At 47.4% G+C, this 70,663-nt stretch overlaps 3 protein-coding genes across 5 annotated transcripts; all 3 read right to left on the bottom strand.

Moving 5' to 3' along the window:
- Positions 1-2,708: 2,708 nt before the first annotated feature.
- On the bottom strand, positions 2,709-4,268 carry plekhf1 (pleckstrin homology domain containing, family F (with FYVE domain) member 1). The gene is made up of 2 exons (XM_085271865.1): positions 3,842-4,268; positions 2,709-3,613 (listed from the first exon to the last, which is right to left on the bottom strand). The coding sequence occupies exons 1-2, from the start codon at positions 4,080-4,082 to the stop codon at positions 3,042-3,044; spliced, it is 813 nt and encodes a 270-aa protein (XP_085127991.1). The 5' UTR covers positions 4,083-4,268; the 3' UTR covers positions 2,709-3,041.
- An 8,022-nt stretch (positions 4,269-12,290) lies between these two features.
- Positions 12,291-35,426, bottom strand: LOC146582658 (plakophilin-3-like). Of its 3 annotated transcripts, XM_085271742.1 has the most exons (14): positions 35,128-35,426; positions 26,854-26,936; positions 24,822-24,900; positions 24,284-24,665; positions 23,220-23,343; positions 22,239-22,443; positions 21,997-22,156; positions 20,840-20,948; positions 19,656-19,820; positions 18,523-18,696; positions 18,288-18,441; positions 17,952-18,147; positions 17,615-17,702; positions 12,291-13,372 (listed from the first exon to the last, which is right to left on the bottom strand). In XM_085271742.1, the coding sequence occupies exons 1-14, from the start codon at positions 35,318-35,320 to the stop codon at positions 13,331-13,333; spliced, it is 2,154 nt and encodes a 717-aa protein (XP_085127868.1). In that variant the 5' UTR covers positions 35,321-35,426; the 3' UTR covers positions 12,291-13,330. The 3 variants fall into 3 exon arrangements, with proteins under 3 accessions (XP_085127868.1, XP_085127695.1, XP_085127782.1); XM_085271569.1 differs by having other exon boundaries at positions 24,284-24,900; XM_085271656.1 differs by having other exon boundaries at positions 18,523-18,693; positions 24,284-24,900.
- A 4,874-nt stretch (positions 35,427-40,300) lies between these two features.
- On the bottom strand, positions 40,301-70,401 carry LOC146582657 (CD81 antigen-like). The gene is made up of 8 exons (XM_085271444.1): positions 70,218-70,401; positions 60,012-60,126; positions 48,567-48,664; positions 46,613-46,687; positions 46,260-46,373; positions 44,833-44,928; positions 42,793-42,876; positions 40,301-42,122 (listed from the first exon to the last, which is right to left on the bottom strand). Exons 1-8 carry the CDS (start codon positions 70,281-70,283, stop codon positions 42,060-42,062), a joined length of 711 nt encoding a protein of 236 aa, XP_085127570.1. The 5' UTR covers positions 70,284-70,401; the 3' UTR covers positions 40,301-42,059.
- Positions 70,402-70,663: the final 262 nt, after the last annotated feature.

Genomic DNA, 70,663 nt, shown 5'->3' with positions numbered 1-70,663 from the left:
ACGCAATGGGATTATTCATTAGAATATTATTTTGTATCTCCAGGTTGATCATTTGACCCTAAACCATGAAAACATCCTTTGGCTTCAATTCAGTTTTATTCATTCAGCGCCGAATCACAACAACAGTCGCCTCAGCGTGCTTCATGTGCTAAGGTAACACCCCGACAATCATACAGGGAAACTCCAACAAGCTTCCGGTTAAAAGATGAGCTTCCCAACATTAGGTATTAGTTATGTGTCCCCCGAGTCAGGGTTTAATGGGGCTTTATAATTACAGTGTACTTATATTTACCTACAAGTATTTACAGTACTTTAAAGATCTGAATCATTTCATGGTAACTTTGTGGAAAAACAACAATATTTCCGCATCTTACATCATAAGCACGCTGTACTTTTTCACGACAATGGCCGTATTATAAGTTCAACCTTGTCGAGCTTCCAGGTAGTTTAGCTGAATGGAGACGCTCTTCCTGAAAGTTTGAACAATGATTATGAAAGAAACAAATGAGACGGTATTTATAGTTTCCTTGTAAGCTGATAAGGGAGAACAGTCCTTATCACATTATGTTGTTCTTTCACATCAACATCAAAAATTAAAGATGCAATAATGAATCAATAAATAAAGATATAAAAATGCAGGATTAATATGGCCCACACCCTGACAGGCACATAGTTACAAAGTAACTTAAGGAGAAATTGTTTCTCTGCAACATCACTTAGAATTACTCAAGCAGTATCTAAAGTTACTTACAACATAATTGTAACTGCAACCGAGCTCCTAATGCTCGTCATGAAAAACCGGTTGAACAACAGTTTTACACAGTGCTGCCCATGCACGCCGCTGGCGTTTGCTTTGTAGAAAACATGTTTGCAGGCACGACCATAATCGAAGGTTTTGTTTATTTCAGTAGATCTCAAAGTCGATGAGATTTCAGGGAAATACCAGGATGTTAAGAGGAACTGCTGGCTCGGTGAAACCACCAAACCAATCGACTGTGAATAACGACAACAACCTTTCACCTACAATACAAACAGCTGACTGCCAAGGGCTCACATTACCTGCAGGACCTTCACTCTTCACTGGTTTTAGAGCTTGTGTTGCTTTTATTTTACCTGCATGGTTTCAAGCAAAGTTAGCATTAAATCTAACAGCTGGCCCCGCCCCTCCCTGAGCCTGGTTCTTCCTGTTAAAAGAGAGTTTTTCCTTCCCACTGTCGCTCATATGATTGTCGGGGTGTTACTCACCGAGCCAGCAGTTCCTCTTAACATCCTGGTATTTCCCTGAAATCTCATCGACTTTGAGATCTACTGAAATAAACAAAACCTTCGATTATGGTCGTGCCTGCAAACATGTTTTCTACAAAGCAAACGCCAGCGGCGTGCATGGGCAGCACTGTGTAAAACTGTTGTTCAACCGGTTTTTCATGACGAGCATTAGGAGCTCGGTTGCAGTTACAATTATGTTGTAAGTAACTTTAGATACTGCTTGAGTAATTCTAAGTGATGTTGCAGAGAAACAATTTCTCCTTAAGTTACTTTGTAACTATGTGCCTGTCAGGGTGTGGGCCATATTAATCCTGCATTTTTATATCTTTATTTATTGATTCATTATTGCATCTTTAATTTTTGATGTTGATGTGAAAGAACAACATAATGTGATAAGGACTGTTCTCCCTTATCAGCTTACAAGGAAACTATAAATACCGTCTCATTTGTTTCTTTCATAATCATTGTTCAAACTTTCAGGAAGAGCGTCTCCGTTCAGCTAAACTACCTGGAAGCTCGACAAGGTTGAACTTATAATACGGCCATTGTCGTGAAAAAGTACAGCGTGCTTATGATGTAAGACGCGGAAATATTGTTGTTTTTCCACAAAGTTACCATGAAATGATTCAGATCTTTAAAGTACTGTAAATACTTGTAGGTAAATATAAGTACACTGTAATTATAAAGCCCCATTAAACCCTGACTCGGGGGACACATAACTAATACCTAATGTTGGGAAGCTCATCTTTTAACCGGAAGCTTGTTGGAGTTTCCCTGTATGATTGTCGGGGTGTTACCTTAGCACATGAAGCACGCTGAGGCGACTGTTGTTGTGATTCGGCGCTGAATGAATAAAACTGAATTGAAGCCAAAGGATGTTTTCATGGTTTAGGGTCAAATGATCAACCTGGAGATACAAAATAATATTCTAATGAATAATCCCATTGCGTGGGTTCCCTCCGGGTACTCCGGCTTCCTCCCACCGTCCAAAGACATGCAGCTTGTGGGGACAGGTTAATTGGATAATCCAAATTGTCACTAGGTGTGAATGTGAGTGTGAATGGTTGTCTGTCCCTGTGTGTTGGCCCTGCGACAGACTGGCGACCTGTCCAGGGTGTACCCCGCCTCTCGCCCTATGACAGCTGGGATAGGCTCCAGCGCCCCCCGCGACCCTGAAAAGGACAAGCGGAAGCGAATGGATGGATGGATAATCAATCCCATCTTCACTGGGCCATCTGTCTGCAGATGTTTGTGTAGGATCAATCTGTGGCACAGTGAGAGTTTGACTAACAGGAAGTCTTGTGTAAATGTGCTGATTGGGACGAGAATAAGTGTAAAGTTCAAACGTCTTCAAGTATTTCAGAGTCGTTTAACCATCCTGAGAGAAAAGCACAGACAAAGATTCTCTTATTGAATTCTTTATTGTTCGTTGTTATTTCAGTGGTTCACATGTTCTCACACGCACGCACGCACGCACGCACGCACGCACACACACGCACACACACACACACGCACACACACACACACACACACACACACACACACACACACACACTGGACGGCTGAGGGAAACGCAGCAGGTCAGAGCGACGTCTGAGAGACGAGAACAGCTTCACAGTAGTGTTTGTGCACAAAGAGAAGAGCAGCAGGTGTTTCATGAAACATAAATAACATGGTGTCATAAATAGAGTGCGTGCAGAGCGTGTCACGCGCAGCTGCGCAGCACTGAGTCCACGTGTGACACAAAGGCCCAGAGTCCAGCGCCGAGCGTGGCTCTATGTTTGGGGCCTGATGTGCTCTGGATTGATGTAGGTGTAAGGGGACCAGGAGTCCATCCACCTGCTGGGGTCCTCCTCCTCCAGGCTGTGCTCCGCCTCCTCTTCCTCGCTGTAGCATTCCAGCTCGTCTTCGTCCGACTTCCCGCCGCTGTCCCACCTCTGACGGGTCAGCTCGGGGAGCTCCACCCCCAGACTCAAGTAACACGGTTTACAGACTCTCAGCTGCTTAGTGGAGTCGATGTGTGCGATGACCGCTCGCTTCCTGGAGCACGGGCCGCACACCAGGAAGCCGCATTTTCTGCAGTGGTGTCGGCGGCGGGTCCCGGTGAACTTGCTGGAGCAGCGCATGCAGACGGCGGAGGCCTGGTCTGGGATCCAGGTGTTGGCAAAGTCCAGCCTCCGGTCACCGCCCTGCGTCACTCTGCCCTTGCACTCCTCGATGTGCTCGATCCAGGCTCGCTTCTCCTCGTAGGAGGCGGCGGAAACGTAGAAAGACTTCCTGGGCGTGCGGATCAGCCACTGGTTCTTCATCCTGACGCCGTCCTCCAGGTCCTCCAGCAGGATGTCCTCTGAAGAAGAAGAAGAAGAAGGGCACGTTAGTGCGGGAAACAAAGGTGTGCACGCTTTGAACGAAAAGAAAAGTGTTTACTGCAGCCTGCTGCAGCGGTCAGAGACAGACTGCAGGCGGTGCAGCACCTCCTGCTCCACCTGCAGCATCTACCTGTCTCTGCCCGCCACGCTGTCTGCTTTTCACACAGCTGGATTCAGCGATGTGCAGAGGAGGATCGGTTGCTCACCTAGAGGGGTAACCTTGAGCTTTTTGTGCCAGCGGCCGTTCAGCACGATGCTGCCGTACACCAGCACGTCGTTGAAGAGGAAGAAGGCTTTGGCCTGCCGCTTTTTGCGGCTCTGCTTTACCAGCTTGCCCTCTCCGACCAGAACCCGACCTGACTGAAGCAACAACTTCCCCGCTGGCCCAAAGGAGTTGGCCACAGCCTGGACCCGGTCCCAGTTCTCCTGATCAGACAGTTGATCCATGTCAGCAGTCGCCGTTAAATCCAGCAGTCAGAGCGCTCGTACCGGCAGCTCCACGCCTCTGTAGGTGTGAGCTCGAAGGGCTTCTCGTTTTTCTGATGAGGTCAGGAGCCCAGAGGCTGCTTTTGAATGCTCTGGTGACGTCATGGGGCTTTCCAAAACAAGACTTGTGTAAGAAGCAAAGGGGGCAGAGCTTCACTTGAATTTGGAGAAAGACAAGAATTTGTACAAGAGGAAGTGAGTGTGGCTGATTGCAGATGTGTTTGTAAAAGTGCTGCGATCACTGCAGTAACGTGTAAACACAGTTTAAAGGTTGCAGCTCTGAGGTTTGTCTGTACAAAGTGAGGCCGTGCTGCTGTTGGCACAGTTCACAGCTCAGACCCACAGAGCACATGGAGAGCGCTCTAACACGGTGAACAGACTGAAGCTTCTGTGGGCCGTTTCTCCTCAGCAACGACTCTTTCAATTTTACTACAACCCTCATTCAACCATTCACACACACACACACACACACACACACACACACACACACACACACACAGTTTCTAATATGCTCGTTAAATATTTGGGGGAAATGTGAGGTGGGTGAAACCTGCGTGCTATCGCTCCGTCAGGTTATTCCCGGAGATTTCTGTGTTTGCTTTTTCACCCACATGATCCAAACAGCTCTCGCGCAGCAATCAAAGCCTGAACTTGTAAGAAGGGTTAAACAAAGCGATAACGATGCGGAACAGTGGCGTTTACCAAAACAGCTCCAGGCGGTGTCTGTGGGCTGAAAGGTGCGTAACATCCACTCTGGGGACTTTTCTGAGCCTGGGCACCAGTTTGTGCCAATAACCTACTTTAATGGTTCCAGTCTAACCTCCCTGCCTTCCTCAGACGGCTGCCCGGTCCTCTCTGTACGAGTGTAGAACTCGACCTTATAAATGCCCTTGAGGTGTCATTTGGCACAATATTAAACTGAATATAACTGAGCTGAGCAGCTGTTGTCCACAGTTCCCAGCTTCATGGCACAGCTGACATTTATCAGCCGTTTTCAGGAAAATGAAACGTCTCTTAGTTCAGTGGGAAACTCGACCGTCTGAAGAGTGTGGAGCAGGCGAGCCTCAGCACAGCCTGAGTGTGAATGTTTTAATAGCACTGAATTTGATCTATAAGCAGTGAAAATATGCGTTTCTGCAACATTTGTGCAATAAAGTTGTAAAACTTTATAACACAGCCTCTGCAGTGAAACTGAATTATAGTGTTTTTTTTATTTCAATGCAAATTATTTAACTACAAATACATAAATGTAGAATTTTTTTTCTTTATCGCATTTAGATCGGTGAAATAAAACATTTGAATTAAGGAACATCCATCATAAAACATAACGAACGATGTAAAATAATAATGAAAAATATCTAAAAAGTTATAATCCCCATAATACGCCCCAAAAATACAACGTAAGACGGGGAAATATTGATTCTCCATGAAATTAAAAAATAACATTATTTAAACTGACTTACAGACTGCTTCAGTATACTTAATATAAAGATCAGTTTCTATAGTAATCTGATACAGTTCTGTTTAATAAGGAGGCTTTACTGAAACCAAGAGGATCCAGCCTCTGACATGTGGTTAATACTACAGTTTGTAAAAATCCAGAAACACTAAAACAGCCGTACACGTAACATGAACTCTGACCTCCTGCAGAGCCACACTTCCACTGATCCTCCCCATGTGAATAGATCAGAATAGATCTCTGTTACAAACTGGTATTCCCCTGAGACTTTGTAGTGAGAAATAAAAATAGTTTGTGGGCTGAGGCTGCGATCGAACCGTCAAACCAGTTTGTCTGTTTCTGGAACAGCTGGATGACTAAACGGTGCAAAGCTGGAAGGAACCAGGAGGAAGAATTAGCTGCAGATTTACTCCGACAGTCTAACTGTGCTTTATTGAAACCAATTAAACCTTTCACACCGTTAAACTGGGCCAAACTGGGAGCCAGGGGTGTCAAACATAAGGGGCCTTATGTTTGACACCCCTGCACGTGCTGCACGGCCCTCCCTGCTCTGCACAGCTGTACAGATGCAGATGATGATGTTACAAAAAAATAAAAATAATTCCTGCATGTGGGAAACGGACGACATGGCAACACGCCATCAAAGGTAACGGGAGTGGGTTTACTGCCGTGGACTACTTTCAAACAGGAAATGACGGATATTCAACCTCAGCTTTAAAGTTTACATGAATATAGATTTTACAGCAGTTACGCGCGTGCGTGCGTGTGTGTGTGTGTGTGTGTGTGTGATGGATGCACGTTCACCAGCGAGGCTCCTGCGCAGCACGCTGCTGAGATTTCTGATAAACAAGAAGGAAACGATGACAGCGACAGTTTTACAAACACGTGGTCAGCAGCTCTCACACTCCTTCACTTCTTCTTTCCCAAAGAAGATTTCAACAGAAAGGAAATCAAACGTGTAACTTTGTTCCAGAGAAAATCGAGCTTCTCCTTCAGAGACGCGTGGAAGGGCGTAAAGCGTCGAGGGTCACATGCAGCCCACTGTGATCTGAAGTGAAAGCGGCCTGCTGTCAGTGTGACAGTTTCACCACACGTTTGATTCCTGAGGTGTCAGAATAAGAAAAACAAGTTTCCAACATTTCTACACAGTAAAGAAATCTGTCAGCACGACTGCAGGAAACGTTTACAATGACAGGAAGCTGGCAGCTGATTGGCCGGGCTGTCCTCTAAACATAAAGTTTATTGTTTCATTTACATATGGATGTTTTTCTTTATGTGGATAATTGTGAAAAACAGACATTTCTCATGTGACCTATGTGTGACCTGACGTGCATCTCCTGATAAATCTGTAACTACATGATGGCTCGACGGAGCCGCAACGCTTGACGGGGCGGTTCCTCCTCTGGGTGTAAATAAAACTATATGATCCACAGTCCTGTAATAATAACGGGGCGACCGTGGCTCAAGAGTTGGGCGTTCGTCGTGTAATCGGAAGGTTGACGGTTCGAGTCTCGGTCGTTGTGTCTTTGGGCGAGACACTTCACCCGTTCCCTGCTGGTGGTGGTCAGGGGGCCCGGTGGCGCCAGTGTCCGGCAGCCTCGCCTCTGTCAGGTGGCTGTAGCTACAACGTAGCTGCCATCACCAGTGGATGATTGTGTAAAGCGCTACGCCATTTACCAATCCTGCCCTCAAAGTTCTCGTACTAATGAGGGGGTCATGTATACAGTTGACTCACTGCCGTGTTACTTCAAATTGGATGTGAGCCACTGTTTATTCACCCCCGAATGTCAGTCTGTGTTTTTATTTCTGGGAGAACTTTCTGATTGAAACCGAGGACGTCCTGATGTCTGAGGCCGAGAAGCTGCAGAGAGGCTGACAGTAGGAACAGAGGCTCGGTGAAGTTTTGCAGCTGCACCGAGCGACGTGCAGATCACTCCTGGATGCAGTCGCGCCTTTGAAGCAATCCTGCAGGGATGTTGCGCCAACAGGCTGATGAAGTTTCTGCCTGATTCTTTGGAAAGTGGAGCAATGCCGTGTACGATTTCAACAGGTGGCATTTACAATAACGGCTCTCCAGCTGGTGATTTATTTCAGTGACGTCCTGGTCTCTGACTGAGGCCACAACGTCTCAGAACAAACACTCGGGCTCCGTGAGTCTCTACCGCAGTAAAGTGAGCCGTCATTTGTGAGCCGCGGTCAAGCCAGCCGCGTCTTATCCGCCGCATAAATTTCCTTGCGCTTTTACACCAGTCTTTACGGTAGCGCCTTATGTGCCGATTGAAAGCCTATACCCGCGCGCGCACACAAATTACAATGAAACAGCCCAATACAGTCAATACAATTATGGAAATTTCAGAAATTCATTAAAAATCATCCTGAGTAGTTGAGGTCCAACTTTCAACACATCCCTCCTCCGGGACACCTACCGTACCTGTGTGCCAAGTTTCATCTCAATCTGCTGCATCAATAATTGTTTAATATTGATGGATCAAAAGTGCTGCTGAGAGAGTCATGACAGGGACTATAAAGAGGCAGCATATTTGCTTGTCTTCACTGACTCGCTTTGAAATCCAGATTTTAATTTTGGAATATTAGGTGTACTTGTGGTTCCTATAGAATTTTAATGTTGAACAGGAATCAGAGTCTTCATCTCTCAGACCTCTCTTCTGTGGATGCAGCTCACATCATTCTGTACAATACGATAATTTTTAATTCTACAACTGTTTATAACCTGCATAGTTCACATTTCTGTATAGCTGTATATCTCATATTCTGTATAGTTTTTCATATTTATATCCTGTACATAGCTTGTACTCACTACAGCCTGTACATACTTATAGTTATAGAATATTCACAACTTACTTCATACCGTGTACATTATAACATACCATAATAGACCCATTTCTGTAATATACTTACATACCTATATTATTGCTAATATATATTGTAATACATCTATTACAATATATACTTCTGGATGGATGCAAACTGCATTTCGTTGCCTTGTACCTGTGACATGTGCAATGACAATAAAGTCGAATTCTATTCTATATTAATTCAGAAGACAAACACCCGTCTCTGCTTTTGAGCTTAGCATTAAAACCCTCAGTTTTGACAAATAATACAGTTATAGTGGATCAGGTGACCCTGAATCTTCCCTTATTTGTGCTGCAATAAGCCTAGGCTCTTGCTGGCTTCCCATCATGTATGAATTTTTTCCTTCTTTGCTCGTTCTGTGTTTATACACCTCTCTGCATTTCATCATTAGTTAGTATGTATCTCTTGCACAGTGTATATGTTGTCCTATGGCTGTCTCTCCTTGAGCCTGTTTCTGCCAGATGTTTCTACCTCTTCAAATGGAGTTTTTCCTTCCCACTCACACTAAATGTTAGCTCATATGGGTACTTAAATTGTTGGGGTTTTCTTTGTATTATTGTTGTGTTTTTACCCAGCAACATAAAGTGTCTTTATGTGACTGTTGTTGCGATTTGGTGCTGTATAAATAGAATAGAATAGAATAATGTACTTCAGACCGGGAGATTGGCAAAATGTATAAATAGGATGGCGATTAGGGGAATTGGAGACAGCTGTGTAACACAGCAGGGATACATTGGGAATAAGAAGACAGTGGAAGTAAGACTCAACACAAGAGACAAGAGGCCACCAAACTAAAACACAGACTAAGACACACGAGCTTGACACAGACAAAAGCATCAACAGACATGAAGACAAGACTGGCTTTAACACTAGAGTGTTTTCACAAGTCTTCCATCCACTTGTGGAACGCTGAAGAAGAACTACACTTAAAAGCAACATGGAACTGAAAACAAAAGAATACATAATGTAAACATATCATCAAATAATCCAGGACTCACAAGCAATGATATGATGAACAGAACTATAAAGAACAAAGCTGAGAAATGCTTGGTAAACTGACCTAGGACTATGTCATCATGTCATTTTTTAATATCATAGTTAATGTGTCCTGATTTGTAGATAGTGCCATCTTACAAATACCAGGAAATCCAACTGGGTGACAAGCCAGAGTTGTCTGCCCACACACCCACTGACTAGAAAAAGGGTCCAGGACTCTTCAAGCTGGGATACAGGCATCAGAGAAAAAGATGTAAACAGATAGAAAGTCATCAGGAAGGCATAGTCTGTTGTTGCTGCTGCTGTCAGACTTTTTCATTCATCCACTTGTGTCAGACACATACTGAACAGGAATAAACATGACTCACTGCACTCTCACTTTGTATGCCACAATGTTTGCTTAGACACCTGTATGCTTATATTACATTAATGTTAAAACTTGTGTTCCTATGTCTATATATAAGTTTATTTTCATATCTCTATATTAATCTATTTATAGCTCCATTCCCTCACTTCATTTTATACAATTGCTTTGTTCCTGCATGAGAGCTATTTAAAGTGGTTTCACACACAGTGCCTCCAGATGAATACAGAGTTTTGGACAGCAGAGGCTGGAGAGTGGTATTGCTCTCTGTGTGAAAAATAACTACTTATTTGAAATGAAGATGAATGTATGTTGTCAAGGCAAAAAAAAAGGTTTTTCTTTTAAACAGTACATTGCATAATGAGAGTTGGCAGTTCGTCTTGTAATTGGAAGGTTGCCGGTTTGAGCCCCGGCTCCCACAGTCTCGGTCGTTGTGTCCTTGGGCAAGACACTTCATCTAAAACCTACTGGTGATGGCCAGAGGGGCTTTTTTTGTTCTTTTCAGTACATTTTACTCCATGTTCATTTTCATTTTTATGATGTTTCTACTTTTACATAATTCCTCCCACATAGCATAATTGGTATGGCCTGGATCTGTCCCACACAATGTGCTGACACATGGCCTGCGTACCGCAAAGAATGACGGCCCTCTGGTGGCCCAGATCTGGTTTACCAGAGGTGGCCCACACATGCGCCAGCACAAGGCCAGTTGCAGACACACTGCTGGCCCTGTGCTGGCCCAGAACAGTTTCAGCTCTGGCCCCAGATGTCAGCCTAATGTGTACCTTAGCCATGTAAGCCATGTAATAACAACATGTGCTGGAACATAATAGTGCAAAAGTAACATGACGAAACTCTGTTCAGACAGTGAATGGACTGATTCTTATACAGCACTTTTTTACTCACCCATATTACTCAAAGTGCTCTATACAACATGTCACATTCACCCAATCAGGCCAAATGTGGCATGCCATCACATAAACAGTGCCATCTTACCATGCCAGAAGTCAGCCAGCAGTGCCGGCTTGACACCAGATCCAGGCAAGACCCGTCTGCTATGTGGGATGACTTGTTCTTTTGGCGTTTTAGTTGTGGATTATGTTTGGGCTGTGTCTCTTGCCCTTTCAGTATTGTTTTCTTGTGCTTCTAAGTGTCCCTTTGTTTCTTTTTAGGTTATGTAGTATGGGTTAGAGATATTTTGTATGTTGTTTTTGTTTAATAAATCCGCCTTTTGGATTATTCCCTGATGTGCCTGAGTTCTGTTATTTAGTGTCACTTTGAAAGGACACACATCCAGCATTGACATATAATTGTTCTTTCAATTTTTGATAAAGATTACAGTGAATTGAGATGAAACTTGGCCCAGAGGTACGGTAGGTGTCCCGGAGGAGGGATGTGTTGAAAGTTGGACCTCAACTACTCAGGATGATTTTTAATGAATTTCTGAAATTTCCATAATTGTATTGACTGTATTGGGCTGTTTCATTTAAATTTGTGTGCGCGCGTGCGACTGTTCGCGCGCGGGTATAGGCTTTCAATCGGCATATAAAGCGAAAAGGCGCTACCGTACAGACTGGTGTAAAAGCGCAAGGAAATTTATGCGGCGGATAAGAGGCGGCTGGCTTGACCGCGGCTCACAAATGACGGCTCACTTTACCGCTGTGAGTCTCTGCAGGTGGACGGACGTCTAAACGCTCCTACTGGTGGAACCGTTCTGCTCTGTCAGTGTCTGATATCCTCCCGTTAACTGTAACAGGCTGTGACTCATTCACGGGTGAAGGACGTCCTGCCCTAAACGGAACTATGACAACAAGCCCTTCTATCAAAAACACGTTGAACGTTTTCAGGAGAAAAGTGTTCACATCCTGAAATTTACAGTTTTGTTCTTTGATCATTCGTTGCGGGTGAGCTCGAGGGCGCCCCCTATGGTGCAACACTCGCCCTGTGTTCCTCCTGTGCGCGGTTTTAACAGCAGGGGTAAAACCCACGTCGCGTCATGTGTGAAAATGCTTCTGTAGGTGAGACTGGTTATGTTTGCTAATGCTAATAATCACTGGGATTTATATCAGCTGCACGCAGAGTGAAGCAGCAGGGCTGAGATGCAGTAAACAGCACCACCTGTGGGTGGTGTCAGGAAACGACACACTCCATAAACATGCCCTCTATAGTGTGACTGTGATGTGGAGCACACTGACATGAATCACTGTGACTTTAGCAGCATAATGTTTCCATCTCAGGGAACTCTTGTTCCACTGTGGGTGGTCTCAGAGTGGACAGCTCCCACGCCGGCTGCTGTGCTGGATGTTCATACATGACCTGCTGGGGAAACACGATCGCAGATGTTTCTCACGGGGGAATGAGCCAGGCGAGGCTGCGTTCTCTGGCCACGCCTCCTCAAAAACAATGTTTGCACTGTGCTCGTTTCAGCAGCAGCTTCTAACACGGCCGGCCGAATAAGAACCATCCAGAGAACTTCTGTTAATGCACAGTATTTATTGACACAGTTTAGAAACATCCACGCATTTGTTCGTTCATGGTTTACAAACCAACCAACCAGCAATCGTTGTTAATCTTCATTTCAGATACAGGAGTTAAAGTATTCACTTCAGTTTTATTACCTTTTATTAACAGTTAGAAAATGTTCCTACACACGAAATCATCACGTCTACATTTCGACCCTCTGTGCTTCCCTTTAACTCAACTCACACCTCTGCTGTGAGAAGCAGAAGTTGCAGAAATCGGTGAGCAAACCTCGCGTGATCTGCTCGCGGCTTTCCGACAAAATCATCCCAACAGCCGTCGCCCACGGAAACAAGTCAGGCTAAACTAAACCGAATCATCCTTTAACCTTTAAGCACGCCCCAGGACGCCGCTCACCTGCCAGAACGCACCTGTGAGACGTCGTTAGAGTCTGAAGATCTGACCTCTGACCTTTGGATTAAAAAAAGTAATGAGTGAGTGGTGACCTGCAGGTCTTCAACGGTGTGTTCACAACAAACGTGGAGCGTGATTACATACAAAGTTCATGCAATGAGGCAAGTTCATGCTGGGCGATACAAACGGGGGCGAATCTGCCTTCACACGGGAGAGCCGGGATTCTCCTCCAGCGCCACGTGGACGCCGACTGAACCATCGGCATCACAGGGGTGAATGCTCCGGTTTCCACGGTGACTGCAGTCACATGAGGTGAAACCTTCATGTTTGATGTGAACACACCCTAAAAGACACACATGTGCATCAATATTTACAACGGTAAGTGAACGCATCGGCAACCAAAGCTAAACTCTACGAGCACCGCACGTAACGCGAACACGTCCAAGGCGTGGAGTCGGACTCTGACGTGTGTCCGTGTCGAGCTTCCCGTCAGACTCTCTGCGGCTGAGCGAACGCACAGCTGCCAAAGGCCACGTGCGTTTGCGTGGCTCCGGGTCACTATCGCCTTCCTGGAAGTCGGTCGCAGTCACATAACGGGTTCGGTCAACTTCGTCTTGGTCCCGAGGTCAAACGCTGAGCCTAGAAGGATCCGTCTGCGAAGTCTCGTTTGCCGAATCCTTTCTGGAAAAAGACACAAACAGAAACTCACCCAGTGTCCCCACAGAGCGACTCGACCGTCATCATCATCGTTCGTAATACAAAAAACGTCCCAGTTTTACTTTGGATGTTTGCATGATTTCACCCGCTGCCCCCTGCTGGACACCAGCCTGCAGATGTTTGTCTCACACTCAGCTCACTTTTATTTACACAGCAACAGTCGCCTCAAGGCGCTGTAAGGTCGACCCTACAATAATACATACAGAGAAAAACCCAACAATCACATGACCCCCTATGAGCAGCACTTTGGCGACCAGCCTCAGGGAGGGGCGGGGCCATCTGCTGCGACCGGCTGGAGTGAGCGGGCTGGCACCGCTCGTCTTCACATCCACAGATTATCAGCGGGATTCAACTCTCTGCAGGCCGCTCGGTGAAGCTCACTTTGGTGTTTGGGGCGCAGCCTCGCCCTCCTTTCTTTGAACCCAAGCAGCGTCTCTGACCAAAGGGCGCTCCCGGTCTGCAGGATGTTCCTCAGGCTGTCCTCAGCATACTTCAGTCTGTGTTTTAGTCTTGTGCTTCCTGGTGTGCAGGTGATGTCACTACATCGGCTCAGTGAAGTTAGTGTTTAGACTCTCACTGGTTTTCTCTCCAAGCCTCTGAAATCTTTGCTTCCTGTCTCTGCAGGCTTCTTCTGTGAGCACCGACTGTTTCTCTCAAGTCTGGACTTTTGTTTTTAGCCTGATGTTTTCTCAGTGACAGCTCGAACCCCGCTGAAGTCTTTTATTCTGAAGAGAACCCTCAGCTTCCACTGGAGCATTACAGAGTGAAAGCACATCACTGCACAGCAGTGGTTTGAGCCGTGCTCCAATAAAAGCTCAGTGTCTCAGAGGGTAACAGTAATAATAACACGGACTCTGGTCATGTTTAGAAATCATTCTGTAATTTGTGCTAAAACAAAATGATTTATGTTTGATGAAGAAAACGCTGTGATTAAAAGAATCTTTGGAGGAGGGTACAACTCAGTCCTGCTCTGCCCTCTAGTGGGCGACTACGTGCCCACACCTACCCACCCAACACAGCTGATGTCGCAACAGAGACACACCCACAGTTTACAGCATGAATTCCTCTTTTTTTACCGCGTACGAGTACAAATACTTAAAGTACTTCAGTGTAGGGTGAGCAGAACACGCGAGTACTACAGGAGCTTTTAGAGGAAATGAAGAATAAGCAGCAGGTCCAGAGTAGAGTACGACTAACACTGAGCCCATCAGGCGGTAAGATCCTGCAGTGCAGCTTAAAAATCATCAAAGGAGTGATGAAAGATGCTGCAACCGTGAATCGTTAAAAGATGAAGTGTCTGAAGACGCAGCTCAGTGGAATTACAGCCTGTAGCTCACTCCACAGGCCGTCACTCCACTGCTGCAGCGCCGTGCAGGGCGGGTTCCTGCGTCGCCCACAGACAGACGCCCACACGAAGCCTCGCTGTGTGATGGTGAAATGTCCCTCGGACCTCAGAACTCACAGACCTACAAACGTCAGCCCACAGCAGCTTCGGCCCACAGCAGCTTCCCCACAGCAGCTTCAGCCCACAGCAGCTTCAGCCCACAGCAGCTTCAGTCCACAGCAGCTTCCCCACAGCAGCTTCAGCCCACAGCAGCTTCAGCCCACAGCAGCTTCAGTCCACAGCAGCTTCCCCACAGCAGCTTCAGCCCACAGCAGCTTCCCCACAGCAGCTTCAGCCCACAGCAGCTTCAGCCCACAGCAGCTTCAGTCCACAGCAGCTTCAGCCCACAGCAGCTTCAGCCCACAGCAGCTTCAGCCCACAGCAGCTTCAGTCCACAGCAGCTTCCCCACAGCAGCTTCAGCCCACAGCAGCTTCAGCCCACAGCAGCTTCAGTCCACAGCAGCTTCCCCACAGCAGCTTCAGCCCACAGCAGCTTCAGTCCACAGCAGCTTCCCCACAGCAGCTTCCCCACAGCAGCTTCAGCCCACAGCAGCTTCAGTCCACAGCAGCTTCCCCACAGCAGCTTCCCCACAGCAGCTTCAGCCCACAGCAGCTTCAGCCCACAGCAGCTTCCCCACAGCAGCTTCAGTCCACAGCAGCTTCCCCACAGCAGCTTCAGCCCACAGCAGCTTCAGTCCACAGCAGCACTATTATAAGCGATGTGGAGAGGAGCAGCTTCTGAGGGCTCTGTGATCTATCAGGAATTTTGAGCGTTATCCTGACGTGGACATCGGCACAATGCCATGCAGCCGTGCACGGTGTACTTTTGAAGGACTGGAAGTTTAGATTTTCTGTCATAAACTAAAGTGTCTGTGTGTGTCCCTGTGTGTGTCCCTGTGTGTGTCCCTGTGTGTGTCCCTGTGTGTGTCACTGAACTTTAGCTGTGCTCCAGGTTCCTCTGCAGCCGTCTCCTGGTCGCCTGCTGCAGGCTCAGAAGAATGAAGGAGCCCATGTATCTGTCAGCCTTCATCAGGCGCTCGGAGCCGTTTCCACAGCGCAGCACCATAAACTCAGAGAAGTTGCACAATAAACGGAGCCTGGGCTATAAAAGCTGGGCCGCCACACTCAGCGTTACCTAACAAAGCTGTTTGTCGACAGTTTGACTGCAGAGAAAAAGTTTCACCATCTGTAAACCAGAAATATTCATCCTGTCATTTTGTTTCTGCACAGTTGTGTTCCAGATGTGTTATCTGCACAACTGGGTTTGTGTGAAAGTGCAGGGAGATAAAGGCCTGGGTTTGTTTGTGCTGCGCGGATTTACGGGAGGAGGACCGCCAAGTTCACCTCAGCAGAGACACAGAGGCGAACCCAAAATGTCTGAGCCAGATTCTCCACATTCCTGCTGCAGCTCAGCAGACACGAGGAAAGGATTCTCACAGCAGGAGCGGGTGGGGGGGTCTGCTAATGCCTCCACAGAAGGAGGGGAGGCTACAGACAGACTCGCATTTAGCTTTTCATCATCATCATCATCATGTGGTGTTCTGGGGCAGAGTGAGCCCCTGCCAGCCCAATCATTAACAAGTTTAATTTCATTTTTAGTTCAGAGACGGAGTTTAGCAAGTCTCCAGTCTGACTGCTGCTTACTTCAGAGAAAATATTTGCTTTTGCAGAACTTCCAGATAAGCACGTCCACAGACTAATGAGGGCCAGGCTCGGGTGCAGAGCAGAGGAGGGAGGCAGCGAGGAAGAGGAGTTACGAGAAGTGGAGGTCAAGTGAGATAAAAAACAGATGCAGCCAGATGCAGACGAGAAAACCATCTGGTGGAAACAAACGGAGCACAATGACAGCCCACGCCCACAGCTTCTCCCCAGCTCAGGCTGCAGGAAATAAAACAGCAGGACGGGTTCAGGCTCTTTGACTTAAACATAGCTGCAACCAGAAATGTGACAAAGGCTCCCAAAGTCACCACAAGCACGCCGCCTCCGTCTTCACCTCGACGACACGTTTGAGACCCGTCCTGTTCGCCCTCACTCTGCTGCTTCAGCCTTTGAGGATGAAGAAACCTGGTGAATGTGGTGCTGGTTTGTTTTTGGCACAGCGGCTCGCTGCTTGTGCCAAAGCGAGTCCCGCTGCCGCGTCCTCACACACACGTGATCCTGATGCGTTATTGTCACACTCGTAAGCGGTGCGCGCTTGATGTCTCTGCATTATCGCTCAATCATCCAGGTAAGGAAATCCAAACAGGCTGATTCTGTTCATCTGGATGTTTGCAGCTGACTGCAGGTTTCCAACCTTATAAACAGGACATTTACACAATGACTGAAACAATGGCCTACGAGGTCATGACCATTAACATGTAAATTGACCAATTGGCCATGAGTCCCGTTCACAGAGAGTTGGGGTTGTTCTTATTTTCTTCAATCAGTGATGAATAGTAAGATGTTCTGGCTTTGCGGAGGGCTTTCTTATAAAGCAGCAAACTATTTCTCCAGGCTAAATGATGATCCTCTAAATCTGTGACACGCCATTTCCTCTCCAGCTTACGAGTCATCTGCTTTAGGGTACGTGTTTGAGAATTATACCACGGAGTCAGGTACTTCTGATTTGTCACAGGAGCTACAGTCGTACGCAGTGAGGAGGTCAAATGATTGACAAGATAAGATAACAGCAGGTGACTTATATCCTCAAACTCAGTTGCAGCACTTTCAGAAAAACATCTACTGTGACGAAATCTACTCCCCGCTGCTGGAAATAATTAGCGGGTGAATCAACAGAGAGTGTGTTCTGGATGAAGCATGTGAAGATTACACATGAAACTCACCAGTCTGTAGTCTCTGTGCAGCTTCTTGTACTGGAACATGTTGCAGAGGACGGTGGAGGCTGCTCGGGCAGCTTTTTGACTCCCGGAGCTAAAAGTGAAGGACAGCAGAGAGTGAGAGAGGACAGGAGGACTAATGAGGCGGAAATACCAGAGCAGCAGGGACGAGCTTCATCACAAACATGTCCCGCAGTGTGAAGGAAAGGTTATAACAGACATGTGAAGTCCTAAACAGGAAACAAAGGTCGCAGAGGGGTCACAGCTTTGTTTCAGCGGAAACATGAAGAGTCTGAAGAGAAACGGCGGCAGAGCCGGCGACCATCAGCGCGACTACACGTACCTGCTGTCGTGGGACGTCTTGATGCCCACCAGTTTGGGGATGCCGTTGAAGTGACAGACGTCGCGGGCTGCCGAGGAGCTGCAGGTGACCAGGTGGTTGAGGGCTCCGCAGAGGTTGACCACCACGTCGCTGGATGGCATTTTCTGCAGGCCGTCTGCGGGAAGCTTGGACACCAGAAGCCCCACCATGTTCTTAGCTGCCACGACACAGAAGAAGGACTTGAATAAGAAAGACTCTGGAGCGGACCTGGACCTTGGGGTCCAGAGAACGGGAAAAAGGCGGATGCACTTCAGCCCCTTAAAAGCAGAGCTGCACCTGTCCCAGCAAGGCTCTTACCCATGTGCTGTTTGTCGGTGGCGTGCCGGGCCAGATTTCTCAGCAGGCCGCTCAGAGGCCTGAGCTCCGTGTCGCTGATGGTGTCCAGCCGGTCCAGGAGGATGGGAAGCATCCGCTCCTTCTCTATAATCACCATGCTCAGCACGGACGCCCACTAACAGAGAGGAGCAAAGGTCACGTGAGCCTGCAGAGACCGCACCTCGCATTAAAGCTGACGATCGGGATGAGGCGTTACCCTGGCATCTCCCGCGGTGATGTTCTGCAGGGCTCCGATGGCGGCCTCGCGGCTGCAGGAACTGTAGTCGCTGTTCTGCAGGATGAGCTTGTAGAGCCCCACCACCTTCGGGTGCCACAGCCACTCGGACCCTTTAGGCTGAGACAGGGTGGGCAGGTTCTGGTGATTCTGCTGCTGGCGAAGAGAGAAATCAAGTACAAATACAGAATTTGGGGTCAAAAGTAGCAAAAATATATAAAACAAAAAGTTGATTTATTCAAATAATTCATAATTGAAGAAAATCTGCTGAGTGTAAACTCAACGTAAAACTAAACCAAACCAAACTAAACCAAACCATGCTAAACCAAACCATGCTAAAGTAAACCAAGCCAAGCTAAGCTAAGCTAAACTAAACTAAACCATGCTAAACCAAACCAAACTAAACCAAGCTAAGCTAAGCTAAGCTAAACAAAACTAAACTAAACCAAAAGAAACTAAACCAAACTAAGCTAAACCAAGCTAAGCTAAACCAAGCTAAGCTAAACCAAACTAAGCTAAGCTAAGCTAAACTAAACCAAAAGAAACTAAACCAAGCTAAGCTAAACTAAACTAAGCTAAACCAAGCTAAGCTAAACCAGGCTAAGCTAAACCAAGCTAAGCTAAACTAAACTAAACCAAAAGAAACTAAACCAGACTAAGCTAAACCAAGCTAATTAAACCAAGCTAAACTAAACTAAACCAGACTAAGCTAAACCAAGCTAATTAAACCAAGCTAAACTAAACTAAACCAGACTAAGCTAAACCAGACTAAACAAACCTAACATTAAACGAAACTACTTTCATGAGTTACAGTAGCACTTGTTTGCAGACTTTGTACTAAATTGATAAACTGTGAGAATCAAGTTGAGTCGTTCAATAAAAACAAAGATTGTTATGAATTTATCTTTCAGGCGCTCGTGTGATTAAACTGCTTACGTCTGTCTGCTGCTGTTTTCCAGTTTCACATTTAAGTTAGATTTTAAACGAACACATTACTATGAAATCTAGCAGACCGTAGCTACTCTAATGTGCAGAAGGTTTTGGAGGTGATGGGGATCCAGACACAGAGCACCACACGGGTGGATAACACCAGCACCCTCTCCTCCTGCTCGTACCTCCACGTTCTTCTTGCTGTACAGAGTGAAGCAGCCGATGGTCTCGATCTCTCTGTTGGCAGAAGCTCTCGACGGGCCCTCGAGGCGGAGCTGGACTGAGGGGGGAAGCTCCGAGTACAGCTGATAGGACAGATTTCTCATCACGCACAGGGAGTTCTCCAAACCCTGAACACGCAGACAGGAAATAAAAAATGGATATCAGTTAAAAGAGCGACCGAAACAAACGGGCTCAAAGCAGCGAGTCTTAGTCACCGTGCCGACTCTGATGAGCTTCAGACACTAAAAGCACAGAAAGAAGTCTGAACCCTTTTCACACCGCACCATTAATAACGTGGAGAGTCGCCACCATCGAAAACTGGGAATGACTGAGGATTCTGTCGCCCTCGTCCTTGAAGCTCGCACATCGCGATATCCCGTTTCAGTCGCTCCCACCCCCGCTCTGACCCGAGGACAGACAAAATCTATTTTTATTAACCAGCTGTTTTCTTTCTCCCAGCCTTCTTTATGATGCACTGCTGCAGTTTTACATCTTTGCACTTTTTAACAACAGCACAGAGACGATTTCAGAGGAATAACTGGAATACTGGCCACACTAAAAATAGAACAAAGACATACAGGAAATGTCTTCAGTTTTATTCATTTAGCGACACATTCCAGCACAACCAGCCCGAGGACACTTTGGGAAATCCGTTGAGTGGGACGGCGGTGAGTCAGCGACTTCCTGACAAACACCAGTCCAGACTGCACCAGGCCCACTCGTCACTTTAGTAGGTGAAACTAAGAGCTGAGAGTAAAATCAGCCTGATACTAACGCAGCAGCGAACACGATGAAGACGAGCAGATGATCTCGAAGGTCGGCCAAAGTGAACTCTGGTTTTGGTTTCTATCGACCGGCTCTCAGATCTGTGGGATCACTCCTCGTTTATACAAGTTTAGAAGTAAAGCCTCTACAGTCATGCACAGTTCAGAGTCCTGATGCTGAAACTGTGACGCGAGGCAGCGATGAATCAGAGCAAACGTGCACTCTTTACACTCCAGGTTAACCTCAGTGAGACTTGAGCTGGTTACTGTTCTGCTGTAAATGACAAACCACGTCTCCGGCGTCTGTGGTTTGTGCTCACGGCTCCAGACGTTTTAAAGCGCCTGCACTCAGACATCATTATCCACGCGCCTCTGTGGCTCACCTTCTCGTCGCCCTGTTCTTCCTGCTGGATGTAGGTCACCAGAGAGTCCACGAGGCCGGGCATTTCTCTCATCTTCTGCCTCGTTCTCTCGTTCACGGAGCTCAGGTTCCTGTCGGAGCAACACAGACGGAGACATTCAACCGGACCAAATCCTTCACTTACATCAAACATTACTACAATGAAACAAAGGCAGCTGCTGCTCTGTGCGACTGCATTATGTGACGTTACTTTAAATAAACATCCATTCAGTTCATCTTTTATTTCCTTGAAATGACGCATCAGAGCCTAATTGAGGTTAAAATCCTTCTAGGAACCAGTCTCACTGTCATTAAGCAGCTCTGGGCAGTTATTTTGAAGCATTATCTAAATTTACTTTAATTTCCATGTGCACAAAACCGTCCAGTCTGAGTGAAACCTCTGAAAGGTTTGCAGACTTTGTACTAAAAGGATGAAAGAAGCAGCTTTCTCCCTCCAGTGAAACGTCTTCCACCTTCTTTGCTGTTGCTCATCTCTTCACTCTGAGTGAAAGAGCGTCTCTTGGTCCACGCCTGGACGACATTATATTGACTGAGGCTGTGTTCACTCTGCATGCTGAGACGGCCCAAATCCTGGCACGCCTGAGCTCTGCAGCAGGGTTTGTGGTTATTAAGGTAACACCAGGTCCAAGCCTGTGTGTCAGAGTTATGAAGGTGGTCACATCTTATATCAGAGCAGATTATGTTCCAGATGAGAGATCACCACACACTAAACCTTTTATTATTGACCAATCAGTTCCTGGAAAAGCCTCAGAGTGCACATCGCACGAAGGTCTGAAAATGTGAAAATGTATGCTATGTCTTCTGATGATGCTGCCTAAGGGAAGCATGTATGATGTAAACAGAATTGGTCCTAGCACTGAACCCTGTGGAACTCCATAACTAACCTCAGTGTGTGAAGAGGACTCTCCATTTACATGCACAAACTGGAGTCTATTAGATAGATATGATACAGACCACTGCAGCTCAGTACCTGTAACACCTGTGTACTGATTTATCAAGCTGATAATCAGCTGATGATGGTAAATGAAGAGAAGCCAGATAAATAAAAGGTATCCTGGACATGTTGAGCTTCTTTTCTAGTCTCCATCAGATGATTTAGTTATAAAAACCTGATGGTACCTGAGGCAGCCGGTGGTGCTGTTAAAGATGTCTCTCTCCGATGGACTTAGCGGGATGCTCCTGCACAGAGGAATCAGAACTTTCTGTGTCAGCACAGGTAACGCCTCCCGGGACAGCTTCTCCTTCAGGTTATCTCTGGAGGACAGATTCCACAGGACGCCTGCGGACGGCCACAGCGAGTTTGTAAGACGGGTTCACGTCGCTAACGTCTCACACTAGTTCAGAGAGCAGAGGGTTCCCACCTGTGATGGTCTTTCGCAGCTCCTCGTCAGGTTCGTTCAGGAGGCTAATGAGAGGCGTCAGCCCGCCGGCATCGATGAGAGCCACCTTGTTCTCGGCGCTCTCGTAGATGAGGTTCCTAGTGGCGGCAGTAGCGTAACGCTTCACTTCCTGGTTGTCGCTGGAGAAAAGTTGCACCAGAGCTGGAACACCTTGCAGAACTCGGACCTGAGAAAGAGAGCGAGTCACCAACCACCTTCACCTCATGACCTTTTCTTCCTCTTACCCCTGCAAACATGGGGAGAACACGCAAACGCCACAGGGAGAGGCCCCGCCTGCATGGTGGGGTCAAACTCAACACCTTGTTGCTGTGAAGCTAACAGTGCTAACCGCCGTCAGCGTTCTGCCCTTTATGTGTCTTCATGTTTCTGCTTTCATTGGACAAAGAAACAGCAGACACGCTGACGTCCCACTGTCACAGCTGCTGTGTCCCTCTGAGACTCGTTGTTTGTCTGTGTGTCTGTCTGTGTCTGTGTGTATATGTGTGTGTGTCTGTGTCTGTGTGTATATGTCTGTCTGTATGTGTGTGTGTGTCTGTGTGTCTGTGTGTGTGTGTCTGTGTGTGTGTGTCTGTCTATGTGTGTGTGTGTCTGTCTATGTGTGTCTGTGTGTGTGTGTCTGTGTGTGTGTGTGTGTGTCTGTATGTGTCTGTATGTGTGTGTGTGTCTGTATGTGTGTGTGTGTGTGTCTGTGTGTGTGTCTGTGTGTGTGTGTGTGTGTGTGTGTGTGTCTGTCTATATGTGTGTGTGTCTGTCTATATGTGTGTGTGTCTGTGTGTGTCTGTCTATATGTGTGTGTGTCTGTGTGTGTGTGTCTGTCTATATATGTGTGTGTGATGCCATTTTCTGTAGTCACTTCCTGTTTTATTTCGGTAAGTCATTTGTTCCCCCCGTGACCGCCGGCTCCACGCTAACTGTTTCCACGTGTCCCTCCTGAGGTCGTACCTGGTGTTTGGCGTCCCTGCTGTGGAAGCACTGATGCTGAACGAACGCAGCTCCAACAACCTGCAAGTGAGCGTCTGACTCGGACAGATACTTGACAGCCGTGGGCATGTCCAGATTTTGCATCCTGCACACACACACACACACACACACACACACACACACACACAGTTGCATTAAAAGGGTTCCTACCAGCAGTGCAGCTCAGCCTGCAACGATCTAATGCTGCTCCCTTCATTCTTTTTTCTGCTTTATCAGAATTTTTACAGATTTGTTTTTTATAAGATCAAATAAAGATACTTTACTGTCGCGGTCTTTGGGCTCTGGACAGAAAGCTCGCTGAAAGATCTTCAGATATTAAACTCCTCCCACGCCCCGGGTCACCTGTAATGAAGCTCAATGATCCCGCCCACTTTAACACTTTGCTGCAGCGAGTCAGAAAGCAGTATGCTCCTCATGTTACACCCCTCGGTGTAGCGGCAGCTAGCTAAGCCCAGCCAATCAAAATTCACCTTGCACATGATTGGTTGTTCCTATGACGACGGTGTATTGCCCTGATCACATATGAAGTGATCGTCACGTGTCCTCTGAGGCTTACGGTTGGTCACGAGTAGTAGTAGGGCTGGGCCTCTGGTTGCCTAGGTAACCCTTTAATTACTGCCCCGCACATGTGAGTCACATAGTCACCTCTATTAACCTTAATTCTGGCCCCGCCCACTTCACATCTCTAAAGCTGCGTACATACTGGCAGCGATTCGCTCACACCGACAGCTGGTGGCTCTGGTTGCCTAGGTAACCCTCTAACATATGTACTACCAGGTCATCTGTCAGTCGTGTTATTCTTTACTCGATCGTTTCAAACTTAAAACTTGAGAGAGGTTCATCTCGCGTTTGCGCACTTCCTGTCGCTCACAGTGTCACAGAATGCTGTTCACCTACCGCGGTCATGGGTCGCCACTTCCTGTGTGTAGTTTAATGGTTATTTGCCCGTCTGTTTCGTTTAAGTGAGCTAAAGATGAATCTGATGAAGGCTAAGCTAACTAGCTAAATAAAGGAAGGTGTCTCACTCTCCCAGCGGGTCGTTGCTGTGGATCGACGCTCCATCGAAGACGTCCACTCCTTTCCCGACACTCCTCAGGCTGCGGAGCGAGGCGGCGCGGTGAATGGTCCCGGAGGTCCTGGACACGTGCTGCTGCTGTTGTTGCTGCTGGTGGTGCCACTGTGTTCCCCAGGTGTCCCCCCCAGTGGGGACGCCCCTGCCGTTCCCCACCCAGCCCTCCTGGCCTAGGCTGGAGCTCTGCTGCTGCTGGTAGTGCTGCTGTCTGTTGGTGATGCGGCTGATGGTGCGGTGGGAGGGGCCTTTATAGGTGTACTGCTGTGGAAGCTCCTCCTCCTGCCAGCAACCTTTCTCCTGGGCCAGAATCCCACTGAGGCTGCGCCTCAGGGTACCTGGTGGAGGCGCAGGGAGAGAAAGCAAAGGGTTCTCTAGACGGCCGGAGGAAGTGACAGGAAGTGCCTCGTGCTCGCCCTGGGTCAGCGACTTAGAGCGTCTGCTTCTGCTGTACACCTGGGAGGTCTGAGAGCTGCTGTGGAGCACAGCCGCACCTTTGTGGGTCAGCCGGGAAGTGGTGTCCACAGCAGAGCGAGACGAGAAGCCCGAGGCAGGAAGAGGCACAGTGGGCACCTGGAGACAGGAGGCATGGGGAGAAAGAAGGTTAGAGGTCGAACGGCTTTCTTAGAGTCTCAGCCAGATCAATAATTTGTTAACAGCTCATTAAATCCCAAAATGAAAAGTGTTCAGTGAGATTTGTTCCCGGTTGGTTTTGGACTCCGCCCGGTCCTTCCACTTCACAGTCTGGAGGAGGAGCAACGATCACGGCTGCTTGTTGTGGACGATGTCCTCCTGTTGGCAATGGAGCTGCTTGCAGCTCGCTGTGAGGTCTGAGGCTTCACAGGGCAGAGTTCCTTCTCTGGAGTTCAGAGGAGCCTCAAGTTTAAGTATCTCAGGGTCTTATTCCCGGGTGAGGCGTGAGAGGAAGGCGTGATTGATTGGCGTGACACCGAAGCTGCTGATTTACTGGTCGATCTACATTCCTACCCTCACCTATGACCGCAAGCTGTGAGTGGGACTGAAAGAATGTGACTGAGGATGCGAGCAGCTTCCTCTGAAGGATGTCGGTGCTCTTCCTTAGAGATAAGGTGAAGATCTCGGTCGTTCAGGAGGAACTCAGATGTTCTTCAGGATGGGACCTGGACAGAGGAGGTGGCCTGGAGACGGAGCGAGTTTGGCTGTGGAGATGTGTGGCAGCTAAAAGGAATGTGTAATAATACAAATGTCTCGTTCCAGAAATCCAAACTCTGCTGCGAGCAGCTTAAAGGCGCAACTATTTTCGTTCCCCAGAGTCGTATCAAAACTGCTCACAGCAACCAAGGTTTGTGCAGATATCACTGCACGCCAGAGCGAGGGAGTGACACGGAGCTGTACGGGCGCAGGGAGGAGCATTTTACGGCTCTTCCTCTCCTTCGTTATAATCTGCAGGAAACGCCGTGCAGCCTCTGTATTGTTAAGCTGCAGAGGCACAGCAGCGGGTCGATGTCCTGTTTGTGTTTTGCTTTTCTTTGCATTGTTCTGAACTCTGACAGACACACAGAGGAAACAGCCCAACACAATGGCTGCTCGGTGTGAGCGCCGTGCTCCCAGCACACGTAGGTCGAGTAACAAACACTGCCGCACATTTCCAGACGGCGCAGGCAGATGTAACCTGCTGCTTTTTTATGGAGCTGAGTGGATGAAAAATCATTTCTTCAGAACGTTTCTCTTCACGGTTTCATGAGTCCCGCCCCCGTGAACTTTGAAAGGTTGTCTGAGCAGCTGGTGGCGTCCTGCAGAACAATGCTCTTTGCTTCTGTTGGAGTTCAGAGGGAGAGACGCCGCGGGGCACTGCTGTGGGTGGGGCTGATGAAGATGCTTGGACCTCTTCCTCACCCGAGTTGAATTTGAACAGAAATCATCGTCAGTCTCATCTTCGCGCTGTTTGGTGCCTGACGTGGTCAGCTGCCGACCTCCTTTTACAGTCTTTTGTTTTCACCCTCTGCTCCTGTTTCGCCACTAAAAGCTACTCGGCGATGGAAAAGATGGCGGCTTTGGCTAAAATACACACTGCACACCTGTGGTCCTGTTTTTAAATAATAATGTGCGAGGACAGCAGCGTCTCATTAACACGGAGCGTCACGCTCCAAACAACAGCTTGTGTGTAACTGGGAATTATTTCAAATCCCAGAAGTGAGGAGAAGCAGCTCAGCCGAAGCTTTGTGCTGCTTCAGGATTCCTAAAAGATCACATTTAGTAATAATAAGAAAAACATTTTATTATTATTATTTTCCTCTGAGCACGAGGCTCATCTCCTCATAGACTTCTATCCAATCGGGCGTCTTTAAAAGGCGCCCCCTGCTGGATGTTACAGAAATGTCAGCCCCCCCCTCCACCATGTCACAAAGAGGAAAACGACTTTTATATTTATTTACATTCAAATTCTAATTATTGACGTCCCTTCTGTGTTGCAGTGGAGCTGCTCCCACCACAGTGACTCACGCGGTGTGTTTAAAGCTCTTCATCGTGTGTGTGGCGTGTACTCACGGCCATGACGCGGCTCGGCGTGTTTATCATGGATCTGGAGCTGAAACCCTGAGCGTGGCCGTAGCTCTTCATCTCAGGAGGGTCTGCAGAGAGAAGGAAGACAGTCACTCTCATTACAACTGATGCACCATCAGTCTAACCTTCACACACAAACTCCAGCCACTTTATTAGGAACACATGTACATCTGCTCATCCAATCAGCCAATCATGTGGCAGTGCATAATATCAGCTGCAGGTTACCGAGCACCAATCACAGTCAGAGGAACCGCCTCTGGGACCAGTTCAGTCCAGAGCTCATGAAACGCTGGAGAGGCTGAGAAGAACCAGAGGGGCACTCAGAGAATAAGAGACGTGTTAGAAAGAGGAGGCCAGGAGGCGCACAAATACACTCAGTGTGTCATCATTTAACAAGAGGAAGAAGCACCGGGAACGTCCCCAACTCGGGCCGAAGGTGGACCAGCGTCGCCACTGACAGACCGTCTGTGTGCAGGAATACGCCGTCCAACAAACACCACACGCCTCAAACACAAGCTTCAGCTGCCGCCACGCGAAACCCGAGCAAAGCCCATTTATCCTAACACGTGATGCAAGCTGCTGGACGCAGTGAAACAGCGAACAGAAAACATCACACACAATCGAGCCGAGCAGGAAGGAGGGAGGAAATGCTGCTGGGCAGGCCGCGGGGCATGCAAGCATCAACACGTCAGAGACGAGGGAGCGGCGGTCACGCACGGCGTACAAACGGGACTCAAACCAGACCAGATCAAAGCAGAAAGCATCGACCTGCAGGTCAGCGAAGGTCGTCTGTACCCGACACACACGGCGCCTGCAAAGACCCAAAGGTTTTATGGGTTTGTGTAGATGTCATAAATTATGACACAGCAACAGACACATGAAACTGAGGTGGGCTCATACCTGCATCCACCTGCAGAAGATCATCTTCAAAGCAAAAAGATGGAAATAAACTCGACCAGCTGAGACTTCAGGATGGAAACTTATTAATCCCAAAATGAATCTTATTCTCGTTTTGGCAGCAGCAGCACAGCCTGAACTGGGGCTCACTTTAATTCTGTTATTTTTGATTGAAAGGACAAATTCCTGCAAAATAAACCTTTCTTCAGATTAAATGCAGTTTAGTTATTTCATAAAGCTGACAAACAGAAAGATGACATCGTGTGTGCAGCGACTGCGGCTCAGGAGGTGGTGGATCGATCCAGACTCCAGTCTGCTGAACCCGAGCTGTGCGCGATGCATCCATGTGTCAATGCGTGTGATTGGCTGAAAAAGGCTTGCAATAAAAACAGTGCTTTGAATGCTCAGAGTGGAAAAAGCTCCATCGGTACCAGAAACACCACGAAAACGAGGAGCTGGGGTGGAGGTGGGTTACAAAGCAGCTTGCAGAATGCAGCAACTGTATGGAGGCAAAAGCAGCTTCAATAATTCATACTGTGAGAGGTTTGAGCCTCAGCTGATTGGCTGCAATCTGCAGGCTTCCTGAGCTGATGACAGAAATAAAAACGTGGTGCCGTGAACAGAATTTATGCTAAAACTCAAATTACAAACTCAAACTGAAGATGAATGAAAACAGGTAAAACAGAGAAAATCAGGCCTTGCTGTTGTGTTGGTTTGAAGGTGTGTGGAAAGTTCACACAGTGAGAAATACCAGCCACACTGTGGAAGAGCAGCAGCCGACCAACAGTCTAAAATAGGCTGTGATAACATGCTGTGAAGATTGGAGAGGAATGTTCCCCACAGGAGGTGGTCCATGAGCTTACACAGAGACCTTTACTTTCATTTCTTTGGCCTGCACTGCGTGAAGGTCGTCGAACTTAATGAACGTTTTACCTCAAACCGTCCGGATCGCTGCTTTCCACTTCGCTCAGGCTGAATCTGGCAGCATGTCCACCTGTTAGAGACGCAGCTGTGCCTCCAGTTTCCAGCAGAACATTGCTGACTAAGCAGCACAGTGATAATAGGAAACATGACATCAGTGCTCAGAGCTTTCTCACAGCCTGAGTAAAGCTGCTCTGCATCTTTCTTTCTTTCTGTGAACCATCTGAATCAGGATTCAGAGCCGGATGATCGATACATCAGAAAAGGCCGGAGGTCAGGAGAATCGAGGACCGACCCTCAACACCTTTATACCTGTTGCATGTTGAAACTATGGAAGGCAAACTCGTGAAAGGATTCAAGCTTCAAGCTTCAGAACAGAGTTTGGATAAAGAGGACGAGACTCTGTTGGGACTCACTGATCTGTAAATATCCGCTGAAGGCTCTATTTGATATGTCGCACTGAGCTTCCAGTGAATCAGATGCTTTAAATCTCAAATTCTCAAACAGGTCAGAGACTCTAACAACACCGGCTCTTTGCCAAAGCGTAAGGTTAGTCCTGCTCCCTGCAGTAAGAGCTCTGGGTCAGTGTTGTTATAGGACAGAGAGGGCGAGTATTACTGAATATTGAATATAACAGTTTTCTCCAAGCCCGCAAACATGAAGTCGTGTGGCTGCTCGCTGTCCACGGGCTCAGACCCCCGTGCTGCTGCAGCTGATCCAAAATGCTGCAGCAAGAGTCCTGACAGGGACTAGAAAGAGAGCAGATTTCTCCTGTTTTGGCTTCCTGTTAAATCCAGAATCCAAAATCCTGCTCCTCACATACAAGGTCTTAAATAATCAGGTCCATCTTATCTTAATGACCTTGTAGTACCATATCACCCTATTAGAGCACTTCGCTCTCGCTCTGCAGGCCTACTTGTTGTTCCTAGAGTATTTAAAAGTAGAATGGGAGGCAGAGCTTTCAGTTTTCAGGCCCCTCTTCTGTGGAACCAGCTTCCAGTTTGGATTCAGGAGACAGACACTATCTCTACTTTCAAGATTCAAACTTTCCTTTTTAATAAAGCATATAGTTAGGGCTGGACCAGGTGACCCTGAATCCTCCCTTAGTTACGCTGCAATATACGTAGGCTGCCGGGGGATTGACCCTGAGCCTGGTTCTGCTGTAGCTGCTAGCTGTGTGCTAGGCTTCACCTCAGCTAACTGGAGTCCCTGAACTGGACCGTGTTTGTGCTGTTGGAGCCTTTCTCCACAGCATGTCTTTATCCTGTCGTCCTTCTCTCACCCCAACCAATCACAGCAGATGGCCCCGCCCCTCCCTGAGCCTGGTTCTGCTGGAGGTTTCTTCCTGTTAAAAGGGAGTTTTTCCTTCCCACTGTCACCAAAGTGCTGCTCATAGGGGGTCATATGATTGTTGGGTTTCTCTGTGTGTATTATTGTAGGCTCTACTGTACAATATAAAGCTCCTTGAGGCGACTGTTGTTGTGTTTAGGCGCAAGTTAAACAAAGAAGGACCAAAGGAGGCTTCAGCTGCAGAATCGGCAGAGACTCCTCCCACTCGTTTTTGAGGGGCTAAAAATATTGACTTTGGTCATTTTAGTTTATCCTGAAATGATTTTGTTATCATGTACAAACTGAGATAACTGATCCTTTACAGTGATGAAAATTCCTCTGTCTTAAAAAAGCACTTGGGAGAATTTAGACTAAACTTTGAATTTCATTGGTGGGCTAATAATTGTTTCCTCATCTGTGGCCTTTGCAGCATTAGCTTTAGCTTCCTTTTTCTTGTTTCCTCTTCCTGATCAACCAGGGTGTGCAACAAATGCGCTGAGTGACGTTAATTACACCGAAGGGTTTTTCCCAGAGTTCGAAGCTTGTTGATGAATCTTGGTTCAAGTGTGGCTGCAGGGAGAAGCGGGAGAACCATCAGTCCAGCCTCCAGTTTGATCTTTACGCAGAAGGAAACTGAAGCAAAGCAAACACACCTCAATATCTGAAGAACAAAGAGGACTTTCCAGCACAGACCCCTGACCTGAACCCCACGGAGCTTTACTCCAAAACAAAAACAGAGGCTCTGTGAACGCCGCCAGATCACGTCGGGGTCAGGTGAGAAAGAGGCGATGAATCGCACATTAGTGCGCTCACGCTGGTCGTGAACGAGGCCCGCTGTGTTTACGTGCTCCTTGAAGCAGTGCTCAAAATACCAACGGAGCAGGGAGGGGCTCCGTCATCAGTCACATCCCATTGGCTGCTCCTGAAAAACAGGCTTACTGAATATTGAGGACTTGAGCCCCGTAAGCTCGGACCAGGCGAAGTTATTTCATTGTTGATATTAAATATGAGGAGATTCGCCTCTTTTTACTAATAAGAGAATATTTAACATGTGCTTCCATGCAGACACATCCTGACTCTGTGGGTCAGACCGAGGGCCTCTTTTATCAGCCAAGAGGTCAGGAGGGGGGTCTCCTTCCTCTCCCAGACCTTCTTTGTGAAAACAGATGTGGATCATCACAGTTCCCCTCCTCACCGACTGCTGATGTCCAAACAGACACCCCGCCTTTCTTCTTCTTTCTGTGTTATTAACGTTCTGGGGTCAAACATCCATGTTTAACATTTTATCCGGTCGGGAATCTGTGATGTCACACTGCACTTTTCCGTAAAGAGGGGAAAAAACAGGAAACGGTGGAAATAACACCCACACGGCTTCACACAAATTCACATCTGTGAACAATAAACAGACTGATGTCGCCTGTGTTGGGCTCACAGTTCAAATTACAGCCGCTCAGCATTTAGCTTTGCTTTCATCGTGCAGGGTTGCTGCTGTATTTGACCACAGCACACCATCGAGCTTCTTCTCGTTTTTACCCGAACCAGAGAGTCAAAAACGAAAAGCATCCAACGTGACAGAGGCGAGCTTCGCCCGCCTCCACCCCTGTGAACACCCAGCACAGACTGGTCGTCTCTAAAGCAACAGTGTTATCTGCTGCACCCAGGCAGCATCAGTTTCCCATCACGGCTGCTGCTTCTTTCTAAAAAGACGCCAACACTTCTGACGTCATGTTAAACTTTCCTTTGTTCACTGCAAACTGTCAGATTAGCCTCAATCTGTCTGCACAGGCTTGAATAAATCCTGAAAGTTCCTGAGAAAAACTTTCAAAGAAGTAGAAGAAATGTTCAATTTCCCAAAAGCCAGCTGGATCCCGTCGTTCATTAGTCCCTCTGTGCACCCTAAACATCACTTCCGTCCCACTTTTAAACTCCAGTTGTGACCTTTTCTGCGGATGACCCTGATAAGAAGGTCGAGTCTGTTAAAGCTCTGCGGTCTCTTCTAACACGCAGCTCATCATTTCTGGATACAAAGCGAAAGCTGAGCTCGTGCTGCGACTCAGATCTCAGACTAACTCAGTAAAACTGGCTCATGTGAACATCTGGACCTGCCCGGGTCCAGTGATGGAATAAAGATCCAGCAGACACACGGTGGAGGCGATTAGAGGCTGAAGGAGCCGTTTGGCACAAAGATTCAAACGTGTCGGGAAGAGCTCGGAGACGCAGGATTTCTAAAGAAGCGCCACTGCCTCCGCTGGGTTCGCATCCAGAACGACACCGTTAGAAGCAAAAGTCACAGAGTTTTGGGAAATGAGCTCACAGTCCAGATGTTTCACACTGGATTAAACAAACCTGCCAAACCTTCAGCTTGAAAGAAGAACATGAACATTCACCATGTTTATTTGCATCATACAGAGGGGCGGGGCGGGGTCTGTGGTTTCTTATATTAATATTATCGTGCTGCTGTAGCTCATAAGCTGCGGTGTAACTGAAAGTGGGCGAGTACTGACTCAGAGTACTGCTGGTATCGGGGTTCAGCACCTCACCCAGAGACAGCGTACGGACCGGGTATCAAACCACGACCTTCTGACAACCAGATCACCCGCTCGACTTCCTGAGCCACAGCCGCCCCAAAAGCAGATTTCTGCGTCTGTTTCTTTGAACACGTGCAGATACTGAGGTGGGAAAACGATCCGTCCACACTGAACGAGCTTCTGGTGTCTCAGCTCTGCAGAACGATGATCTGCAGCCCAAAGTATTTACACAGTCACACCTTCTTTAGGGCTGCCATGTTTTATATGCTTGATACTCACTTCTTGGTAACGCTGACAGTGAGCAGTGTGTTTGCCGTATGCTCTGTACAGATGTAACAAAGGGAAGGAGCTGGAGGAGTTTCAGGCTCTGTCTAAGCTGCCAAACATTTCACAGCCTCGCTCAGCAGGTCCAAACACACCATCAGCTGACCTTTCATTTCACCGCACACTCCTCAGAGAAACTACACATGACAGTTGTTTCACCAGGGCTCGAGTACCAGGGTGGCATCAGCACACCTTCAGACATGATTTACCCCCAAAGCTACTGGATTACAGCTCTGGAGGATTTGAGCACAGGGCCAGTGGTAATTTATTCCCACAGATCAGATAGTGGAGGAAATTCCCACAATTAGGGCTGGGCCATATCATACCGTTCACGGTGATACCGGTGTAATGTTGGGCAACGATAGGAATGAAACCAATGAACCTGAACTGGTTTGTAAAAATGCTGCAGCTTCACTGGTGTGGAACTGGTTTAGCTTTCGTCCGTCAGACACACAACAAAGCACTATTTTTGGTAGCGCATGCTAGCGGGCCGTCGTTATTACCGTGTTGTTTGGAAAATACGGCGCACTTAAAATTAATCCTTTGATTTTCTGAAAGTCGACAGAGCCCCTTATAATCCCGTGTGCCTGATGTATGAACTCTGGTTGTGTTTCTGGAAACGATTTTATGTGCACGGCGCTCGAAAATCTGTCAAATGCTTCAGTACGACTTTGCTAAGCTACGAAGCCGCACCACTTGATGGATTGTCGGAGCGTTACGGCTGTCGTAGGCGGAGCCTCGCGGAGTGATACGTACTGTGGTTCAACATGTTACCGTATTGTGTGTGTATAAGCTCTTTTTAAGTGTTGTGGACATTATACATGGTGATGCTGAGGATACGTCGGCCAGTTTCCACTGGAAATGCTTTTTGGTTAAACTGTCAGCAATGAATTTGCATTTGCACTGTTACATTTTATAGAACTTTAATGCAGATAAAAAACAGCTGCTTGTTTAAGTGAAAACACAGTGATTTTTTTTACTAATAAAGTTGTGGAGTCTCGTCTCAATCATATCGTCGGTTATATCATTATCGCAAATTTTCAAATATATATCGTGATAAATATTTTTGGTCATATCGCCCTGCTCTAGCCACAATCACAGGCGTGGAGCGACCAGCTGGACGCCGTGACGCGCACTGACCTCTGACCTGGACAACAACTGGAGCTCTCCCTGATGTTTCAGGATGTCTCCTTGCAAACACGGAGGGCAACAAAGATGTGAGACGTGGACTGGCAGCTGATGGGAAACACGCTCGAGGTGATTTTTAGGTGAAGCAGCGGTACGAGGATGAGTGTGAGGCTGACGAGATTTAGCCCCCACGGAGGATAAAGCACCCCTGTGGGGGGAATTCACCTCAAACTCAAAGTATGGAAGTCAAGCCCGGTACTAATACGTGGTAATGTGTTATTGTACGTACAGCATCGGCACATGCGTCACTAAAACCAGCTGTAACATTAAAGCGACTGACCATGAATAATGAAGGATAAACTCACAGAGATAAATGTGTTTAACATGAAACGAGCTCTTTGGTATCAGTCTGATCATCACTGTCAGGGGGAGTTATTATCTTTGAACTCAAACCACATTTTCCTTCCTTAAGTTTGGAAAAGTTCAGAATAAAAGTAAGAACAAAAGTGAGCAGAGACTCACGTGATAGTTAAAGCAGGTTAAAGCCTGACAATCATCATGACTCTGACGTGGGAGGTTACTGTGAAGCTCACACTGGCTACAACAACTATTTTCCAGTGAGTGCACATTTTTAACCCTTTAGCACCAAGCGAGTCATAGCTTATACATCAGACTCCCCCAGAACCACCTGATCCGATCACTACATTACTCCTCGTTTTTACTTCCACGCACTAACCGACGGGACCGTGGACAGAAGGATGTGAAGCATTAAATCCGTGGCTTATTGTGCTGCGATCGCTGCTTCAGTTCTCCCCCCCCCCATCAATAACTGACAGACTTTAAATGGCTCTCTGTGTGAACACATGCTGGAATATTGTGTTTATCACCGTCACCTCTGCTCTTATGCTCGCTGCTCTTTTTAAAACTGAAGCCAACTCATTACATGTTTCTGTGGGGACCCCTGTGGCCCCACTGAAAAGAGATCCTGGAAACGCCCCTGACCGCTACTTTCGGGTGGGGGCAATGAGCTCAGGGAGGTGTTGGTTGAATTCCAGGAGGAGGTAACAGATACTCCACGGTGTACTTTACTGAGACTTACTCAGCCCGTTACTCTGCACTTTCAAGCTCTCACCTGTTGATCCTTCCAGCCTGCTCAGGGAGGACGACTTCCTCTCAGCCAGCCGCATCCGGACCTGCTCCCGGACCCTCCGAGCTTTCGCCACTGGGTCCGGAGACGGGCCGTCCGAGGGGACCACGTAAGCGGTGCAGGAGGAGTTGGGCTGCAGGGCGGACAGAAAGCAGCCCTCCGGGATCCCCACATTCATCCTGACGCTTCACCGAGCGAACAAAGAAAAAAGGCTCCAAGCGAACTCCGGCGAACAGCGGACCGTCCGGTGCGCAGCGCAGCTCCGAGTGTCTGCAAAGAAACGGCGCTCCGTCAGCCCAGCGTCTGTGGGCGGGGCCCGAGAGTGGGGGGCGGGGGGTCTAAAATCCACCTGCTGTCAAGACAACCAGTACACAGGAGGTCTGACCTCACACGCTTACGTCACCGCAGCCCCCGTGACCTCTCCGTTCCCGCAAATATTAATAAACATGAACCCAAATAAAAACAGATTAGTGTTCAGCAGTGTAGAGACCACATACCTGCTTCACGTCAAACTCAGGTGAAGCCATCCACCTACCAGTCAAAGAGGCCACGCCCCTTTCCTACTCTGAGGCTCAAAGCTTTTACAGCTTGGACATTTCATTGACACAAGTACATTTGTCTGTGCTGTTTCTAACATTCACACACATTCATGCTCCGATGGACGCGTCCGACAGCAGCTTGGGGTTGATACCTTGTGGCTGTGGCTACAATGTAGCTGCCATCACCAGTGTGTGAATGTGTGGATGACTGGATGTGTAAAGCGCTTTGGGGTCCTTAGGGACTAGTAAAGCGCTAGATAAATACAGGCCATTTACCTTGCCCAAGGACTCTTGGCAGGCAGACTGGGATCGAACCACCAACCTTCCAGTTAGTCGGTGACCTGCTCTACCACCTGAGCTCATAACCCCCCCTAACAGGTGTTATGAAGGACTAAATTACCTATAGAGACCAAACATTTTGTGTATCAGGCTGTAAACATGTTTGTTTTAACATTGGAGTCTATGGGGACTGACTCACTGCTCCCTCTGCTGGACGCCAGAGGAACTGCAGGCTTCGAGTTTCAGAGTTGGCTTCATCTCTCAGGTCGAGGAGTGGAAACAACCTGATAAACTGAGTGTTGTTTAATATGAACATCCACCAGTGGAACGGGAGATACATGAGTGGAAACAAAGAGTAGGTTTGAGTTTAACCGCCTTCGAGAGCGGCTGTAAATGACTCATGAAGAAAAATGGTCACTTTGAACTTTGGTGCCGTGAACATGAGTAGAAGTTAGAAAACGTGTCTGTCATCAGTTTTGGTGAAGCATGATGTCAGGGTTACACGTCTGTACGTTATGCAAGCCGATGAAAATAACCCTTCTTACCCAATCCTGATAAATGAGAGGAGCCGACAGAAGGGCCGAGCCGGGGTCAGACGTTTAGCTCCAAACTCGACTGTCGATTCACAAAAACAACGTGCTCACACTCAGACGTGTGTTTCTAATGTGTACCGACAGAAAGTTAGCTGGCTTCTGTGCTTCTTTAGCAACTTTTGAACAGGGGTACGAGCGGGATTGTGAAATAAGTCGAGAGATCGTGATTGTTTAAGGGTCCAGGAATGTGGAAATAGTTGGGGGAGGTCTGGGAAGGCGAGAGTGAGGAGCAGCAATACGTCAGGAGGGAGCAGGGAGGGATCCTGCTGCAGAAACCACGGACTTTCACACAAACCACCCCATCTGGGTTTGGATGCACACAGGACTGCATTTAGCAACACACACACACACACACACACACACACAGGTCACGACCTCTTTGTGTGACTTTCACAAACCCAGAAATATGTGCAGAAAGCCCTGCGGTGTGCAGCAGAGAACACGCTGCTCTGATTTTGTTTAGAGGCAACAAAGCTACAGACAAGCTGAGGTTTCAGCCCAGAAGAAGTTTCACTCGTTTGATTCTTTCCAGTTTGTTTTTTTACTGTTTGTGATGAATCTCAACTAAAAAACAAAACTAATAAAGAGCGAGACCGCCTCCCTAAAAAGACCTCTTTGGACGAGGGCTGGATCACAGAGCATCTCAGGACAGGAAATTGGAAAACCGGCAGGAATACGAGGACAGGCTCAGCTCATGGTCTGACAGTCCTCATGATTAGTAAACGGCGTTTGTGGGAACTCCTCACACATCCTGTGGAAACAAATGAAGGTGGTGTGGGGGGAAAGAACAAAAAGGATGGTGGGGGGGGAGGAGGACGCCACAAATCAACCTCCCAGCCAAGCGAGTGCAGGAGAGAAGCTGTTTGTCAGCGCTGCCCAAAGACCTCGACTCCCGTAACAGGGAAATCTCTCCGCCGTGATCAGACGCGATCATGATTCTGTAACACGATCGTCCATCGACTGAAACAGTTACAGAACTTTAAAATAGGTTTTTAACTTTAAACACTGAAATGAAAAAGGAATAAATGGTGGAGAAAGGGTGGAGGAGGTGGGGGCACGGGGGCCATCCTGTAGGGCGTCAGGCCCGGGTTGCACCATAAAGCGTGTTTGGCGAGCGTTTCAAGGTTCAAGGTTCTTTATTTGTCACATGCATAGTTATACAAGTATAACACACAGTGAAATGTAGCCTGACACGCTCCTCGACATGTGCAAAAATTGGGGGGGGGGGGGGGGGGGGGTGTAGAGGAAGAACATTATATATATATATATATATTATATATATATATATAGTATATACACTGGGTGAATGTGCAGTAGTAGCAGCAAGCAGGGGAATTCTGTACATTAATATGAATAGACATCTGACTATTTTACAGGATAGACAATATAAACATATTTAAAATTAAAGGAATTTGAAATGTACATTGTGCCTTGGTTTAGTGTCTGGAAGAGTCCTGTCTCAGTCAATTATAGATGATGTGAGAGGGCGGGTGTGTGTGTTTAGGGCACGGATGGCTTGGGGATAGAAGCTCCTCTTGAGTCTCTCTGTCCTTGCCCGGAAGATGCGGAACCTTCTACCAGATTGCAGAAGTTGGAACAGTTTGTTGCCAGGATGGGACGGGTCCTTCAGTATCTGCTCTAGTCCGGCATCTCCTGGTGTAGGTGTCCTGAAGCGCTCTGAAGCGCTCCCTGCTGATCTGCAGCATCCATCACAGGACGTGTACAATAAGCAGGCTGCACCACGAAGAGCCAGCAGCCCCCCCCCCCCCCATCAGGGCCTTTATTACCTTTACTTTGCAAAAGACATCGAGGGACAGTTTCTGAACAGGACAACGTTAAATTTCACAGTAACGCCAAAATATAGCACAGAAGGATTTTTAACATGAAACCTTTAGTTGCTAAATAAAGAACACGTTATTCTAGATTAGCTTTCATGTTGTGCTGATCAAATACTGCAGCCACGTGTTTCACACACACAAGTCATACAAACCAGTCAAAAACAGTGACCTGACTCTAGAGTGCGACCAAAAAAACAAATCCTATGTCGCGACGGTTTGAGTGAAATCAGTGATGAGACGCAGCTCTAGTGAGCAGCCTGTGGGTAATGAGAAAAGATGAAAAGAACTATTGCTACATTTTTGTTAAGGTCTGAAATTCACAGCCAGCTCTGACATGGAGACATCAACCTCTGAGCGCTGAAAAGCAGCAGTGTATCCAGAAACACGTTATACGCTGCAATAAATGCGCAGGTGTCCCCTCTCCCCACGGCCTTTCAGCGGCAGGCAGCAAACAGGTCGCCAGAGGTCGATGTGATGATTAAGTTCAACATTGTCTACAATATTGCCAAAGCACTTTAAGCACAAGCAGTTTTTCAGCAACTTTCTGGTAGAAATGTGCTTCAACTAAAGGACTTTGTGTTGAAAAGATTGTTAGTTCATCATTTACAAATGAATATTGTCTGCATGGGCTGAAAAACCTCCTTAAAAGTGCGCATGTAAAACTGCGTGTTAAGCGATGCGGCTGAAAAATTTGGGTGCGCATAAGGGAAAAAAAATTCGGCACACCAGTGCAGCCGTGACAAACGTTAGTCTGCAGCCCTGCCATATGAAGTTTTTCCTTAGTGCCCCCTCAAATGTGGGAGTTTAGCAGAGTGCTGACTAACACTGACTGCACCAGTTTACACACCCTGACCTACTTTTATGGTAAAGATCAGTGAAACTTTCAGACTTTAATATTCAAACATTGCGTGAGTGAGTAAAAAAGGTCCCGAAAGGTCAAAACACAGTTTTCCAAAACTATTGATGTTCAAAAATATTTGATATCTGAAGCCAAAAACTTGCAGAAATAATTGGACTTGTTCAAACTTTGTACCATGTTGATGCTAATCAGAGATGGTGGAGCAGAAAATGCTGTAAAAACAGCTGATGTGAGATGAAATGTGTGACTTATGTCCAAGTATAAAAGTGCAAGTTTGACTTTAACACGAGGCTGAAACAGAACACGCAGCAATCGTTTACTTCCTGTTTCTAAAGCAGCAGCTCACTGTGTGACTACGCGTGAGACAAAGAACCTTCAATCTTTAGACAAGGATAACGGTTTCTCTGAAAAACAGGATTTTTGATTTTGTGACGTTGAGATGAAGAAGATTTGGTGCCATCCGACATCTTTAACATCGCTGAGACGTTTGAAGCAGCTGCTGGTCTTCTACGGTTGCCAGGGATCATCAGCAGGTCCATCCGTGTGTCAGCGTGGCCGTGAAACTCTTAGCGGGAGGAAAAGTGACAGAAAATCAAACAGGACCTACCAAAAAGCCCGCAGGAGGCCACAGGTAATGCAGGCTGCACCACAAGGTTATACAAGTACAACTGCAGTCCTCGAGGGCCGCTTTGCTGAAACGCTTCTATGCGTCGCTGCTGCAACACACCTGAATAAAGCCGACTGCACGCTGAGGTGCACCACGTTCACTCACTCCTGATGTAACATGAATCAAATGCTGAATCGCCTCCTCAGCATCGAGTCAAGTCTTGCTGAGCTGCTAATTTCATCAGGACACCCTCGAGTTTGACACCTGTGCTCTCAAATATATGAAAGCAACAAGTGCAGCATCCTTGATGCCAACCAAAGCTCGACTAAGGAGCTCACACTGCTGCACTCGCTAACAACCACCAAGCCCTGACTGAAGGTAGAAGCGACCCCCTCTTCCAACAGTCACCTTTCGTCAAATAAAAGACAAGAAGAGCTGAAAGGTTATTTGTAAAATACATTTATTCCCTTTATATTTGGGCAAACCAAAGTCTACAGAGCAGAGAGGAGATTTATGCAGCGGTTATTCAAAAGGCAGCATCAACGCTTCATCGGCGCTGTCACAAAACCTTCCCCTTCCTCCTGTGATGACGTACCAGACAGATATTACGATACAAAGAGAAGAAAGGCATACACTGTTTCTACAGCCGTCATTATTTTCATTAGTACGATACATCAGAGCTGTACGTCGCACTGTCCAGCGCCACTTAGTTAACAAGGCAAAGTTTTAATTGGTTGAGAAAAGCTACGATTATATGGAGGGTTACACGAGACGCTATGATTTAAAGGAGAGGTTAGAGGCCCGCGGGGCTGTGCAGCTAGCGGTCGGCCGATGAGGCGGGAACAGTTGGGACGGAAGGCGCTCTGCACGTGCACGGGTCAGCTCGGACGGCGCCGATAGAGCCACGCTCGTTACCATGACGACAACACAACAGATGAACTGCTAGTGCGCGGCTAACGAAGGTGGAGGGACGATGACCACATAAACATGTCAGATTAGACTGCCGAGGCTCAACCGGACGGGCTGTAAGTACGGGGATTTCAAAATAAGGGCAAAATGCACAAAATGACTCAAATGTGCCAAATATGACATGAATTTAAGAAGCAACATTAATTATTATTTGTGGGCTTTTAAATTTCTGCTTTGAATCCTTTTTAGCAGCCCATAGTTTTATTTGTGAGCAAACACAACCAGCTGCCTACCAGGACAACCGGTTTGCTGGGAAACACACGTGACCAGTACACGACTGCAGGAGTGAAGCGAACATTAAACTCTGAGGCTCTGATTCTGACATGACGATCATAGTTTACCACCGCAGAAAGAAAGCAAACGGGGTCAGAGGTCACGGACTTTGGTTACAGCTTCAGATTAAACATTGCATTTCCTGACAACATCCCACAGTATGACCAGAGGGGGGTGTGTGTGTGTGTGTGTGTGTGTGTCTGTGTGTGTGTGTGTGTCTGTGTGTGTCTGTGTGTGTGTGTCTGTGTCTGTGTGTGTGTGTGTGTGTGTCTGTGTCTGTCTGTGTGTGTGTGTGTGTGTGTCTGTGTCTGTCTGTGTGTGTGTGTCTGTGTCTGTCTGTGTGTGTGTGTGTGTGTCTGTGTCTGTCTGTGTGTGTGTGTGTGTGTGTGTGTGTCTGTGTCTGTCTGTGTCTGTCTGTGTGTGTGTGTGTGTGTGTGTGTGTGTGTGTGTCTGTCTGTGTGTGTGTGTGTGTGTGTGTGTGTGTGTGTGTGAGAGAGTGCGCCGGTCATGTATGCCTTCAGTCTGGATCAATCCACAGAGTGTTTGTGAACAAAGCTCATGATAAACAACCTCCATGCTCAGGCAGACATGAAGCACTGTCCACATATATTTATATACAGTTTATACAGAAAACGTGGGGATAACATCCAGAAAAGGCCGATATGAGAGCGTGGACGTAGGCAGGACAGCAGTAAACTAATCAGATTACAGCACCTGGACCGTGTGTGACAGCATATCTACATTAAACACTGCTCTAATATGCATAACAGCATCTGTGACTAACAAAATAACAATAAAAAATGATCTTTGACAGTGTAAGAAAAACAGGATATTGTCTTTAACAGCTGACTAAAATCCAGCAAGCAATACATGTGGCATTTCCTGGTTATAAAAAAACAAACAAACGAAGGAGAGGGCGAGGTCGTCCTCTTCTCGTTCATTGGCCGGAGCCCCGGCGCTTTAGTACACGGGGCTGTTGCGGATCCCGCAGCACAACACCATGCTGAAGATCATCTCGAAGATCTGAGGAAGAAGAGGAAGCTGTCAGGGCTGCGTCACAACATTACATCATTACAGCATCTACGATTTCCACTCGGCGACAGCATTCATGCGCTCGCGCCGCCTTAACGCCTCCTGATTATCACTGAGACTCTTTTTGACACGAGAAGGTGGGATGGTCGTCTTTGACCGAGGGAGCAGCAGCGCATCAGCTTCACTAACGCACCAGGAAAGACTCGGTTTTCTCTGCGTTTCACAGACTTCAGTGCTGTCCTACATACAGCCACAAAAACCAAAAGACTACCCAATAAAATACGATTTTTCATGCTCATGAGCTAAAAAGGGCCAATGGTGCTTGAGGAAAGGTCAGGGGTCACCTTCATCTTCAAGGGGGTCTATCCCACTCATTTCTAGCTTCATATTTGCAGCCGTGGATTCACAGTTTGTAATAATCTTTACTTTACACTGAGCTCAGTTCATCTAAAATAAGCTTCTTTTTTCAGCTCCTCCCTTTTTCAGTCAACCTTCTGATTGGCAGCCCCTCACACAGGAGGTTTAAAGAGCAAGTGGGTGGGGCTTCTACGTGGCTGAGGATGACTGTATGAGGACGTATCCTCTCTGAAACAATCGAAGCTGCCCCTCAGCCTTCAGCACATTTACGAGCAGCAGCACTGTGTGATGTTCATGTTCTCACCATAATAACGGCGACCACCAGCGCGGCGATGCCGATCAGGTAAATCTTATCGTGGAACAGCTCGTTGATTCTGTCGTGGCAGTTCTGCAAAGCAAAAACAAAACATTCAAACACGCCACCTACTGGAGATCAGAGAGAATGCATCCTGCTCTCCTGCTGCTTCACATTTTTACAAACACCACGTGTCGGCATTTCTTTATTCTCTTAAACCACGATTTCATTTGAGGAATCTTTTATTTTAAGTTTTGGATAGATGGAGGAAAAACTTTATTGTTTTAATGTTTAGGAATTTCACTTCCTGTTTGTGGACCAGTCTCAGGCTGCGTTCACTCTGCAGGTCTTGATGCTCAATTCAAATTATTTGATCAAATCCGATTTTTTTGTCTGCTCGTTCACACTACAAACAAAATGCGACAGCAAACGCGCTCTAGTGTGAACGCTCAAAGCGCCCGCATGCGCAAAAGAAGATGTCACACACAACGCGCTCTGTTTACACCCAGAGCAACAGTATGTGTGACTGATGGCCTTAATATAAAGACTTCGGACTTTATGTTAAGTTATAAAGTTATTGTGTTTTCTACATTTGGCCTAATAATGATCCTTGTTGCTGTTTTAGAGGATAGCTGCAGATTATACAGAACAAATAAAATGTTCACGTTTCTCCAACGTTGTTCCCAACAGTTGTACTGGATGGACAGGAAGTGTTCACGATGTCTTCTCCGGCGCTGATAATCGGAGTCTGTCTTGTGTCAGTGACGTAAAAGGCGGATTTAATGCGACATGACAATCAAACAGCAGTCGCTTTCTGAAACATCGGATATGTATCGGATTCAGCACCACATACGAAAGTGACCCAGATCAGATTTAAAAATATCGGATTTGTGCCGTTCACGCTGTCATGTGGGTCGCAGAGGGTCAAAAACGCCGGATTTGATGCGCTTTCGCCTGCAGAGTGAACGTTGCCATAGAGACAGCTGATCACACATCATCTGTGAGCTTCTCTCTTACAGCCACCTCAGCTCACACACACTCATTTATTTATCAGTCATTAATATTTCAGCTCATTTATTCTGTAACACTGCTTTCATTTATTCATGCTAACGCTACTTTAGCTTCCTGCTGTGTCCACGTGTTCAGCGCGTTAGGCCCCACCTCCTCCTGATGAGTTTCCTCTCACAGAAATCAGCAACAGACAAAGTAAAAAGTGCTTCTTTTAAACACTTCTGTGTTCTGGCAGCCGCGCAGCTCTGCACCGACCTCGGGTCACTTCAGTAACGCTGCCAACAAGTGGAGTTAAGCCTCGTGTGAAGCTGCAGGCTGCATACAGAACAGCCTCCTGCAGATCTTTGGACTCTGAGGCTTTTGCTGTCTCGATGTTCTCTAAATCTTTTGTCTGGCAAGTCTTTACTTACACTGCTGGCTATGTGGTAAAAAAAAAACGTGTGACACAAACTGAAAATGGAGACGATGTACCTTCAAAGTAAAAGTCTCAAAAGATGTGACTTTTACTTTGAAGTGAAATGTTCTCGGTTTGTGGAGAGCAGCTGCACAGCCTCAACCACTTCCATTCATTTAACTGAAACTTAAATATACGTTTTTATCTCAGTCTAGCTCCATTCACTTCTGTTCAGTGGACTAAAAGCGCCCCCTGCTGTGCTCTCGGGTGAACTGCAACTACTTTCGATACCACGGTTTAACAGGAAGTGGAACAGCCCCCCGTGACTGCGTCAGGTTACCAAGAGCAGATTATTTTACAGCAGCACATGAGAACCCGCCAACGCTATCAATGCACCGAGTCGTGCCGAGAGGCTCGTGTTCCTGATGGTGAGACAGGACACAAACATGAATGACCCCGCCCCCTGCGTTTGCCTGGTGCAAGTATACAGCAGAGAGAAAATGTCTCACAGCAAAGTTTATGGAGCTTTTTTGACTAACTTCATGATTTCTGCAGAGAGCTAAATGATGGTCCTGCTTGTTCTCCCCGTGAGCCAGAAGCATGCGAGCAAAGATTAAACCACTGAAATAAATGATTGTACTTACCGTGAATGTATTACTGGGGCAAATATTGGTAATTCCAGTTCTGTCTGTGAGCTGTGTAAGGAGGTTAGTGCCTGTGCCTTTACCGCAGCAGCTCAGCTGAAACACAAAGACAACACAGTAAAGACCTGGAAACCTCCGACAAACAAGCACCACAACTGCAGTTCCTCTAATGTCCAGCAGAAGCAGCAATGAGTCCGTCCCCATAAGCCCCTTTTCCATTTGACCTACTCGGGTCGACTGGTTTTCCATTATAACCCAGTAGTACCTTGTTTGCACGCCTTTCGTCATAGCAAAGCGTCGGCGCATCTGAACGTTCCAACAAAGGTGGACATCGAAGCTAATATTTACCTGCTGCTCGGTCTGTGGGTGTTCGTCACACTCGGGGGATCACGGCGTTGTTTTGCAGCCGAGTTTCAAAAATGGCAGTTTTGATTTTTGTGAACGAGACGCTCTCGTGACTCGTCGAGTGACGCTACTGACCAGCCAATCGGTTGCGTGCGGTCTGACGACATCACATTTTAGTACCTGTCTGGATCACTTAGAACCCCAGCAGGTACTAAAAGACTACCTGGTTTTTAACGGAAAACCCTGGAAAACGTGGCAAACTGTGCCAAGTCAGTCCGAGTAGGTACTCTAGGAAAAGGGGCCGCAGACTCCCGTGTTACAACTTTACAGCAGAAACAAACATGTTTACAACCTGTTACACAAACCGTTTGGTCTCTGTGGATCGTTTCCTGTACAGGGGAGGATGTTTCTATAACTCACCTGTTTAAATCCTATTAAGGTTTAAAGTTTGCATTATTAGGGGCGTGGCCTCTTTGACAGACAGGTGGATGTAGCCGCTAGGTGTAGCTGCTAGCTGCACCTCAGCTAACTGCACCGTGTTTGTGCTGTTGGAGCATTTTTAATGACATCATGTGACCAAAAACACGACTGCTGTGAGGTCAGTGTCCTAACAGGCCGTCACAGAGGGCGGAGCTCCGGTTTGCTGAGTGAAGTTTGAAGATTCGGACTTAATGTTTGTGATTAGCAGGTTCGTCTTAGTGAGGGTCTCGTGTTAGCTAGCATTAGCCGATAACTCAGGGCTCCACCCTCTTGTGAAAACGCGGTGACAGACGAGACGCTCCAACAGAGGGCGTGGTGCAACCCGACGTCTACCTGCATCTCTCTGATTTGGAGTTTAGTTTCTGCTAATTCCAAAGTCAGCTCACCTGGTATTCCCAACTTTTATTCCCAAATTCAACACGTCCAAGTTGTACGTGACCTTCAAAGCATGCGTGTGATTATCTCAGCTCTGCCGCTTTTCATGCACCGTGTTCTCAGTGTTTGCTGTACTTTAAGGTGACGAGGTTCAGGACGCCTCAGAAAACCCTTTACTTTATAAGAAAATATTCACATGATCATTTTGTTATATATCTGCATTGTACCGTCTCATGGAAGGCCTTCAGGACAAGGGTGGCGGCATTGTTCTTTTCCTGCATATTGCTGTTAATTGCGCTGTCGTAGGCGTTGTCGTAGAAGATTTTCATCTCCTTTGTAACCTGCAAAAGTTTAAATAAAGTTATTAGTTGTTGCCTGGTGACAGAAGCACACTAATGACTAATAACTCACACAAGGTAAAGAATATCGAGATATGAATTTTGGGTCATATCCTCAGTACAGTCTGTGGTTGCTGATTATATGAAGCATGTTTAATCCCAGGTGTCAACCAGGACCAAACGCTTTCCGATCAGAGAGCGGCATGCCCGATTTAACCTGCAGTGTCAACGTGCACACTCACCGTGTCCCTGTTCATGTAGCCCCAGATGCCAGCTGCAACCTCACAGGCGAACAGGATGACGAGGCAGGCGAAGAACTGCAGGACGGGCCAGAAACACAGCAGGTGAGCGCGAGCGTCCTTCTACCTGAGCTCCGACTCAGAGAACACGTGCAGGTAACCGTGCAGCTGCTGCGTTTATTATAACTTTTTTATTATAATTTACAACCTTGCAACTTACACTTGTCAATGTTCACAAGTTGAACAGACGCAGGCAACGTAGAAGCACAAACTTCAGATAATATTAAATAAGACGATCTTAGCAGCAGTAAAAAGTGAACCTCTGCTGGATTATTGAAACAATAAGCATGTATGGGCCATCGCTCACTGAACAAGCCTCTCTGCATCCACAGAGCAGATGTTATTCCCTCCATCTGATCAATCTTACTTTATCAATCCACATATTACATGAAGGCCGGTCATGATTTAATGGTGATACACTTTAGTGCTGCTGTGAGCAAGATTCTTACGAGAGACTTTGTTTTGCTGTTGGTAAGACTCACTAACTGTTGGTCCTTTGTTAATGGTTGTTGGGAAACTGTAGTGAGCTTTATTCCAAACTGAGCTAATGTTTGGACACGGCCAGGATATGTGTGAGTGGGTTGCTAAGTGAGTACCACAATTTCACCAACAAGTGTTGGGAGTTGGTTCATTTTAGCAACGATGTCTGGGGGTCTAAAATATCTCATGACCACCTTCCATTTAAATTCTCTCCACAGCCCAGAATTAGTCACCAGATGGGAAGAGGTGTTCGGTGAGGCCCGAGTCTCAGAGGAGACTCGGGCCTCACCGAACACCTCTTCCCAGGTGTGCTCTGAGACTTGAGTGCCAGTCTCCGCTTCCCACCTTGCCTTAATATCCAAAGTTGCACTTGTATTGAAACTCATAAATGAGTTATAGAAATGACTGATCAGCTTTGGGGAGGAATTACTTTGAAATATTTTAGAGATATTTCCTCGACGGCTGAGGGCTCCAAACTTGCCTCCAGTCTTTATGTTTTGTCAAAAAATCTAAAACAGTCCGAAGAAGGAAGCTGAAGCCGACGTCTCAGCTGTTCAAATGAGCTCAGGTCCTCACAACATGACGAAGTTTATGACGCCTGTTATTTGACCTGCTCTGAAGTCTTCCACAGTAGGAGAAAAACCCTGCAGGGAGGAGAGGCTTGATAACATTGAAATTTCTTTTGGAAGACCAAACGTTTGTTTGATTCTGCGCCAAATCTTTAGTGTGAGCCTCGTCCGTTCCCCGTACGCACAAGTTAGAAAAAAGCAGGGAGTCCAGTGATCTTTCACATATTGTCTTCTCAGTGTTTAGCCACCGAGTTTCAGACCGATCCCGTACAGTCAGGAGTCTCGTAGAACAGCCGACCCCCCCCCTGCAGTTTGACAGTTTTAATGTTTGAAACTTGATCCTTGGACGTTTGCCTCGCCGTATCAATTTGGAAAAAAGTTTATCTAAATTATCAAATGTACAGTTGGGAATGTTTACAGGCAGCATCTGAAAAAGGTATAAAAGTCTCGGTAACACATTCGTTCTATACTCTCGATGCGACGCAGGAGAGACGGAGGCAGGACTGTGCATCGCTCTAAATCTGTTTTTATTACTTTAAACAAGTCTGAGAATAAGGAAGGGATTTGAATTCCTAAATGCTTGATACCTTCATCAGGACGTAGCGTTTTTTCTCTGAAAATGTCCAGATTCAACTTTTTGGGATTTCCTTGCCTGGATGCTTGAGCATGTGTCCTGATATCTTACAGTTTATTTCGTGCTGTGTGGGCCTGCAGATGGAAATGAGTCAGGAGCTAAACCTGGTGCGAGGCATCTTTTCACATCGTTATTCGTGCACCGTCTCACACAAAGAAACATTAAAACTATTAGCAGGTGTGAAAGTCCACAGGGAAGCTTCAGCGTGACTCACAGTTCCCAGCAGGCACTGCGACTCCTGGATGGCGCCGTAACAGCCGAGGAAGCCGACCACCATCATCACCGCGCCGACCGCGATCAGAATGTGGACACCTAGACAGAAGCACAGACGGATGGTCGTTACGAGAGGGGTGGAAGTCATCCTGGACCACAGACTCACAACATCTCATTTTATAACACGTGTAGTGACGCGTGGCGGACAGCAGATGGCGCACTTTTGTTTTCATGCCAGGGTGGTGAGTCATGTTCCTGTTATGTTCACACTTTTCTCGGTTTCTAACACAAAGCTGCAGCTCTGTAATGTCACACGGATCCATCGTCGGGGCACCAAACAGACTTTTCCTAAAGCTTGCACAGAATTCCTGGTAAAGACGGACGATGGGAACAAAAGCGTGAACGAGCTCCAGTCTGTGAGCGTGTCTGTTATCAGTGAAGTTTTTACAGCATCAGAGAAAGTCTGCATGTTAGAATCAACATGTTAAAGCTCGTACTAAAGAACAGCATGATCCCAGTTCACAGGAGCAATTTCACTGGAAAAATCTGGAGACGCACAAATCTTCTTATTTCCTGCAGATTCTCACTTTCACGCTTTAAGGCCAACAAATACATTTGACACCATTCAGCTCAGAATAAACACAAAGAAGAAGAAGAGACGACAGATCCTCGGAGCAGCTTCGGACACAAACAGGAAGTCGAACCCAAACAGATTCCAAATTGTCGCCCCGGCAAATGTAATCAAACACTGAGCGAGACCGCCGCAGTGGGGACGGCGGTGTCGCCATCACGGGCGACAGCAAGAAAGAAAGGCCGATAAATCAGTGACAGCAAAGTTCAAGATGACGGCCGCGGCAACAGTTTGCCTTTGTAAACACGCACAACGCTGCTTTTCACAATAAAAGCCTAAAGAACTACATTAATGTTTATTCTCAACAGCTGTGGAACCCACAGACTGTACGTAGATGATGGAGCGCCACATTTAGACCCACCTTACAGTTAATGGCATCAAAGATAAATAATAAAAAACAAAACTCTGAACTAAAATGTAAAAAAAGAGAAAATTTCTGAATAATTATCTGAGCTTCAAAAATTTCCTTTGAGTTTAGTTTCAGTCGTCTCCTTCTTTATTAAAATAACACGCACGCTCAACTCGGATGCTTTTATTTGGGAGGTTCACCCCGCCTCCTTCCTGCTTGTCAGCTCACACATTATTGAATTATTGGACCACTAACTAGAGATGGACCGATCCGATATTACGTATCGGTATCGGTCCGATACTGACCTAAATTACTGGATCGGATATCGGAGAAAAATAAAAAATGTAATCGATCCATTAAATATCACGAAAGCACCTCACAAAACTTGCAACACGCAGTAACTCACCTCAGAACGTTAGCACGTCAGAGCAGTATGCATCACGTGATAGAGCGGCTGTGGCATGCGGGACCTGTCGGTGGTCTGGATAGCATTTGGAGCTTCGCTAGCAACCCAGCATTTCATCTCCGACAAAGTTATCCCGAGAGAAGTAAAGCAAGTGTGTAAGTCCATCTCTGAATGTAAAGCATTCCTGCGTTAAGCTTAACAAGCGATATATGGAGCGACTGCCTCTCCTGCTGCTACTTCAATCATGAAACTGCTTAACGATCAGCTGATCGGCTTTTCTGTCGCGAGTCTGTCTCTCTAGTTTGTTTTTGGCCCACTTTGCACCAGAAAGAGTAAACCAGCGGCTGAACAACAGCAGCACGTTTAAGCTTGATCAGCTATTGTTAGAATGTATTTAATATTACTTTCTACTCCAGGATCTTTTTCTACGTAGCTGACGCTGGTAACTGTGCAGGGGCGGATCTAGCAAAGTTTAGCCAGGGGGGCCGATAGGGCATGAACAGGGAAAAGGGGGCACAAAGACATACTTTTCTTTCTTATTCTCATTTAAAATGTCGAGCTTTTAATAAATAATTATCTGACACCCAAAGTTTTAATTTGATGTAAAATGAATAGAAGTCAATTACTGTATATAGTAACTATTAAGTCTAATATATATACCCTAGTAAGCTATAGTACTTTTTCCCTTTGGGAAGGTACCATCTGTGCAGTCTGCAATTTTGTTGAAGAAAGATGTTGAATCTATTTAATATTTCTTGAAAAATAATTGATTTCTGTGCATTTTTTTTCACACTGCATCAAATTAAGGTTGATTACGTTGATTAAGCATCATGAGGTGGAGCGTGAGGGGTGGTTCCCTATTTTTTATTTATTTATTTTTGTTGTTGCTGGGAGTTGGAACCCTATTAGTTAGGTTGCTTAATATTTATGCTAAGTACTCTTTAAAATACCAGAATAGGGAGGATGGTGTAGGTTTAAGTTTATTAGATTGATCAGTATTGCTGAACTATGAAATATTTTTTTTTGCATACAGGTATAACAGAATAGCTTTAGTGTAGTTGTTGTTTTAAACTTGAGTATGAACTTATACAAAATGCAGCAAGATATTTAAAAAACAGTTTTGTTGATTAAAAAACACTATATCGGATTCATATCGGTATCGGCAGATATCCAAATTTATGATATCGGTATCGGTATCGGACATAAAAAAGTGGTATCGTGCCATCTCTACCACTAACTGCTGCTCTACCCCCCCTCTTTCTTTTTTTTAAGCTCGGAGCCACAAAACTGTGGGTAATTTATAAATCGATATCTTGGCAAGTGCTCCCTCCATCTCTTCCATTACGGCTCTCCGGTGTCAAACTCCTGGCGGTTTGCCGCTCTTCATCCCTCGCTCTCCTGGCGCTCGGCCATCAGTCCGTCCTCTCTGCGTAATGCTTTCTCTCATTCAGAATTATGCTCTCAACCATGCATTTACTTAAATGTCTCTTCCTGTCTCTCCTTATTTAATCCTCTTATGGCTTTGCTTCCATTACAGCCTCTCTGCTCCATCCTTCAGCTGCTCCGTAGGAAGAGGAGCTGATGGAATGTGAGATCCTCGGCTTTGTGCCGAGATCTTCTCAGATGTTACAGACAAACGTCCGCAGGAAGAATCCGTGGTTTCTCGTTTTTATTTGTCTGGAGAAAACATAAAACTGCATCTGTACAGGCCCCTCGCTCCCAGCTCCACTCCTTCCTTGCCAATGAGATCGCCGCTATCCTCGGCGTCATTCAGCCATCTTGGACAGACTCCACCACCTCTGCGAGCTGCAGCAGGTGGAGAGGTGGTTGTTGAGCCACTATGCCGAGCAGAACCAGAACCTGGACCAACGGAAGGACGTGGAGCCCGCCAAAGAGGGACCGCTGTCTCTAATCCCACAGGAATGACTCACGGCTGGTCAGAGTGTGAAAGCCAAACCCGACACTAGGGCTGTGCGATATGACCAAACGCTCATATCCCGACAGACATTTCTCATCCCGATAATGATATAAATCCCACAATAATGCATTTTCTGTAAATTCTGTGAATCTCGGGCAGCTCGACTGGCGTGAAGTGTTTCCAGCTGCGCGTCGTGTAGCTGGAGTCGAGTGTTTTGACCGATGCAAACGGCCGCCGTTCTCTTAGTGAGTGTTTATTACACGGCGTGCTGCAGTCTGAGGTTTATTTTTTAGCGCCCGACGGCTCTTTTTGCTTCTCATCCATAAACTCTCTGCATACTCTGTCATGTGATTCTTGCGCAGGTGGTTGAAGAGGTTTGCAGTGTTTGAGTCTGTGGTGGGGGCCGGTTTCCTGCATAATTTGCATAGTATCAGTTTTCTGGTCCGTGTTTCATAACCAAACCACGTCCAGTATAGGGCTGCCACGGTTACGTCGACTATCAAAATCGTCGACGCCTAATTTAATAGTCGACGCGTCACTTGAAGCTTTGTAAGATCCTGAAAGACGCAGGAATAAGTAGGTTGTAAGAGTGTAATAAAGGACTGAAACAGAAGATGGCAGCACTGCATCTACGAGGATGCCAGCTGCCGTTAAACCCCGAAGAAGAAGAAGAAGCAACCTCCGGCATCGTAGCTGTGTCCAAATTCAGGAGCCGCATCCTTCGGAGGCCGCATTTGTAGGCTGATTACGTCACAGCGACACGACGAAGACTGTCCAAATTCAAAGACTCCTCCCAATCCTTTCCCCCAGATTTGAAGGATGGGTCTGGTGTAAAACCTTCGTGACCCTTTCCATATCCCAGGATTCATAGCGCGGCCCAGCCAATTCCCGTTTCCAACAATGGCAGCAGCGAGTTAGTTTTAAAATTACTCTTATTAATCTTTCTGGGTCACAAAATAAGCTTTTGACATATTTTCAGGCGAGAAAGTAGCTGTGTAAACATCAAATATCTGCTCGTTTATCAAGACACCGCATATTTGCAAAAGTGCTTCGACGTTTTCGGAGACGTCTGCTACCCACCAGCTCGACAGCTGACCGGGAGCTCGAGGGTCACTGAAGGCGCCCGAGAACCGCAAACTCCCAACAAATCGTTTTCAGATCACCGCCGTCTTTCGCTACTCAGGTTAAACGTGATATATAAGTCACTTAGACAACCTAAAAATGTTATTGTTGGGCTTTTTTTAGGGTTTTATTTGTTCGTGAGTAAATCGGTTTGGCTGAGATTAAAGTTATTAGATTAAATAAAACTTTATTAATCCCCCGGGTGGTTTTCACACAGCTGTGGCAGCCCTGGTCCAGAACCAGAACAGCCTGTGGACGCTGTCTCAGGGTGTTGGCCTTTTGGAGCTTCAGGACTTTGGTTCCTTTACATTTGTTTCGTTCCTTCATCCAGTTAAAAATGTAACCGTGGTTCCACTTTCAGACTGATGGGTTCCTCTCCTAGTCTGAAGTCCCCCCACAGACTTCTCCTGGAAACCTTTACTTCGTCTGCTCCAACAACTTTGATTCAACCGTCCAGAAAACAGACGGTACCTTTGTGAGTCCACAGACGTCACCCTTACAGTCACTGTCTGTCAGTAGAGCCTGTAAGCTCTGCTCTTTGCCTCTGCCTCAGTCTGATTACAGCGGCACGACCGGCTTCTCCCCTGTGAGCAGGACTTGGTGGTGGTGGGTGGAGAGCTGCCTCCACCCGGCTCTCTGTGGGTTAGCCTTAGATTTATTATCATTTGTCTTTTCTGATGAGCACAGAGTCGCTGCTTCCGCCGTCGTCCGTTTGTTTCTCCGCTCGCTGCTGAAAATAACCTCGGAATTTCCCTCTGACGATCAAGCCTTTGTAACCCAACCTCCAAATATTTTACCCATGTGTGAAGTCATCTGGGGATTGTTCATCGTACGGTGGAAACCTTCCCTTCTGCTGCTTCCTGTTACTTTTTTCTTTTATTACAGCTATTGTTAATACAGTGGTCCAGCCTCGGGAGGAAACCCTGAATCCACAATGGAACAAGCGATAAAGACCTTTAAGGTGGAACTTCAAGGTTGATGCTAGAAACGCAGACATGGCGGTGCCCACACTTCCTGCCTGAACCCTTTCCCCCATAAAGACGACCTCAATGACAAATTGTGAATCCTCAGCATGCATCAATAAAGTCGTGCTTTGGCGACCATTAGAGCAGTTTGTGCGTTTTTCTCGGGGTATCTGCAGAGAGCACCCTCGCTCACTCCTGAAGCACAGCCAGTCGTTCTGGTCTATAAGCAGCCTCAGGAGAGCGTCAAGGGTTACTGAAGCCAGTCTTCAAGAGTCTATGACAGTCGACGGCATTTTAAAATCTGTGACTGCATTAACCAGCTGCAGGCAGCGCCTTCACTCACTCAGTGAAACCAAAATTACACAAACAGCTGCGATAAGCAGATGTGGTTTCTTTGGTTGGAAAAGGAAGTAGAACAAAAAGCCAAAAGGGGAATTTCTGATGTAATATTTGATTTCGTGTCATTTAAGAAAACTTCTGTATTCCCAAGAACAGAAATGACAAACGTTTTTAAAATCCTTTTTAAACAGCGATGACGTGATGCGTGGGCATCAGCGAGTTTCCATAAATAAATCTGCACGTCTTTGGATGTGCGTTCCCGGGAACGTTTAATCTGGAGGTTTCTGCATCAGAGCGACGAGTCTCCTGCAGATCCACCTGCAAAGGTTGGATGCTCTCTAATAAGAACTAGCCACAGTGACGCAGTCACATGACTAACCCGGTGGTGGTTTCATTTCTTTATTCCCAGTTCATGATGCACCATTTTTGTACCTTTGAGCACGAACCCAGAAAGGCACTAAAAATAAAACTACAGAGCAAAGTTAGTGGATGTGACGCAGGCTGTTGTCAGGGGAGGTTTTCAGTAAACGAATTCCCCACGTATCGGAATATTTACCACTGCTCCATTTTGGTCCCTCCCGTGAATGTGGCCGAGGGCCGGGACTCTTTGGGACTTCCTGACACGTCGGTGTCATTTCAACTCTTGTGGGAGTCAACGTGAAACCAGGGGGCTCAGTTTACTCCTCTGGGTGCTGGAGGGGTCGCTGTGTGAGTGACTTGCTGCTGAACAGGAAACTGAGTGGAGTCAAGTGATCTGAGAGCACGAGAACTTCCTGAAGCCCCAGTGTCCTCAGACATTTACTGGAGATTTAAAAAAAGAGGGTTTAGAGGCTTTTACTGTGAAAAAGGTGCATTTCAGGAAATGCTCTCCACATTTACCTGGGTACAGCTCAACTAGGCCCCGCCCTACACATTCAGCATTTTTAAATTCATAAAGTTTATTGCAAATATGAAATGTTATGTTTAAGATAAAGGAGAATATTTGGTTCCGAGTCATAATTTAAAACTTTCGATATAAACAAACGATCTATCTGCGCGACTGTCATCAGGCATCTGTTTCCACAGGATGTAATCAGAGTACGTCAGAGTCACCTGTCGACAGGTCTTTTATCGTGTACACGCCTGGTTTCTGTGAGACTGCAGTACTCACAGAGGGCTTTCATCTTCCACATCAGTGTCTTGTAAGAGTCGCAGAGACCGAGGACGTTTGTGACAATCAAGGTGTGAAGATCTGCGAGAGCTTCAAAGCTCACGATGGAGTCCATGAGAGAGAAGTTCAGACCAAAATTTCAGCCGTCCCTGACCGAACGTTCGCCACGAGCCTCTGCCGCTAACAGCATTCACTCACACTGTCATTATAATGATTATTACATCATACACGGGCCTCGCAGATGAACTAAGAGTAGGTAAGTAGCTTACTCTTGAACTGAAGCATATTCATACCGTTCTTCTACATGTGCGTCACAGCGCCATTAACGCCTCGCTCCAGAGCTCCGAGCGAGCGCCATGCTAACTTTCCATCAGCAGCAGCTGAGCTCTCAAAGACGACTTATGCAAAGAGGAATTATTCTGATCCACGCTCTTACTCTTGGACTCTTACAGAGCAGCTTTGCATGATTAACAGTTTGAAATATTCAAAATAATCCTCTGACACTGGGCCTCAGCTCATCCTCCACAACACGCCATTTTAGCTCCTCCCTCTTTGAGACAACTTTCTTTTAATTGGCTACAACTCACAAAGAAAAAAGGGTGTGGCTTCTATCCCATTTCTGTGACATCATTCAGATCCAAGAGTAGAAAAAACACTATCAGAAACTTTATGTCTAATTGGAACATCTACCACTGGAACAGGAAGTACATGACAGGAAGTCATTTCAAAATAAAATTCTCAACGTTCCATTTCGTGACAAAGACAGAAGAGCTGTTGGGGACGATCCAGTGCAAGGTTTACAAAATGAATCTACGTCTGACTCATCAGGTTACACTTCTTTATTCTTTCCAGTAAGCCTGATTTTTAAAAAAGGCATTTGTACGGTCAGAAAAAATTCTTACTAACTGTGCAACAAAAGATTACCAAACCTGCAGGAAACCAAACCCCTGACTCCTCATCACTGAGAAATCTGCAGTACGGCAGTGGAGGAAATGAGAAATCGGGTTTGAGCAACATTCGTTTCTCCAGAATTCAAGAGAAACTCATTTTTAGAATCATGAGCACATTTCAAGGCGACTATTCCGGCGTCTGCCGCTGCTTCAGAACACAGTTTAAAGTGTGTGCATGTGTTTAATCGTGTAGAAAGGCGAGAGGAGGGTCACCGTGTCTGTGAGCGCCGGGAGAAAGGAGAGAAACAGATGTAGGGGAAAGATCGAGCCGCGGAAAAATAAGTTGAGTTGAACGCTAAACACAACCAGATGGGGACGGAAAGCAGGAGCAAGCAAAGGAGAAGAAACTCTCGCAGAGGACGGGGGAGGAGGGGTGGGGTCACTGAGGAGGAGGAGCAGGAGCGAGTGAGGAATTTTTTCCTATCCCGACAGTGTTTTTTCCTCCCCTCCTCGGGAATGAGAGGGAGGCTTTATGTAATGCGAGGGTGCAATCATCGAGGCCGCTGCAGAGAAAGTCCCTGAGTGGATCCTCTCTAATGAGCGAAGCTTTTCCCCTTTAACAACCGCAGCCCGACGGCGCCGTCCAAACAGCCACGCCTTTATTTTCCCTGCGAGACGCTTCCTCACTTTTACTTTGCTAAATCACACCAGTTCTGCTTTTCCTGTAATGCCAGTTTTCATCTCTCTACTCCCTGCAGATGACTCACAGACGGGGGAACGACTCGGATCTCGTCACAGCCGTTTTTAAACGGGATCACGTGACGGCCTGTGTGCGCTCCATCAGCGCTGATCACAAGTAGCTGTTGGTTTGGGCGCGGCGGGCTGAGCTCTCAAAACAGCCTCTGACCTACAAGTCATGAATACCACGAGAAGTTGAGAGCGTTCAGCTTCACTTCCACCTGACTGTGTCACATGACAACCGCATTCATGCTACGAATCCCACGTTCCACCCGAGTTGCAACATGGCGCCGTTACAAAACCTATTCGTGTCGTCCTCTGATGGTTCTGTCAGACGGCAGCACGGCCCCAGGACCTGCCATGATACCTGCGCCAGCACACACCTGGCCTCCTCCTCTGGATGACCACACTGACTAAGTTACAATGAAAAGGAGGAGCTGTTGGGTTGCAAAGCAGCTTGCAGAGGAAACAGCAGCAACTGCAGGGAAGCTGAAGCAGCTTAAAAAGTGGGCTCTGAATGCTCCACCAACAGGAGTAGCTTCCATACTGTGTGTTTGTGACAGAACTGCACAGCACGAATGGGCCCGCCTCTCTGCACTGGACTCACTGGGATGTTCAAAAACCAGTCTGGCTTTCGCTGCGTGAGCATTTTCCTGCAGCCATTAGAGAACGGAAAGCCGTGTCCATAAAGTGATGCACATCATGGTGAGCAGCAACACTCTGCCTCTCCCTGTGGTATTCAAACCATGATTGATTGGTACAAAGAGGCCTGCAGTGGGCCAAGAACCCCTCCCCCCTCCATTACTGCAGCAGCTGCAGGCGGGATCGACATGCTCTGGCTTCACAGATCAGGCACGTCAAACCCTGAATCTGTGCGACTCAGCAGGAAATAACATTCATCATATCAACTTTTTCCATCCTCCAACTGTCCAGCGTTTCCTGAGCCCGTTCCCAGCTGACGCTCGACACGATACCGTCATCGCCGCGCTGCAGCGCGTCGAGCCTTTGCCATTGCTGCTCTGCAGCAGCCTCTCTCTCATCTACAAGGCGTGGTGGCCACTCAGAGTTCAGAGCTCAGTGTTTTTATTTCCGGTGACTTAAACTCACAGCAGCAGCCTCAGAAACATGTGAGAAGGCTTGGAAGCCATGCGGTCCAGATTCATGATTTCAGTCAAAGAAAACTGAGCTGCAAAAATCCACGACTGCAATTAAAGAAGCCGAACATTTGGAGGACGAGGATGTTTTAGTCGTGTGTCGGGAGGATTTAAAGTTCTGGTCAGGTTCCTTTGTTGGTTCTTGGTCCAAGAAAGAACCACAGGAGTTGATCCAGGAATCTTTGGAAGCACATGGAGAACTCCACACAGCGGGACCCCACCGGCGTTCAAACCCAGGCCCCTCCTACCACGCTACAACCTCATCTGGACGTTCTTCAGAACATCTGGACGTTCTTCAGAACATCTGTTGCATGGCTTTGGTCCAAAGTTTTAAACCCATTCGATTTCATCTCAGCTTTAATAAGAGCGAGGAGGACAACGGTGAGCTTTCATCGCAGCGAGCTGATGTGTTTCTCTGATAGATCCACATAAACTATTTATGCCCTGATAAGTGGAACTACTTCAGTCTGTGAGGCAGATGCACGATTGATTCATTATTAATGTTAAAATAACAACGTTAAACTTTGATAGTGCCTAATAAATAGGTATAAACTAAGTGTTAGGGACATGAAGGCTTCACTCACTAATATATTTAATCATGAGCTCAATAAAACTGGCACAAAACTGACCAGGTGAGCAGGTGCTCACAGAGGACAGTCCTAACCAGCAGGGGCAGCAGCGAGTCAGTCCCCATAAACATGTTTACAGCCTGAAACAAACTGTTTGGTCTCTGTGGATCATTTCCTTCCTCATGACTTCTATAACTCACCTGTTTAAATTGTATTAAAGTTTGCATTATTAGGGGCGTGGCCTCTTTGACAGATAGGTGGCTGAAGCTGCTAGCGGTTTGCTAGCTTCACCTGGACCGTGTTTGTGCTGTTGGAGCCTTTTCAATGACATCATGTGACCAATAATATGGCTGCTGTGAGGTCACTGCACGAACAGGACAATTTTGACTGGAAGTTACTGAGCTGCTAAACACCGAGGACATTTTCACACCTGTAGTTGGTTCACTCTGGCTCGAGTCCCGTGAACTCCAAGCGAACCAAAAATGCGTCGCTACAAACCATGTGACCATGTTCAGTCTGCTCACCGGCCAGATGTGTGGAGGAGGTGGATGTAGCTCAGGAGGTAGCTGGTCACCTACTGATCGGGGGTTCGATCCCTGGCTCTTCCAGTCTGCATGCCAAGTATCGACCCCAAGTTGCTCTCTGATGCGTCCAGCGGAGTGTGAATGTGGTTAGACAGCACTCAGTTTAGAGTCAGTGCTGGTGTGACTGGGTGTTGTATAGAGCACTTTGAGAGTAGAAAAGCGCTTTATAAGAATCGGTCCAGTTACCATGTGTCTGGGGTGGGAGCAGCAAAAGTAAATACAGGAGGAAGAATACGGAGAATTATCCTTCATCTCAAGGCTCGTTGCTAGCTAGCATCTGTAGTTCACACGGGATGTTTTTCAGCTCCAATGTCTAGCTGCATGCTACACAACCAGGTGCATCCTGGTTCAGATCGGTGCGAATCACACCTGCACCGAGCTAATGTTTCACATACATCCTATGATTGTAGCACTAAATGAATCCTTCTGCTTTCATATCTGCGGGCTGAGAATATCTAACAATGAACGACGGCAGGAAAGTCCGCTGATTTGTTTTTAACTGTTTTGACCTTTGCTGCCATGAACCAGGGCAGTGAGATTTTACCTGGACAAATAAAAGATTCATAAACAGACAGGAGCATAACGTGGTGAGCACACACGTGACATGAAGCAGACACAGATGAGTACGTACTGATGTAGAAGGTGCTGGGGGCGTGGTTTCCATCATATTCGAGACCCAGCAGGGTGGAGATCTTGGGGTCGTGTCTCAACCACAGGGCCACTCCCAGGATTACACCTCCAGTAAGCTGCAACGCAGAACACGGCACATGTAGTCATCCACATGAAAGCTGTTTGTATGCATCCACACTGAAACACCAAACTCACACAGCTGCACAAATCAGGGTGGAAGAGCAACAAGTAAAGTAATGGCTTCACTTCCTGTCTGACTGCAGGTGAAGCACTGAAAGTTCTCAACACAGCATCCACTCTAACTAATTCTTTCAGGGGTGTAAAATCCACAGTAGTCTACTTAGGGGGCGTGACTTACCCCCACCTGTTGCAGGTAAAACACAGACTGTAGATATGAGGCTCAAATGAGGCTCCTCAGAGAAACTGAACCATCAAAAACAGAGAAAAGTTGAACGCATCTTCATTCAGCCCATCACCTTCTGGTGTACACTCCACCATCGGTCTGAGAAACAAGTCCACACATCTGCAACCGATCTGAAGCGACACGTTCCCCCAGTCAGAGGAAATCTCTGTGAGGGCCTGATAACAACAAGCCGGCAGCAGCAGCCGCTGCTGCCTCAGAGGCAAAACACACGTTTCCATTTCAAATTAAACACACACACAGACGAAGACGACTGCAGGAAGAAGCGCCGTCAGAGTAAAGTCAGAGTGAGGAGGAAAGTTCAATGACTGGTTTCCTTCCTGTATCCATGACAGTATGTTGGACTGATGTAATCTCCAAATTCATCCAAAAAGATCAAGTCCTGATTTCTATAAACGCAGCTGTGATCTACACGAGGACAATAAGACCAATCTGCTGAAGCTGTGAAGCTGAAAAATGACGCTCATCATCTCCATTTTAAACTCAAGCTTCACTGAAACCAAAACAACCCCCATCTTCCTCCTCCTCCTCCTCCATTATCGAGGTCCATTCCAGCTCTACAGCATGCTGCTGCCTAGCAACCAGATCAACACCACGACACACGCACTTGGAGCATGACTCAGGGAGGCTAAACGGTCTCTGAGCTGTTTCCTAAGAAGCACTTAACTCTTTACCCCCGACAGCAGCAACCCCACCAACAAGACCGGTTTACATAACGGGTCAGCAACAGAAGTGAGCGAGGGTGGTCTGAGGGTACGAGCACGCCCTCGTTACGGAGCGTTTATTCGTTTCAGCGTCAGAAACCTGACTGAAGTTTGTTTAAAATCAGATGGGAGACAGCGGTCGGATTCGTAACTTCATTTTTCCGCTGCTGTTCCTTTTCTGATGGTGATGTGTCCTCATCTTTCACAACACGGGAGTGAAAATGTGCAGAACGTTCACATCTTACAGCCGTTTTTAGATGTCGAGCAGCTGTTCGACTCATTTACTGTTTCGTGGAAACTGTCGGTGTGACGTTTGCAAAGACAGCAGACGCTCCGAATGTGGAAAAAGTTACGCATATTGATGAGAGTCGCTGGACGCGCCCACCGCATCCTCATCGCAGTGTCACAAGTGCTTGTTGCTAGGTTACAAAAACCATCACTTCTGCACGTCTGACCCCATCACTTATCCAGGAAGTGAGGGAGAAAACAAAAACATGTCCGCCAGAGACACCAGACAGAGATCAGGTAAAGATAAACCGAGAACAGGAGCAGGCTTCAGGTTCCAGACTGAACAGGATCCAGAAAGTCCTGCTCTGCTCACGACGCGGCCTCTGACAGGGTCAAAGAAAAGCGCAATTCAAGCCTCGCCCAGAATAAACCAACAGAGCCCGGCGGGCACCACGCCACGCGTAGGCGGGCTCGCCTCCACACATTTAAAGCTGGATCAGGGAAACCCTTCAGCAGCCATGTTCACGTCTTCAGACTAGATCGCCACGCGTCCCCGTGAGGCTGACATAACGCACACCTGTCAAACTGATGATCTAACTCATGATTGGAGGAACAGATTCTTGGCACGTTTACACAAAGCATTTTTATTCCAGTCAGGCTTTGAGTCCATGCGTCCAGGTAAACACGGATTGTGTCATAAGTCCCGCCCCTTTTGAAGCGCAGCAGATTTTCATTGATCATTTATCACCGAGCAGAGCCGGGAGAGCACAGAGGACTCTGACTGCTCAGGACGTCTTTCTTAAATTCTGACTCCTGCAGTCGTTAGTTAGTTTGACCAACAGTCCCGCCTCTTGTTGCCAAGTAACCTTTTAAGGTGTTTACTACCTTTGTCATTTAAAAGTACGAACGCAGCTTTATACTCTTGGCGAGGCGACGGGCAGTTCCAGCGATCGTCATGCGGAACGTGAGCTAAATGCACCATAATGTGGAGTCTCAACGAGCTGGATGCGGCTCAAAGGGAGCACACCGAGTGGACGTGTTTCACGGAGCGTGGCGGTGAGACGTGGACACCCTCCCACTGTGACTGCACCAAGCTTCGTCACTTTCAGGTCGACAGGGACGTGAACGGAGGGAAGCGGCGTAATCCCCGACACGTTACTGAGAAGCGACGCGTCTGCGGCCGGGATGCGTCCGTGTTGGTCGCTGATTGATTTCCTCATTGTAGCCGTTTGAATCAACGCTGTGAGGATTCCTCCACCAGCTGACGCAGAGCTCATCCTCCGACTGCAGCTGTGGTGGATGGATGTGGTCTATTAATCAATTCTGCCTTCATCACTTACTGGACAGACAGAAAATCATGACCACACCTGCACTCGTCTTATATTTATTATTATTAACAACAACAACAACAGATTGCATTTATATAGCGCTTTTCAGGGCCCTCAAAGCGCTTTACAATTCCACTCTCACATTCACACACGGGTGGAGGCAGCTACAGTTGTAGCCACAGCTGCCCTGGGGCAGACTGACAGAGGCGAGGCTGCCATATCGCGCCATCGGCCCCTCTGGCCATCACCAGTAGGCGGTAGGGAAGTGTGTTGCCCGAGGACACAACGACTGAGACTGTCCGAGCCGGGGATCGAACCAGCAACCTTCCGATTACAGGACGAACACCCAACTCTTTGAGCCCCTCAAGCTCCTTTTTTTATTCCTGTCTTGCTTTGCTGGGATGATGAGCTGTGGCCGATATTTGGATCACATTCATTTCATTCCTCATTAACTGGAGAACTTCCTTTGGACACGTATACGATGAACCCTCATCTTCTACACATATTTCATAAACAGACAAAATTCACCTAATGCTCAACATTTCCCGTTAGTTGACCTCAAACAACAAAACAACAGGGTTGGAACCAGCTCGACCAGGTGCTGGTGAGCACGTGAACCATGATTATGGGATCATTTCAGGACAGGTTGAAGGTAGAGGTTTGCAGCTCGATGCTCACCGAGCACTAAAATCAAAGAGAATGCAAACGTCACAGCTCAGTAAGTCGTTTGCTTTTTGGAGTCCGAGTCTCATCAGCAGAAGAAACTCTTTCCTGTTTCAAAAACGAGCTCAGGCCTCACTTTCACTGAGCAGAGCAGAGCCGCCTTCTCCTCTCTATCACGCTACACAATTGTTTAGAGAAAAAACACATTATTCTAATAGCAGATTGGAGGCTTTTATAAAATATGTAATTTCAGCCAGTCCTGCTGAGACATTCCACTTCCTGTTGGTCCCATTGTGCAGACACTGCAGGAGCTCTGCCAGGAAAAACACTTCGTGGGACAGATAAAATGTTAGCTGCGGAGCACTGACTCAACCGTACTTCATAATAAATAAATGATCCAGTCGGACTTCCTTCCAAAGATCAAAGTTTGCTTAAACAGATTCTTCCTGTTTGAAGCTCTGAAACGAGCAGATTTGGACTCTGTGAGCAGATCAGCCAGACTTCATCGGTCTGCAGGTTACCGTTGAACGCGGGGAGCGTGTCTGACTCTACATTCAGCTTAACTTTATTTATACAGCATCAAAGCACGACAACAGTCACGTTAAGGTGCTTTACATTGCAGGTAACTACAGTAATATCACTAAGTGATGCAGGCTGTGTCAGTATCACTGGAGCTGAACCAGATGCGTTACATAAATGAAGCCTGGAGCTGGACTCGGAGGCGACACCTACATGATCACAAACACAGCCGACTCTGAGCTCTTACCTGCAGCAGCTCCTCCAGGCTGACCTGGAGGAATATGGAAATGACCGACGGTTATTCATTTACATTTTAATTTGTATTTATGAGGCGATATCGTTGATGTTATCACTGGTGACCGGTCTGTGGGTTAAAGTGCTCTCGCTGGAACTCTCGCTCGTTTACACAAACAGGCCTTCACAGCAGCTGCAGAGCCACGATCACGGCTTCTCCTCTTGCATACTTGCTCCACGTTGTTGCAAAGAATAACATCTTCATTATTTTAGCTGCATAATTCAACAACACCCAAATATGCACTGCAGGAATCACATGTGGTGAAATGTGCTGGGAGACTCCTGACAGGCTAGAAAGGCTCAGGTTTGCAGGCGCACGATGATGTGCAGCTCGCTTACTCCAGCGCCGAGTTACACCACCCAGACTCCACCCACCTGTAGCTGGTGGTCAGACATGAACACCGACTGCTCCGGGCTGTTCCAGTATCAGTGAACAAGCTGAGTGGTCTACACGCCTCCATCCCACTGTGGGAAGACCCACTGTGGCGAGGTCTTTATGGACAGCACTTATCAACATTTGTTTGGTTCTTTATTCGTTTCCTTAAACTTGTGCACAAACGGATTCGTAGCTTTTCTTAAATGTCAAACGCCATCAGCGCTGAAGGACAATAAAAGGCAGCGACTGGCGAACCGTTACTGGTTGGGTGCTCTGGCCAGTTGGCCTGCTGGGATTACGAAATGGCTCGCCTGTGTTTGACTAATCCCATCACAGTTTGATCAAACCCAGAGTGACTCACAGCTGCTGCTGGAGGATCCTGATGCTCTTTGTTGTCCAAAAACAATTAAAGGCGTTAATGACGACGGTTTCGTCTCACAGGAAATCAGCTGGGACTCGAGCTCGTCGGTGAAGACGACTCCAGTTTGAGAAACCCGGCGGGCAGACATCCCGTTTGAGCGACAGCTTGGTGACAGTGGGAAGAAACCTGCAGCAGAACCAGGCTCAGGATGGGGCGGGGCTCATTCACCTCGAAGTAGTGGGAAGTTAATCTTAGGACCTGCCCACTTTGCTTCCATTTTTTTTCACCCGCAGTTGTCTGACATCATCGACTTTCTCTGGTCACTTCCTGTGTTGACGCAGCTTTATGATAATGCCCCCAAACCTCGGTTCAGTCAACCAAGCACACCTGGCACACAGGTACACCTTAGACCTCTGAAGATCTGATCTATATCAGACATGATGCCATGTTACCTAGCAACCAGCTACCAATGGACTAAAATGACCTGGCTTTAGATTTTATGAACCTATAACACTTTATAAAAGCTTTGTTTTCATTTCATGTCATTAACATTTAATGAAACCTTCGTCATCATCATCATCATCATGCACATGTGTGATGGCAACAGACTCCCACACCAGCTCCAGCCACACGGTTCCAGTTTATTACACTGTGTAAAAGCAGATGTGAGCAGATGTGCCAGACTGCTGTGACCCATCACCAGACACAAAGGAAGCGCGGCAGGTATCGGGATATTTAAGAAGCCGGGTGTGGTCTGTGGCGTCATGGTGGGTGCTCTCCTATTTCAGGGGAATGCCGGGACCTGACGGGGAGCCGGAAGAGGACGGGTCAGCGGGACAAGAAGAAGAAGTCTTGTCACTAAAAGCATCCACGTGCGTTTTGTACCACGCCGCCACTTCAGGATAACTGGAATCTGCATCCATCATAGCTGCTGCTCAGCTCGTAGTTCACAGGCAGAGAAAACACGGCTGCTCCGCCCAAGTCCTCGCACTTCAGCTCGAGCTTCCCTCCCACCGCTGTCTATTTCTGCCCGCCGCACAAGCGCGAGGCAGAATGTCGGGCATGCTGGGGGTGGGTTGGAGGAAGGGTGGGGGTCGGGATATGCGGCTCCTTTCCAAACCACCCCCACCCCCACATCCTGTTTGACGCAGCAAGTCACGGCGTTACTTTGGTTTGACTGTTTTTATTGTTTTCATTTCGTTTCAGCGATGATCCAGATGTTCTCCGGTCGGTTTATTTCACACGTTTGTTCGTCCCCGCCTTAAAACCAGTAACTGAGGATTAAAAAAGGAGTCACGATTAAACCCAGAGTTTAACTGTTTACCCCTGAAGAACCGTTTAAAGTTCGATTAATGGAGAAACAATCTTTACTCTTAAAGACTACGTTTAGTCAAAGGGGAGAAAAGTGAAACTGGGACATCTTACGAGCTCAAACACCTTCAAACTCAAAGCCCAGTTGGCTTCTTTCCCACGCTCTTCGTGCTACCGTGACCCGGCTGCCTGAGCACTGCACACACAAACTCAGACGTCTTTGATTTCTCTCGCTTTTTTAACCAAAATGGCGTCCTGCTCACTTCCAGCTGCTGCGAGGTCAGCTGCACTAACAGAGTGTCCGAGAACCTGAGGGAAGATCAAGCGCTTCATTTGGAAGTTGCTCAGCGCTAATGAGCAGGTATCTGTGCTAACTCAGCACGCCGCCCTGTCATCCAAACGAGGTCGCTTCTGGCGCCTGAAAACATGGCGGCAAACAGAACGCTAAGGCCGAGTCCAGAAACGCCCGCCGGGCTGTCTCTTCAGTCCAGCTTCACGCGCTCGTATTTTCCTATCAGTCGGTCCCACATTCCTCTGCTCCGGCTACACTTTTCCTCAGAAGGTCAAAGTTCAGGGTGCGCCGCTACGATGGAGTGGTATGCCTCAGTGCTGCGCACACACTTTGTACGAGCAGCTGCGGCACACGGTGAAAGTAAGAAGGTTTGGTAACGTGTGTGTGTCCTTAAACGCGGCGCTCTGACCATCTGCTGCACGCCTCCTCGCTCCCCGTGGACTGTAGCGCACGTCGCGGCGCTCACGCGTGTGTGGTACTCGTTGGTGAGCTACTCTCTGATATTTCTGGGCAGCATTTGGCCGTTTCCCACGTGGAGACCTAAAAATGCAACCTCCCGCTAAACGAGCCGCGAGCACGCGAGCAGAGACACCCGACCGACCAAACTGACTGTTCACGAGAAACATAACGAGAAACCAGCAGCTGCTGTGACGCTCACAGACCAAAAGGGATAAAAGACTCATTCAAGCACAAAGAGAAACAGGGTTTCTGGAGCAGGCAGGAAAAAACAGAATCATGATTCAGGTTTGATCGTACCTGAAAGTCTGAAGGTGTGAGAATCATTAACACAGCTGCTCGCCAGCCGCCGGGTTTGAAAGAGGGCGTGGCAGACCAAATAAAATGTGACTATGAAGATAAGAGCTGCAGCAGGCTGCCCAGCTGATCAGAACGAGTCAAACTGATTTGTGCTCAGCATGAGAACGTTTATTTCATGCGCACAAACAAAAGGAAGCGGCCGGGTCGGCTTCGGACCATCACGCCGCTGCGCAGGCTGTGGGGTCGAGCTGATCCTTGACTTTTTCCTTTCTCAGAGCTCTCGCTGTCTCTCCTTGACAGCGAGAGCTCTGAGCCACACTGACAGAAAGAGGCTGCAGCCAACAACTCTGATGAAAAGGCAGCAGGAGGGTTTTACAGGTGAGCTGCTGGAACAGAAACGGCGTTCTTCTTCTCCCCGGCGCACAGCTGACTGCTCGGCTGTGGCTCTGCGAGTCGGGCCTTTCAGTCAGAATCAGGGGCTATTGTGGGCCGGGCTCCAGACAGGATGACCCTGCATCATTCATCGACACCCCCACCACCACCACCACCATCATCATCACCTGTGTTTTTACTCATTTCTTGCTAATTATATTCACAGCCCATGGAAATCCCCTTTAAACACATCTGTTAGAGTTCAGCCGCTGCATGGCGCTTGATGATTAGAGGAGCTGATAAGATAATGAAGCAGCCGCACGCTTGGTTGAATATGTTCAGGCTTCTACTCGTCCACACATGGACTGTTTATCGGACAAAACAGGAAAGATGACATTTTCCAACATTTTCCTGGGGGAGACATTAAATCCAGAGACCCCGTCTGAGACTGTGTGTGTGTGTGTGTGTGTGTGTGTGTGTGTGTGTGTGTGTGTGTGTGTAAATGGCGTGCAAACACACACTGTCATGCTTCGAGGTGACGACTGCACACGGAGAACTTCGGGGTAAGCCCGTTGTTTCAGACGTTTCCATTGCAGGAGCACTTTAAAAGGCGCAGACTTCCTGTTAGCGCTGGAGCGTGGACACGCCAGATGTGTGAGAGCGGTGGAAGCTCACAGGCTGCTGAGCTGCAGCTGCTTCCTCAGCTCCACTAACACTGATCAGCACTTTCATGTAAAAGTTCACACATTTTTAACTGCAGCTTCCTGAGAAGCGCGTACAACACTTCCTGTGACTTCTATTAAAGCGGCTGAAATCGAGCGACACAGCAGACCCGAGCTAAACGTGGAGAATTATCCCAGCAGTGTGACACACAGCAGAGGCTTCAGTCACTTTATTCTTTTATTTATCAGACATTTATTAAAGTCTTGAAGCTCGTCAAAGGGCAACTAAGGGTCCCCTGAGCGCGGCGTTTTAGTGAGAACAAACATAAAACATGAGGTGGAGGTGGTGGGGGTCACGAGGAGATCATCAGCTGCATTGATTCCAGGACTCGACGCGACTTTTTTAAAACAATAAAATCTAATTTTTGCCTAAATATCTAAAAGGTTTTAGAAATTACAAACACTGTTACACTGTAACGGGATAAAAGGTTCCACACTTGCTCACATACGCGTTTGTTTACCGTAAACAGCTGATAAGAAAATAGCTGTGTAAACATGTGAAAATAAAACTGTTTCTATGACAACAGCTTATCCAACGACCTAACCGACAGTGATGATAAAGCCGCTGATTTCTAAGTAAGTTTATCATCATATAACAGCTGCAGGTCGGCCATCAAAGGAGTGTCAAACATAAGGTCCAGGGGCCAGAATTGGCCAGGCAAACACTCTAATTTGGCCCACTGGACAGCTGTGGTAAAAGTGAAGGAGGGTTAAAGTTTGGACTTTTAACTGTAGTTTTGTTAGTGTCACAGATTTTCCTGCCAATAAAGATTTAGAGCCTTCAGCGCTCGACCGATGACACAAAGAACCAACGACCATCGCGGGATTGAGGTTTTGTTAACCCGGCTCACACAAACAGAGCCTGGCTGTGCCGAACCCGCTTCAGAGGCTGGTGCTGTGTTTGGAGAGCGGCTACCTGCCTGCTGCTGCTCATGTGGTTTGACACTAAGAGCGCCTCGGTCAGCTTTAAGAGATGTTTGGGGGTAAAAGGCAACAACGCCGCTCGCTGACAAAGAGCGAGCTGGGAGTGGCCATCACTGATACCTGTGAGAAACGGCAGAAGCCGAGGAAGAGCCCCGCCTTCCTTATGATGCCAAAGGATGATGCTGGATTTATTTCTGATTTAAAAACTCGCTTCTTGCTCTGGAGACGCTCCCGGTGGGACGGCTCAGACTGCTCTGTGGTGGCGTGTGGACTCCGCCCATGAAATGGTGCAGAGCCTCTGTTTGCTATGGAGGGTTGCTTCACTTTCACTTTTAGTAAGGATGTAAAACAGGGATCGTCTGACTTTCTGTTCAGCTTTCCAGGACTGCAGCTCGGCGCTCCTGGACTTTCCACAGAGTAGAGAGAAGAAACCATGAGCAGCAGCAGGGGGAGGAGGAGGAGATGACAAACTGCCCACAAATGTTTCCACCATCCATTACCCAACAGGCTTTGACTCATCCAGTGGAAACCCCTCCACCCACCCATCCTACCCACACACGCACGCACGCATACAGGAGGATGTAATCCACACAAAGCCGCACACCAAACACACCAAACTTCCAGCTCCGACTTTTCCTGCCACACAAACCGAGCAGTGAACATCGCCCGCGGTCACACACCTGATCTGTCCCCACCTGTGCACGTCGGCGCACAGCACCCACACTTTGCCTCGGAGGTACAATGTGGTTACGTAAGCAGAGCGCGCGCACGACTCCCCCACGACTCCCGCGCTGACGGTGATTTCCCCACCGCGAGCCCCTGCTGCCGACAATGTGCGCGCGCGCGTCCCGGAGCAGGCCTCGCGGTAAATGGGTGGGGGACGTGACGATGTCCAGCAGCTAGGGGACACACACAGACACACGCGAGCGCGCTCACCCAGAAGATGAAGTTGAAGAAGAAGAGCAGGTATTTGATACATTTGGTGCAGCCTTCCACTCCCATGATGCTCCGGGACTCGGTCTGTTCGGCGCAGAGAGGCACAGCAAGAGGAGCAGCAGAAGGACGGAGCGACGGTTCAGGAGAGAGCTCAACACTGGAATGAAGCTCGCACACCGAGGCAACACCCAACCCCTCCCTCCTCCCTCCGCCTGGCAGCCAAACAGCGTCCAATCGGAGAGGAGCGAAGCGCGGGCGCAGCCAATCAGAGCGCAGGGTGGTGAGAGCGAGCCAAACTAACCCATTGTGTTAATGAGTCGCAATTTAGTTACATTTTATTTACAAACACAGAAACAGACGGTAAACACACCCTCCCGATTACGTCATCGCCGAAGGCTCTCTCTTTCTCACTCACTGGAAGGAGACGGGGGGGGTCACAGGGGCTC

This window comes from Mchenga conophoros, linkage group LG1, assembly GCF_057382185.1.
Source record: "Mchenga conophoros isolate Kocher_MC1m ecotype Shallow Benthic linkage group LG1, M_conophoros_male_GT1.1, whole genome shotgun sequence".
NCBI classification, from domain to species: Eukaryota; Metazoa; Chordata; class Actinopteri; order Cichliformes; family Cichlidae; genus Mchenga; species Mchenga conophoros.
The sequence above is the reverse complement of the archived record's forward strand: the minus strand, read 5'-3'. Positions and strand labels throughout refer to the sequence as shown.

Coding starts and splice junctions, on each gene's coding strand:
- plekhf1 (XM_085271865.1), bottom strand. CDS start 4,082: ATGGATCAACTGTCTGATCAGGAGAACTGGGACCGGGTCCAGGCTGTG. Junction 3,614..3,841: donor GCTCAAGGTTACCCCTCTAG/GTGAGCAACCGA, acceptor CTTCTTCTTCAG/AGGACATCCTGCTGGAGGAC.
- LOC146582658 (XM_085271569.1), bottom strand. CDS start 35,320: ATGAATGTGGGGATCCCGGAGGGCTGCTTTCTGTCCGCCCTGCAGCCC. Junction 22,157..22,238: donor GCTGCGAAAGACCATCACAG/GTGGGAACCCTC, acceptor GGCCGTCCGCAG/GCGTCCTGTGGAATCTGTCC. Junction 17,703..17,951: donor AAGACGTCCCACGACAGCAG/GTACGTGTAGTC, acceptor CTTCACTTTTAG/CTCCGGGAGTCAAAAAGCTG.
- LOC146582657 (XM_085271444.1), bottom strand. CDS start 70,283: ATGGGAGTGGAAGGCTGCACCAAATGTATCAAATACCTGCTCTTCTTC. Junction 60,127..70,217: donor TCTTCAACTTCATCTTCTGG/GTGAGCGCGCTC, acceptor TCTGCGTTGCAG/CTTACTGGAGGTGTAATCCT. Junction 46,688..48,566: donor CGCAGTGCCTGCTGGGAACT/GTGAGTCACGCT, acceptor CCCGTCCTGCAG/TTCTTCGCCTGCCTCGTCAT.